The sequence below is a fragment of the Vigna umbellata genome, chromosome 2 (assembly GCF_029865625.1).
Source record: "Vigna umbellata cultivar VRB3 chromosome 2, Vumbellata_1.0, whole genome shotgun sequence".
NCBI classification, from domain to species: domain Eukaryota; kingdom Viridiplantae; phylum Streptophyta; class Magnoliopsida; order Fabales; family Fabaceae; genus Vigna; species Vigna umbellata.
In genome coordinates, this window is record NC_142166.1 from 35,538,644 (window position 1) to 35,610,732 (window position 72,089).

General features: G+C 35.8%; 3 protein-coding genes across 5 annotated transcripts; 2 read left to right on the forward strand and 1 right to left on the reverse strand.

Annotated features, from left to right (window-relative positions):
- Window positions 1–944: 944 nt before the first annotated feature.
- Window positions 945–8,598, forward strand: LOC124847845 (ankyrin repeat family protein). 3 transcript variants are annotated; one of them, XM_047325422.2, is made up of 5 exons: window positions 947–1,430; window positions 4,279–5,029; window positions 5,786–5,822; window positions 5,898–6,031; window positions 7,999–8,598. In XM_047325422.2, the coding sequence occupies exons 1-5, from the start codon at window positions 1,040–1,042 to the stop codon at window positions 8,375–8,377; spliced, it is 1,692 nt and encodes a 563-aa protein (XP_047181378.1). In that variant the 5' UTR covers window positions 947–1,039; the 3' UTR covers window positions 8,378–8,598. The 3 variants fall into 3 exon arrangements, with proteins under 3 accessions (XP_047181381.2, XP_047181378.1, XP_047181379.1); XM_047325423.2 differs by having other exon boundaries at window positions 1,167–1,430; window positions 4,296–5,029; XM_047325425.2 differs by lacking the exons at window positions 5,786–5,822; window positions 5,898–6,031; window positions 7,999–8,598 and adding an exon at window positions 2,745–2,822 and having other exon boundaries at window positions 945–1,436; window positions 4,312–5,033.
- Window positions 8,599–25,910: 17,312 nt separating this feature from the next.
- On the forward strand, window positions 25,911–27,007 carry LOC124847850 (large ribosomal subunit protein uL6-like). Its single transcript, XM_047325430.2, has 3 exons — window positions 25,911–26,362; window positions 26,478–26,600; window positions 26,692–27,007. The coding sequence occupies exons 1-3, from the start codon at window positions 25,991–25,993 to the stop codon at window positions 26,776–26,778; spliced, it is 582 nt and encodes a 193-aa protein (XP_047181386.1). The 5' UTR covers window positions 25,911–25,990; the 3' UTR covers window positions 26,779–27,007.
- A 1,646-nt stretch (window positions 27,008–28,653) lies between these two features.
- Window positions 28,654–32,933, reverse strand: LOC124847849 (uncharacterized). Its single transcript, XM_047325429.2, has 9 exons — window positions 32,646–32,933; window positions 32,307–32,553; window positions 31,801–31,950; window positions 31,240–31,297; window positions 31,060–31,152; window positions 30,779–30,877; window positions 30,013–30,104; window positions 29,081–29,140; window positions 28,654–28,993 (listed from the first exon to the last, which is right to left on the reverse strand). Exons 1-9 carry the CDS (start codon window positions 32,789–32,791, stop codon window positions 28,835–28,837), a joined length of 1,104 nt encoding a protein of 367 aa, XP_047181385.1. The 5' UTR covers window positions 32,792–32,933; the 3' UTR covers window positions 28,654–28,834.
- Between the last annotated feature and the right edge of the window lie 39,156 nt (window positions 32,934–72,089).

Here is a 72,089-nt window from a genome sequence, read left to right on the forward strand (position 1 = left end):
TGACCGCTTATAAACCAAGAAACCATTGGTCAACTTTAACCATCAAAAGTGAAATTAGTAAATATCAATTGAATGTTGTTTTACAATTTAAACATTTTACTGACTTTCTTTGCATAGAAGTCTTTGCTTTCCAAATGTTGATGCAGATGCATTTGGTGTGAAATCTAGTTTGCATATTTACTTTTATATATTCCAAGGTATTATTATTAAACATATTTTAAAACCATAATTAGTATAAAATACAAGAACCACAAAGTAATAAATTTACTTATCAAAACTCATAGTATAGGATATTAAGGCATTTTGAGATATACAACAATAAAATCATTTATCAAGAGTTTGCATAAAGCCTTAATAAATTAAAAAATCATAATATTAAACTGTTTGTAATTCATTTATATATATATATATATATATATATATATATATATATATATATATATATATATATATATATATATATATATATATATATATATATTCTTTGTTTATTTTCCTTGTATCTTCAAATTTATAGTTTTTAAAATATTCAATATCTACATAATATTTGAACATATTTAAATCTTCTCTTAAATTAATGTTTATATACTTTTTTTTATATCAAATCTAATAACATTATTTTATTAAACATATCATATATTATTAAAAACGAAATCTATTCAATATTCTTAAATTATGAAAAACCAATAATAAAAAATACTTAACTCATAATAATATTGTTTTGAAAATATGCATTATTATTTAAATTATAAACTATTAATCGTCAAATATTATCTTACACTTTACTATTTATAAATCTGTATAAAATAATAGTTTTGACCTTTATTAATTTCTTTTAAATAAAAATAATAAAAGTATAAAAGAAAAAAAAGGTAAAAGAAAAAAAAGGAGAAGCACATGTGTGATTAGTTGAGAGTATAATTTACTAAAAATTAAAAAAAAAACCTTTATTTTTTTTCTCTGGTTTCGGTGGAACTCGAGCGAAAGCAGAGTCAAAGCAGCATCCATCGAACAGTTGAGTTGAGTCACAAAAAATACGATGACATTGGTTGACGAGGTGGAGGTGGAAGTGGATGTGGAGGTGGAGGCGTCGGTGCCAGTAAAGAAGGTGCCGTACGGTGACATATTCGAGGCGTCCCGCGCTGGCGACGTGGAGCGGCTCCGGTACCTGCTGGAGACAGGCGTGAACGTCAACGCGCGGGACCAGTGGGACTCGGTGGCCCTCTACTACGCCTGCTTGGTCGGCCACCTCGACGCTGCTCGAATGCTCCTCGAAAACGGCGCCATCTGCTCCGAACACACCTTTGATGGCGACCGCTGCCACTATGCCGCCCTCAATCTCAAGGTCCGGAAACTCCTTAAGGCATTTGAGGCGCGGCCACCGCCCTTGGAACCCTTACAGGCTGCTTTGCGTGACACCTTCCTCGCTTGTATGCTACTCTACTATCCAATTTCATTTCACACTTGTATAGACTCTAGGTTTAGGGTGTAAACTACTAATTTTTTCCACCCTTCCGCATAATTCAGCCTGCATAGCAGTGAAGCATTTTTCAAGTGAAAATTTAATTACTGGGTTCAAGTACCTGTAATGCATGCAATATTCACATAACTATAGATCAAGAAGTTTGCAAGAATTTGGAATGCGCTGTATTGATTAATTTTTGTTGTACAATGATAGTGATACACTCAGATAGAGAGGTTTTGACGCAGCGTAGGATTTATTTATTTATTTGTTGGTTTGTGCACACTCAAGGAAGACGTGTAAAACATGTAATTATAACATAATGTAATATCCTACCTAAATACAAAATCATATTGAAAATGCAAACCAGTATGCTAGCATCTAGGTTGACATATATAGGCAAAATATCCACAACCAAAGGGAAATTTCACCTACCACCAGCCCCAAGCTGACATTTTCAGACCAGAAAAACTAGAGTTTAATTACAGTTAAACCTAAACAGCATCAAATCATTAAAACAGGGGCACAGTTACATGGACATAATGTAGAAACATCAAACACTGAATAGAAAACAAGCCAGTTATCACTCACCAAGATTGTGGGAGAGAAGAGTTCAGCCATAACTGAGATCAGCCAGTTAAACCCAGACAACCCAGCAACAACAAATGCAGGTTGCACTAGGGTTTGAGGTGAGAGTGAAGTTCAATGGGAAATTCAATCACGTAGGGAAAGAGATCAAATGGGATATCCTGGCTTCAGCTACACTTTGTCTTGTGTTTTCTTTCTCAGAAAAGTGAGTTGCTCCACCACTTAAATGTTATCTAGATTGGTCACAAAATTTGGCATATTTTACTGGTTACACAAACTCCCCGAACAAACCTTCCATTAACTCTCCAAATTGATTTCGTGTTTAGCTTTGAAGTATATGTGATCCATTGAAGAAGTTTTTGTTGAAAATTAGTGATGGAACAAGTCAAGGAGGATAATACCGCTCTAGTTTCATGATGAGGAGAAAGAAACTGAGAAGGAATATAATGAATTTTGTGTGTTGTGTACACACATGAATATTCTTATTGATAATAAAGAAAAGATACAATAATAAGGAACAATCAATATCTAATAATGTGAAATATTTGGTAAGATATGCACTTATCAAATCATATCTCTATCAATGTAATCTAATCATATCTCATGACAATTTTGATCTCAGGTTCTTAACAGTCAGATTTGTGGGATACAAAATTTTCTATGAGAGGAGTCCTCCACTTCGAATGGGAATATGATAACAAAATTGTAATGCTAAGTAGAAAAGAAACAATGCGTGATATAACCTGTATTAGTGAATTTACTTCATTAAATTTTACTTAGCTCCTGTTCTGAATTCTTGAATTTGTTATTTTACACACTATTTATGTTGAACTGCCTGAATTGTGTGGTTTAATCAATGACATTGGATTAACTTTCATACTAATTTTAGAAAGTGTGGTTCTAGACCTAATTCAACCTCATGATACTGGCTTGCAAGGTGAAGTTCACCTACTTATATGCTACAATTTAACTATATCTCTAACCAATGTGGGATCTCCAACGGTCTCACCAAGAATTAAAAATCTCGAGCATTGTTCGAGAGCCAGTGGTGGATAGGTTCTACTAAAGGGGGATCAATAAATGAGAATATGTACAGGAAATTAGTCATGAGCCAACTATACAAAAGAACATGACACCACTCTCAACCCAAAATCTTAAGACAACATGTCTTTGGGTCCTTGTATTTATATATTGCCTATCTCTTCTACATTGTAAGCTGTCCCTTGGTGGAAGCTGTGAGTACTTTTAGTGTGAATTACCCATGTTGTCTGAACTAGACGTACTTGTCAGTCATTAGGTTGAATTTGATTTTAATACACATGAATATTCTTATTTATAGTGAAGAAGAGATACAATAATAAGGAAAAAAATCAGTATCTACTGATGGAAAATATTTTGTAAGATATTTTTGTATGAAATCATATTATATCACCCTATTTAATGTTGGTAAATCATATATTTAACATAATCAACTGGTATATTTACATTGGTTTCTAGATATAATTAACTTATCAAATACATGGAAGGATAAAAATGATTCTTGAATTGGTAAAATACCTATCATATGATTGATAGAGCGTGTTTTGGAGAAATAATTGCTTTTAAAAAGTAGGTTCACTGTTTGCTAGGCATGCTAGAGGTAGACTTTGAATAATACAGATTTAGAACTGAACTGCTAAAACTCTTAATTGACTTGTAAAGAAGTTGTGTTAGGAAACATCCCCCTATAACTCAGGTTTACTTTCATAAGAAAGCCTTGAAAATAAGAATAAGTTAATTATCCTTGTATTTATTGTTACCTAGAAAAGTAGGAATAAGTAAGTTATCCTTTTTATTTTTGTTTATTTAGAAAACAGGAATAAGTTAGTTATCTTTCTACAGTCGTCTATCTATATCTATATCCTTAGGAAAAGAGAGGAAGGGAGCCACTGTATATAGGAGGTCGGCAGAACTGAGAGAGGAAATTGGGCATTCTAGTTTGCCTGCATAATCAGGAAGGTGAATCCCTTGTTTACAAGGGAACTCAATTGGAAGTTCTTTCTCTTTTACTTCTCATCCATTTATTTCATAGTAAATAAAGGTTTCCTATTCTTACCAAGCATTTATTGATAGGCCTTGGATCTCTATCATGATGTCATTGGTTGTAGCAATTGTTTTATTTTTTTTCCCAAAAAAATAATGATGTCTGCATACATAGGCTGGGACTCAATATTATCATGATTGAATAGGTGTTTCATCCACTCAGGGGTCCATTTGCTGCCACTTCCCTCCAGATGTAGTATTTATTGTACAAGGAAAACGTATTCAAACTCACAGAGTCATATTAAGTGCAAGATCACCATTTTTCAAGAAAAAGTTTACTACTGATTGGAAGGATCGCAATGAAGTTAGATTCTCAAAGGAAAAATTGTCATATCCTGCACTTTATAGCCTTGTACACTTCTTTTATTCAGACAGATTAGAGATTGCCATTGATGATATGGAGGATCTTGTGAGAATCTGCAAAGTATGCAGATGTGAATCACTGCATAAAGTTATTGAGAAAGAACTAATTCATCAAAAATATGCAGACTATAAATCGTTGGGAAATGTAGATAATTCTCAGAAACGGTATATTTTACAAGGTCTATCCCTTCCTGAAGAAGACAGGCTTCCTGCTGCCTTGCATCGAATCCTTCTGACTGCCCTTTCAAATTCAACCCATGAAAGTGGTCAAGAAGATAAATTGGTTTCTATGATGGATGCCATGCAGATGGCCAAATCTGTGGATGATCTTGCTGATGTTTGTGTAAAAGTTGATAGAAATATTTTCCGCTGTCATCAAGTTATTCTAGCATCCAGGTCAGAATACTTCAGAGCAAGATTATCACATATGAAGAACTTCAATGAGGGGAAACATGACTTATCTGTTGACACTCTTCCTTGTGTAGAAGAACATGACTTAAGCAAGGAAGCCTTTGAGAAAATGATTGAATATATGTAAGTTTCTTCCCTCGATATAAAATGTGGAAATTGAAAATTGAAAATATTTGAGGGATTTCATGTGGCACTATTGCCATGGTAAGCTGAGGATATTCTATAGAGTCTGGTTTGTCTGATTTATATGTGACTTAAATGCTTTACAATGAGGATATTGCATACTTATGTCTAGAGATTCACCTTTTTTAATATATATATATATATATATATATATATATGTATATATATATATATGTGTGTGTGTGTGTGTGTGTGTGTGTGTGTGTGTGTAGTTGGGTTGCAACTTGAGTTCGATAAGATAACATTGTTAAAGTTAATCACCATATCTGAAATATTTACATCTTATTGAGCTTAGAAAGGAGGTTATTTATAAATTGCTTTTAGTTTGACTACTAGGTAATGTGAGACTTTTGGCATGCCAAAACAAATTGAAAGTAGGAATTATTACTAGATAGACAAACAAAATCAATTGTTGTATTCATACTGGATGTTTCTTAAGTAGTGTTCTGGTTGAGTCCAATTAGTTTGAGATTGATTAATAAAACCTGTTTATATTGCTTTAGTTTTATGAAGATTGCTTTTGGTGCTAGGTCATTTATGTATTGTATTGTTTTATGCTTTTGTTGCCTTTTTTAGTGTCTGGAGTGCGTTTACCTTGATGAAGTTTCTTTAATAATGTAGTTTGTATTATATATAACATCAATTTTCCGTTCAAAAAGATATTTTCATGGATTGAATTGTCCCTTGTTGGACCAGGTACACTGATCGTTTGCAGGACATAAATCCAGATCAGGTTTGTATACACCCATATAACTTATGTGATAGTGGTTTGTCCCTCTGTCATCTAATATTAATATGTTTTGAACAGGCTGAAGAAATGTTTGATGTTGCTTCTAGATATTTATTGTTTCCTCTCAAGCGTGCAGTCGCTGATGTCTTGTTGCCACACTTGGAAATGGTTTCACTTGATGAACATTGCCATTGGTTAATACTAGCAGACATGTATTTGCTTTTCTGCCAATCTCCCTCCATTTTATATTAATGCATACCAATATAATTATTTCATTGATATTTGCATGAAAGGACGGATGGGATCTACGAAACATGAACTCCAACATAGACATAAACACTCTTGCGCAATTAATATATAAAATGTGAGGCACTATTACACCGTGCACAATCACCTAACTGAAATGAAATGTGTAACAATGAAATATTTAAACTGATAATCAATATTTGTATATTCATGTATATCTATCTTTTTCTTATAATATTGAGCCTCAGTAAAGAATATTAGTAGACATTACAATGAAACAACATACTACATTACAAAAATTACAAAAATAAGAGGATAAATGGTGTATTTACCTTCTCAAACTTACTTTCTAAGTCTTTTCTATGATAACTACAGAAGAGGGGTTGCTTTTTTTTATATTTTAACCTGAATTTTGTAGAAGATTGAAATAAATATATTTTCAATAACATTAGTGTGTGCACCAGTGAGGACTATATCTTCCTTTGTTTAGCCCTGTAAAAAGAGTCTAACCAAGAAAGATATTGGAGGAAATATAAAATTTAGAGAGACCTTATGGTAAATAATATCTGTTTAGCCTCTTAGAGTAAATGTTAGGAGGACAATACTTACCCTGTGTGCGCTCAAGGTCTTTGATGATATTAGTCATTGGTTTCGGCAATAAGTAATATATACCAATAACATGGTTAAAACAAATTGTTTCATGTGATCCATGTAGCTGACATCACTGTGGCTTGCGGGATAAGGCATCTTTTGTTGTCCATTCCTATGGATTGAACTATGTAGAGGTGTTGACTGAAGTATTCAAGCTGAAAAGATAATCTTTTTATTGGACACTTAATGAGAAGTGTTTAACACTAGTCACTGACAGGTGTTGGTGTTGAAAATGTGTTCTGCATTGTGACACTTCAAATAGGAGAAACTTTTGTGCTTCATGGGAAGAAATTCTTCGTTGACTCTTATGTTTTTGTTACATTTTGATGATTAAGGAGAAAATATAGTTGATAAGCTACAATAAGATATTGTAATTAATTACAAGTGTGTTGTTATAAGCTGTTAGAAGATTTTAGAGATCTTTTTGTAATCTTTACTTTAGGGTTAGCATTCTTTATATATAGAGAGGCTGATTTACTGTTTAAGATTCAATTCAATAAAAATATTTTCTCATTGACTTTAATCTTTTTCAAGTTATTTATAGGATTGTTTCAATACTTTTCAAATCTCATGCTGTACTACTTGCCTTAAAGTTTATTTTAGACTCTACTTCTGTTTGTTTGTACAGCTTATTAAGATAAGTTCTACTTGACTAAAATCCTTTATTTTTCCGATGAAAATAGGTTTGCAAAAACATCACTATGTTGATTACTATCCTAATTTGGTTGACATCCTAATTAACATCAACTGTTTGTAGAATACCTGAAAATATATTTAGAAGTAAGAAAACAGTACAGGGGGGCTGGTAGGTAATTGAAAATGCAGACTCTAGAATTCCCTTTATTTAAGCTATTTATCCAAATAGGTTATTCAACTTTGTAGGTTAGGTAATTTAGAATGTAGATGTCAGATATCACTTTGCATCACGAGGAGGATGAAATTTGAAAGGGAGAACCAAAAGTGAATCAATTAAAGATCGTTATCTTTTGGAAATTATTACTGCACAAAATTTGGGAACAAATATGAGAATGGAAAGACATTTATTTTGTTTAATCTTGTCTATCATCCCTGCACTAATTGGATTTAAGATTGGTGTAACGAAAAATTATATTTTTGTTAAATGATTGCCTGGTCCTAACTGCGAAGTGTCACAAGTCCTGCTATTGTGAATTACCTATGTTCCGTATTTTCCCACTGGATAAGTTATCTTTGTTCTCATTATTCTATGCTATATGGTGAATATGTAGTTAGTTGTGTCCATTGAATATTTGTTCTTGTCCAGGTATGGTGTTTTCAAGATTCGGGAGTATTGTCTTGACACCATTGCTTGCAATTTTGAAACTTTTGCTGATAGTAAAGAGTTCCGGGCAATGTTGCTGACTTTGCCTCCACCATCTGGAGACTCGTCCCTTCGTACCACTGTCCCTAGTATTCCTGGATCTTCTCTTAATACTGATCAAGGAAATCTTCTTGATGATTTACGTGAGAAATGGCTTGCAATTGAAGCGGCTGAGCTTGACAAGAGAGATGAGAGTGCTTTGCAATTTGACAAGCGACTAGAGATGCTTATGCTTGTTGCAGAGCAAGAACAATCATCAGATAATGCTGATTCCGATTACACTAGTGCATTTCTTCCCAATCACTACCCTGATTTAAAGTGAAAAAGAACCCGGATTTTCTGAGCACTTCTTTTTCCTACAAAATTAAAATAAAATGATAGATATTATTGCAAGTCATCATGGTGCTATTCCGTAGAAGCTAGATATTAAGGTCACTGTATTTAAGTTGAATTTTTTGTAACTTCAGTTGCTCGGACATTCCTTAATTTTTAAATTTCCTTGTATGTTTAGTAGAAAAAAAATGAATATATTGATTTTATCTACCTGGCTCATATAATTATATTTTTAGCAGATTCAAAAAAGCTCAATAAACTAAAGATCTGAATGAGATTCATATGATGTATTAATCACCTTAAAATAATAACATTCCAAGAAATATATATTTTACCTGATGGTGCAAGACAAATGTAGTAAGGTTAGCTTGTTAGAATTGTAAGGTCGAAGCATTGGCTAATAAGAGCACCCAAAAGTTCTGAGAAAAGCATAGGCAGGGAATTTGTTAAACAGCAACTCATGGAAACCTATTTTGTAGGACATGAGTAGGAAGCAAGTTTATTATGTAGACAATAGCGTGAAAGCTTCTCCTCAGTATTTCATAGGTAAAGATGAAATAGCAATAAAAGATAAGCTAACGTTAATAATGTGTTTGTGTTTGCATTCGCTAGAACCATTTTGCCCATGATATGGATAAGTTAAACAATGGAAGATCCCATATTCTCATAAAACAAAAGAAAAACACAAGAATTCCTTTGCATTATTGGTTTCTATGCATTTAAGTTTACATTTGATTGTTTTTCAGAGAAAATTTTGAACATCTTAAACACAAATATAGCTTGAGATTTGTGAGTTAATAAATAAATCTAAGTATGACGGGTGTAAGCATCAAGAAAAGATATATAATACCAAGAAGCACTAACAGAAGATTATCAATTAAAACTAATTGCAAAGGAGCAGCGTAAACAGTAGACGATTTAGTAAACCGAAACTGATGAGATTTGGCTAAAATAAGATTCACAAAAGAGATTTTTGTTTTACAAAATATATTGCAAGATGTTAATAGTAGAAGATGCATGACCAAGTCTTTTATGTCAAAGATTAAATTGAGTATTCGGTGAAGCACATTCAACGGTATGAGCAACGTGTGAAGATGTATTAGTGAGTGAAGGAAAAACATCTAGTCCATCCTTAAGAATTCCTTGCAGAATTATCATGTTGGTGGCCTTAGTTTTCACATAACATTTGTCAGCATGAAATTCAAAATAAACATTATTATCTTTTTTGCAAATTTTGAAACACTGAACAAAATTTTCATAATGACAGGGACATGAAGCAGATTATGAAGAAAGATTTGTGAGTGTATGTGTGAGGAATAGCGATTTTTGTAGAACCAACGTGAGAGATGTTCACACCAGAGTCATGTGATGTGTGGCACCGTTCTCAGGATACCAAAGAGGATCGCTCATACCTATACCAGCAGCCTAAAGTACTATGCCCTTGTTACACCTTCTTGAGTTTCAAAGGTTATTATTGGATCTGAACTTAGCATTGTGATTATTGTTTGTAGATGATCGAAATTGATTTCTTGAAAAAGTATGAGTAGTAGATGAAAGATTCGTCTAAGCAATTTGTTGATCAAGACCACGATGTCTTTCAAAACATTCTTCTGACCCTAGAGAATATTGGAATCCAAGTGTGAGTATAAATCCCACATTGGATAAAAATGAGAAAGTAGAACACTATATAAAAATGAAAGACCCATTAATTCATTATCTTAAGGTTTTTGCTAGAGAGTGGTGTCAAACCCTTGTATGGTTGGACCCATATCTCATTGGTATTGTGTCTCTCGATGAACATTCTCCTCAATAGACTCAACAGTGGTATCAGAGCCAATGATTTGTCATGGGGAAAGTGAGAAACAATGCCTATTAGAATCGAAATTTACTAGGATGGATTTAGTGACAAAAAGTATAAGTGCTTTTTTATAGATTTTAATTCAAATGTTATTGGATCATTTATCTCTTTCCCAAAGTAAGTGTGAGATAACATTTATTGTTACCTCCATATATTTTCCTTAGAGACTACTACTTTTTTAAATATCCATTTTGTCATTTGTGATTTATACATCTTGACATCTTTGTGAATATTATGATATTCGTATTCTTGTTTTTCTTTTATCGACATTTTGTGAATTGTTCAATTCAAAAATTACAATAAGGAATGTATACGGTATGAATTGTAAACTTGTGTGTGTGTAGTGCCCGGTGAAGCTCTCGGAAGAGTGGTGGGAGTAACACTGGTACTTGCCTGGTGAAACTCTCTTGAATAGAGTGGTGGGGGTATATACTTGTCCAGTGAAGCCCAAGAGGATGGTGGAAAGCATATACTTGCCCGGGGAAGCTCTAAGAGAGTGGTGGGAAGTGGTGTACTTGCCGGTGAAGCCTTCCAAAGGGTGGTGGGAAGTGTGATTGTGTAACCCGGTGGTGAAGTGTACCGGCCTGGTGAAACTCTTTAATAGAGTGATGGGAGGCGACACTCGACCTTATGTTGTATGTGAGTAACCCGGTGGTGAATCAATATATAGTAATGGTTTCAAACTTGTTAATGATTTGATGATTTATGACGTATTGAGATGTATGTAGATTTATGATTATATGTATTATTCGGAGATATTATTCTGAGTTGATGTTTAAAACTTGTGTATGTTTATATGACTCGTTTCTGTTAGCTCACCCTTGCATGTTGTGGTTATGGTTGTGGTTTCCACCTATGATGATCGTACTTGTACGAGAGTAGATGTTGTTACAGATGTAGCTGAAGAGGAGTTTAGCAGCGAGATATATGGGAGAACTAAGTGATTTTTATTTTAGGGCTAATAGTTTTGTAACAAGATTCCATGAACGTTTTATAGTTGCATTTGATTTATGAAGTTTTTCTTGAACTCAGTTATAATAAATAGAGTTTTATTTAATTTGTATTTCGCAATGGTATTAGAGTTAAAGTTTAAAAAGTTTTTGTAAACCCGTGACATCCAAAAATTTTGGGTGTTACAAATATTATGATATTTGTATTCTTGTTTTTCTTTTATCGACATATTGTGAATTGTTCAATTCAGAAATTACAATAAGGAATGTATAAGGTATGAATTGTAAACTTGTGTGTGTGTTTTATTAGAAGAAAAGATTGGCTAGCCATACACAACAATTACAAAGTTTAGCTTCAACCACGATTACACCCTAAATTCATGAGTTGTTAGTTGACTTAGACTCCAAACGTTTAATCCCTGATAAATAACAAATTAATAAATTTATTTGACATACTAAAACATAATAATAACTTCATAAAACAAAATATCTTTTTAAAGTAACCTACCTTCCATCCCTTAAACTATATGATATGACATCTAGTTTATATTTAAAGCTTTAATTATGTCTAACATATATCTAAGCCTTAAAAATTGATCTAGCTTGAGGGACTTGGTCATAATGTCTGCAACTTGAACCTCTGACTTGTAATAACTCGATTTGACAACTCCATCCTCCATCGAGCTTCTTAAAAAAGGAAACCTTATTTCAATGTGTTTTCTTTTTCCATGAAAAATGGGATTCTTGGATAATTGTATGACTAAGCTGTTGTCACACAAAATTAGCGTGCTCTTTTTCTTCTTAAGCTCAAGCTTTTCCAATACTCTTTTAATCCACACACATTGACAAGCACAAAACGCGGCTATTATATACTCAGTCTCGATTGTAGATAATGTAACTATGTGTGGTTTCTTTGAGGAGCATAAAACTAATCCAAAACTAAGAAGAAACACATATCCAAAAGTATTTCTACGATCATCGAAGTCTCTAGCAAAGTTGTTGTCATAATAAGCTACAACATCAATTCTTCCCCTTTTCTTGTAGGAGATGCCCAGTTCGATAGTACCTTTTAAGTATCTTAATATGCATTTTGTTGCCAGCAAATGAGACTCAGAAGGACAAGACATGAATCTTCTAATTAAACTTACTGCATACATAATATCTAGACAGGTCGTGGTCAAGTACATAAGACTCTCAACAAGTTCTTTGAGCACGATTGAATAATTATGGCTCCTACATCATTCTTTGATAGTTTTGTACCTGAGACAATAAGACTTATTATTGCATTACTATTCTTCATTCTAAACCTTGTTAAAATCTCACGAGTAAATTTTCTTTGACAAATGAAAATACCTTCTAAATTATGAACAACTTCTATTCAAAGCAAATACTTCATTCTTCCTAAATAGTTTATGACCAATTCTAACATCATTAACTCTCCTTCCTTTGATTTTGTGAAGAGAGTATGTTCACAGATGCACCTTTCAAAGCCATTACGAGAAAGTAGTTTTCTATCATGTTATAACATGCTTTTGAAGTCTGTTTAAGGCTATATAATGCCTTTTTTAATTTGTAAACTTTGTTTTCTTCTCCTTTCTTCATAAAACTAGTTGTCTGTTGTACATAAATATCTTATTTAAGTTCACCATGAACGAAGACACTCTTCACATCTAACTAAAAACCTTCCTAACTATAATGGGTTGTCATAACAAGTATAATGCGAACGGTATCAAGTTTGGAAATAGGGGCAAACACCTATTTTACCACTCCATATTCTTGAACATATTCTTTCACCACTAATCTTGCTTTAAATTTGTCTACTTTGTCATTTTCTTTGAACTTTGTCTTGAAAACCCACTTAATTCTAATGGACTTCACTCCACTAGGTGCATAAACCAATTCCCAAGTTTTATTTTTTTTTGTATTGACTCCTTGACTCCTGAAATACATAGGAAAACACTAGAAAGGGGGTGAATAGTGTTTTCTGAAACTTTTCGCAAAGGGTGTCTGATGAGTTTTCAAAGGATTACTAATTAAAGATATTCTTCAGATGATGTAATAGAAAACTTAATAAAAGCTTTTAAGGAATGAAACAATAAAGCACAATTTTTATATTAGTTTACTCAACCTAGGTTACGTCCAACTCTCCTTTACGAACTCTTAAGGGATTTCATTAATCTTATCAAAGATTACAAGGAGTTTCACCCACTCCTAGTTGTCAACACCCAATTTCCTTAATGTAAGACACATCACTAGAAAATATTTTTGAAATATTAGTTTGATATAGTAATAATTTGAATCAATATTATGCCAATAATTATAAGCAGTAATTAAAATAGTATATTAATATAATTTGATGTGTCAGTTGCTTTTAAAGAGGAAAATATGATTTTAAAAATGGACAAATTTTCTGACAATAATTATAATCAATGTCTTGAATATTATTTGATTTCTTTTCCTTGGAACCAAGACATTTTCTTTCCCTATTTTGTTTGTTGTCAATTAATTCACAATTAAGGGCAAGATTACCATAATATTATAATGTGTGTATATAAATACGCACACTGTCATGGAAAAGGGGGACAAAAAAAGGAGAGATACTCTGGAATAATAGAGAGAGAAAGAGTGAGATAGTGTACAGAGGAAAGGAAGTTCTCACACTAGAGGGACTCTGCCCACAAAAACTACCAAGGAAGAACTAGGGGAGTACTTAAAGCCAAACAGGCATGTCGCCTCTACACCATTCTTCTTCTCTTTTTATTGTACTCTGAAGGTTTTTTTTAAAAGATTTTATTTTTTTACTACACACCAATAATGTTTTTCATAAAAAAAAATATCTTTTCGCGTTTATTTTGGTATTGGTTATATCTTCCGCATCACATGATATTTATTTTTAAAATTTTACCTAAAAATAAAAAATAAATAAACAATTTCAAAAAAAATAAAAAATATTTCTTATCATGTATTTTCCTATAAAAAAATATTAAATCATAAAATAAAGGGTATCGGTACGCGTCGGCTTATGGCCGGTCTCTTTCCCTTTCTTTTTTTCTCCCACTAGTTTTATTAAATAGAAGAATACAAAAATCTTTAAAAAAAAAGACAATGTCAATTGTCGGGTTCACTTTTCAAAAACCTAAATAATCCATAATAATTTTCAAACAAAATCACAAACCTTTTTGTAGATAAAGAACTACGTGTTCCCTCATTGTCCATCATAAATGGATATATGTAGGAGCAAGGTCAATCTTTGTCGGGTTCATAAAACAAAAAATATTTTTTGTTTCTTAATGGTTTCTTTATATTATTATTTTTTTTAGGGAAAATTAAATATTTTGAAAAACCACGTCAACTTTATACATTTAATTAAAGGTACTGCTTTTGGGCAGGCGTAGTAGGGTGCTAACACCTTCCTTACGCGTAACTGATTCCCGAACCTAAAATCTAGTTTTCGTAGACCATGTCTTATTTTATGGTTTTCCATAGTTTTTCCATAATAAATTATGGTGACGACTCCCAAAATCCTTTTCTCAAACCCGTTTGTTTTTCGGCTAGCCGTCCCGTCGCGATCCTGGTTGCGACACTAGTTACAAGTATTATTACCACTTCTGGTTTCCTAGTCAATCCTGACTAGTCCGAGTATTATAAATTACTCTTGGTTCCCCTAATCAATCATGATTATTCTGATTATTATAAACCATTCTTGATTCCCTTAGTTAATCATGATTAGTTCGAGTTTACCCACCCATGGTTCACCTAGTCAACACGACTAGTCCGAGTATTCTTACACCACTCTTGATTTTCTTAGTCAATCATTACTAGTTCGAGTATTATAAATCACCCCTAGTTTCTCTAGTCAATATTGACTAGTCCGAGTTTACTCAATCTTGGTTGTTGAGTATCATGACCACTCCTAGTACCCAAGTATTTTCAACCACTCTTAATTCCCTAATCTAACTTGACTAGTACACAAATAATATTAGTGTTTTAATACAATCATACCTGGTGATTGATTACAAATATAAAATGAATAAACTCTCACGGAGAGGATTACAAAGATACAAGGGTTAAATATGTTTTTAGTCCCTAAACTATTGGCCGTTTCTGGTTTTCGTCCCTCTTCCAAAGTAAGGTACAATTTGGTCCTCATTCTTTAGAAAAACGTTCGTTTTAGTCCTCAAAATTTTGTTTTTAGTCCTCGTTTTAGTCCTCAAAACGTTCGTTTTTTCGACTAAAACGAACGTTTTTTAAAGATTGAGGACTAAATTGTACCTTACTTTGGAAGAGGGACGAAAACCAGAAACGGTCAATAGTTTAGGGACTAAAAACATATTTAACCCAAGATACAAATCAATCTATGAACTCATGAGGTTTCTTCTCTTTAGGTTGAAGAGCATTAGACGATATGAGCTCAGACGCTGTAGAGCATAGATAGCATGTTAGGAGTTTTATATCATTTAGCACATGTTTGAGCTAGTGTGTTGCTTAATGGAATGACTTTTATTTATCCTGACACACTATGTTCTATATACTTTTCAATAACGTCTAGAGTCAATTTTTAGTCATTATCCATGATTTACTTTGTCAAACGCTTGGTGATGCAAGTAGCTTGAATATAACTATATAAGTATTTAGCATATACATTTCTATATTGCATCATAAGTTATTTATTTGGTCTGAATTACTCTAATATTAATTATGTATATTATGTCCAAACAGTATTTCGTTGAGTTTTGTTTGATAAACTTCAAAACATGGGTTCCTAGACATTGACTTTTTCTTGACAATTGCATTTCTCCATTTCTTACTTCTAGCAGCTTCTTCAAATGACAGTGGATCAGTTGTCGTCATCATAACATTTAAAGCATCTTCATCAGACAAGTTATTTCCACTTCCATAATCAAGCATCTAGTTAGGTTCTCATTTATTTCTCCTAACCCCCTTCAACTTGATTGTCATTTACATGTGGTTCATCAGTACTTGCATAAACTCTATTGGAATCACCAGGATGTTCAACAACCTTCATGCTTTCATCAACATCATTAATTTTTGCTTCCTATTATTCACATTCAGTTTCAGCCTTTGCATCCTTTTGCCAATCTAAAGTATATTGTGTTGTATACTCTTTATTTTTCTCCCAACTTCAACTCTTTTGTTCTTCAAATATTACATCTGTATTGATTATGATTTTTTTGTACATTGGATCAAACAAGCGATAGGATTTTGATTCATCGTTTACTCCCAACAAGACACACTTTTTGCTTTTGTTGTATAATATGATTCTCTGTTAATCTGATATGTAAACATGTGTTATGCATCCAAAGACTAAAAATATTCAACTGAGTTTGACTCCACTCCTTGCCTCTTAAGGATTTTTTTCTAGCACCGCTATAGTAGGACACCTTTGAAGGACATGCACACACCATCTGGTAGCCTCTTCCTAAAATATATTCAGAAGTTGTTTCTTAATCAATATGGATCACACCATATTTCTTATTGTTCTATTTTTCCTTTCAGCCACTCCATTTTTACTAAGCAGTGTAAGTTACTGTCAATTGCCATTTTATGCCATGAATCATGTAGAATCCTCTAAATTCATTATAGGTGAATTCACCACCTCTATCTATCCTTAAGAAAGTGATGTGTACTTCAATTTCTTTTTCAACACAAACTTGGAGATTTTAAAACATAAAGAATGCTTATGAACTTTCATGTAAGAGATAAATCCAAGTCTTATGAGAGAAATCATCAATAAAGGTTAATATGTACCTATTGTTACTGATTGGAATGGGTTTGATAGGTACATATACATATATATGCATGCTCAACTTGAATATTTTTTTTAAGCGTGCACCTACTTTTCTTTGGAATAGAGTCTCATGTAGCATTCCCTCTAAGCAGTGTATACATAGTTCCTTTGGAGTCGATATAGAGGGTAACACATTTACCATCTTTTTGGAGGGGAACATCTTCAGGCCAGTATAATTGAAATGGCTAAACCGATGATGCTAAAGGTTGATTATACCTGAAGACACACAAAATTTCTAGGCACCATAGCGGCAATTACTAAAAACATCCTATTGCTAGTGATCTTGATTTCCATAATCTGATAATGACTTTACACTTCCCACTCTAAATCAAAATGGTTAGTCTTTTTTTTTTTCTTGAAGTTGTCCTAAGCTTAACAGATTGTTCTTAAGATCAGGAACATAGTAGACATTTCTTAACTCCATTAACATGGAGTCAAACATTCCCTTTCTCCATTACAGCCATTATGGTATTATTACCAAGCTTTACAGTGTGTCTAAAGCTTTCATCTATCTCAGAAAACTTCTCTTTATTTCCACTCATGATTACTACATCCAGAGTCACGAAACCATTTTTCTTTCATGCCTTGTTTTAGATCAACATAAGCCATTAGTAGAATCTCATCTTCCACTTCTTTTTCACCTTCACTCTGTACTCCATCATAGTTGGCCTTCTTTTTCCAAATGGGACATTCATATGGAAAATGTCCATCTTGTGACATTTAAATCATTCAATTTCTGATTTGTTGAAGAATTGTCTGCCTCTTCCTCTCCCTAGACTGCCTCTGCTAAAAGTTCTTCCACATCCTCTTCTTGTCCCTCCTTTATCTTCATTGGTAACTTGTAACACATTATCTTCTTCTTCTTGACCGTTCATTCGTTGCGCATGAACAAGAAGACTACTTTGTAACTCATCAATCATCATAATCTTTAAATTGTTGGACTCCTCAATTGAGCACACTACATAATAAATCTAGAGACACCTTAAGATTTTGCAGTAATAATGTTTTCATCTATATTCTCAATACACACCTTCATACTTTATCAATCTTGAGAGTGAACAAAATAAGAGTTGACAATCTCTCCTTTCTTCATCTGTAGAATTTCAAATTCTCCGTGTAATGCTTGTAGTTGTGCTCTTCTAACCCTTATAGAACCTTCGAATTTTTGTTTCATTGAATCCCAAATATCTTTAAAGGTCTTGTAATTTTAGATAGTATTCAAACTCTCACACACTCAAGGAAAAACTAGATCAAGTCCCTTAATAAGAGACTTGATATTAATTGTTGAACTAAAAAAAATACAATAAGATTTACGATAAACTTATGTATTATCTTTTATTAGAAGAAAAGATTGATTTTTAAAGCATACACAAGTTATAGAGTTGAAATTCACCCACGATTACATGTTAAATTCATGGGTGGTTAGTTGACTTAAATTTCAAACAGATAATCCTAATAAATAGCAAATTAACAAATTTATTTTGCAAACTAAAACAGAATAATATCTAAATAAAGGATGATGTAGACGGTGATACGAGTAATCATAACATATTTTAAACACTTGAAAAAAAAAAGAATTAAATACTAGGATGACGAGGGTGATCACACAAGTACTCACATATTTAAAGCATATATTAATTATTTAGAAAAACATACCTTAAAATGTAGAAAACCCTGTTTCATTTTTGTCATTTTGTAATTTTATCATTTTTATTTTATAAAAAAAGGATGAGTGTATGAGATAATGAAGGCACCAAAATAGGTAGAAATCTAAAACCATGATGTCAGTCAGGCCAAATGAATACAACTTTTTTTAAAAAGGAAGGAACAATAAGGGTCATCGGCCTCGTTGAGCTCACATATGCCTCGTTGAGCTTCATTGAGCTCACCTCAACCTCCCTAAGCTTCATTGAGTTCACCTCGGCCTCCCCGAGCTTTGCCAAGTTCAACTCTACCTTGCTGAGCTCATTTCGGCCTTATCGAGTTTCAGCCTTGCTGAGCTCGTCTTTTCCATTGTGGTTTGGTGTCGATTGTTACGAAAATTTTTAGATAGCCAAATGGCCGTGGAAAATGAAGGTGATAATGAAGTTTGTGATGTGTGAGCATCACAACGGCAAAAAGCTCATCAACACTATTTTGAGCTCTTACAAGCTCTGTGACATGCCACTTCGATATGTCATAACATCCTAAAAGGAAAGAAAAATGTTTCTTTGACAACCCAGAGTTGCCAACCTTTTGACAACGACACGTGGTCTTTTTTTATTGGTTGGTTTGTAATATTTTATTAAGAAGGTGCATTTTGTCGTGGAGGGTATTTTTGGAAAGGAATTTGAGATTCTCTTCTTCATTTCGCGGTTTCATTTGATACTTCTTAACCATTTTCATTTATGTCTTCTTCAATTCTCTCCATCTTTCCTTTCTGTGAAGTATTGCTTTCATTCTCACAGGTCTTCTTGTCCATCGAAAGAAATTTTTCCTTTCTGTGTTCCTGTTTTCGGGTTGGCGGCATTTTCCTCTTCTTCGTCTCTCTCCACCATTTTCACTTTGTCTGGAGCATTGCTTTCACTCTCGCGGGTCTTCCTCTCCATTGAAAGAAATTTTTCGCTCTAGTTGGAACTCGTACATGTTTTTTGTATACAAAAGATTATGATTATAAATGTCGGGTAATATGTACTGATAATATATTATACAAACAAAATTTCAATTTTGATCTAGTACCATATGGTTTCTACTAGTGTTGTTTGACCATATATATTGAAACCTTTATTTGTGTTATGGGTGCTTGGTACAAAAATTGATTTTGTAAGCGACCTTGATACGCCTCAGTGTTGGTGCCTAAAAAAAAGATCATTCATTCAAGATATATGAAAAAATTACGTAAAATGTCTTTGGCTACCAGTGTGCCCACAACTGACTCCTACAACACAGGTTGTTGTACAAAACCAGAATTTTATTCGTGTAATCGTTTACAGGGTCCTTGTAATCGATTATAATGGCCAAAATGGCCTACACTTGATTACCAAGGCATAACTTGGGCAAAAATGGTCATAGACTTCACCTACCTTGGTTCAAAAACCTTTGCTGACTATTTTAATCATAACTTTTCCCACAGACCTCCAAATGATGTGATTATTTTTTTATTAGAAAATAAACTCAAAAATCTTTCCAATGATTACTAATTTATAATTTTTGGACATCTGATTAGGTACAGTTAATTCCTTAAAGTTAACGTTTTATATATTCCTACCACCTTTGACCTTTGCTGGTTGTTTTGCTTTACTTTCTCCACCGAACTCCAAATGAGTTGATTCCTTTTTTATTAGAAAATAGACTCAAAAAGATTTCCAATGACTACTAATTTGTAATTTTCCCATCTAAAATAAGAAACATGAAACAATAACTTGAAAGTAAACTCATTTAGGAAGCTTAGAAAAACGTTGTTTTTGGAAAATAATTGCATCTAGTACAGTGGTCTAAAAGTTATGGGTTGGTAGTCATTTGAAAGATCTTTGAGTCTAGATTCCAACAAAACAAGAATCAACTTATTTGGAGTTCGGTGGAGAAAGTTAAGAGCAAAACAACAAGCAAAGGTTATAGTTAGCACGAATTTATAAAGCGGTAACTTTAAGGAATAAACTGTACCTACTCAGATGTCCAAAATTTAAAAATTAGTAATCATTGGAAATATTTTTGAGTCTAGTTTCTAATAAAACAAGAATCGCATCATTTGGAGGTCGGTAGAAAAAGTTATCATTAAAATAGATAACAAAGGTCAAAGTTGACAGCATGTTATCTTACAGCTGGCTCCTGCAGCACAAGTTTTTGTACAAAACCAGATTTTTTTCGTGTAATCGTTTACAGGGTCTTTGTAATCGATTACAATGGCCAAAATGGCCTACACTTGTTTCAAGACTTACTTGACTTAGCTAACATGATCATCACACCAACATTGGTTCTTTCCTCCACCATGGGTTGCCCAAACCTCATTTTTCAGGCTCTAGTCACACTTAAACACTAAAAAGTGTTAGCAAAAATCAAAGATGAAGTTTTGATGATGAACAGATTTGCACAAGTCAAGATCCACAAAGACAAATTGAAGATCTTTGTATTTTATAAAGCTTTTATAATAATCAAAGTTGATGTAATAGTGCTCAAATATGTATTAGGGTTGATTCTTGTAATTTATATTTGATTTATTTAGTTAATCGATTATTCTTGAGAATAATCAATTAACACTAGCCGTTGGGGGTTTCATATTTGAAAAACTAGCCGTTGGGGGTTTCAGATTTGAAAAACTAGCCGTTGGGGGTTTCAGATTTGAAAAACTAGCCGTTGTACTCATTATTAATCGATTAATATTTATGTTAATCGATTAAATGCGTTAGATGGCCCGTTTTCGAAGAATGGAAGGGTATTAGGCTGAGTCTATAAAATGGCTCACTCTTTATCTAAAAAATAACTCTTCCCTTGTGCTCTAGTACTCATAAATCATTGAGACTTGTGTGCTCTTATTCGGCTTGTGAAACTCTTGTCTGTGGAGCTGGTGAAGTGCTACTACGGTGACAAAGGAAATAGCCGGTTCATCCTTGGTGTGTCTAAGGAGGTGTTCGGAAGAGAATCATCCTTCGTGAAGTATTCGGAGGAGGTGTTCATCCTTTGTGAAGACTCAAAGGAGGTGTAGGTTCATCTCTTGTGGTATCAAGAGAGGTGGTTTCTAAACTTTTACAAATTGTGTTTCTTTGTGATTGTAATTTGTAATTGTTTTGTGTTAGTGAAAAAGGTTTATCTTGTTTGAGATAAGCGACTGGACGTAGGATTGGTAAGATCCGAACCAGGATAAAATCATCTGTGCAAATTTCTCTCAACCTTACTCTCTTTATTTGTCTTTATTATTTGCTTGGTAAGTTTAATTGAGTAGAAATTAAAAGGCACACGTTCGTATTAAAAACCCTCTTGGTTTGTTATTCCACGCTAACAATTCCGCTGCAGCGATTCTAACAAAAAGAAGTCTCATCCATTCAAGAAATATGAGAAAATTACGTAAAATGTCTTTAGCTACTTATATGCCCACAGCTGACTCCTACAACATAGGTTTTGTACAAAACCAGATTTTTTGTCGTGTAATCGTTTACAGTGTCCTTGTAATCGATTATAAGAGACTATATGATAACATACAAAACTCAAATGCAATAAAAATTGGTCATATCATTATTGATGGATGGTACTCAATCACATTGGCCACTTTGTTTATTCACATTCCAAACAACAACACATTTGACAATGACAATAACGAAGAGAATAAAACTTCAATTAACATTAACAATAATAAAGGGAAGTAAAGATGCATCTTTTATAACATTCAAAATATTGGGTACAATACACTTATTTGTTCATCTATGTACAATGTTGTATTCCTTTCTATAACCAATGAATACACAAATCACACATTTTTCGCCCTATTTCTAGTATACGAAGTTCTAAGTGCTTTGCTCTTGTAACGATTTCTTGATCATACTCTCAAAAACCTCTGTATAGGGGGTTCGTTGGTGTAAATGCCTCTCGGGCTAACAAAGGCAGTGTTTGTGTTGGATTGTTCAAAAGGTGTACTGTATCCACCATCATCTTTATTCCTTTGTTTATTTTTCTCTTCAGCCAACTCTACCTCCAAAGCAACCACCTTTGTTTCTAGTTCTTCAATTAGAGCTTCTTGTTCCTCTATAGCACGCATAAACCTTTCTCTACGATTTCCTTTTTCTGTGCTTTTAGGTCTTGCTTGGTCCTCCTTCTTATGCTCTCCAACAGGACAAATCCCAAAAACGAAAACAACAAAACTTTAAACACAATAGGAAACACCCAAATCCAAAACGAAAACGCAATCAACAAAATGGATAAACCCATTTACCTTACTCGAAGGATCATTGTCACCGAACATTGCCATTGCGCACAATAAGAAATATGACAATGGACAAAATGGAGGACCAAAATGAGGAGACAGGACTTTGGGTTCATCCCACACAAATGACGAGCTTCACCAAAGGTTGGAGCTTTGGGTTCGTCCACGCGAACGAGGAGTTTCACCAAAGGTTGGATAGAGGACCACAATGGAGGAAGCACAAAAATCAGGAGAGAGAACAAAAAATGAGAAATATGAGAGAATGGACAGAGATCAAGTATAGGGAGGGGTAATTTTGGAATGAAAAACGTCTTACCCCTATGACCTTTTCCACGTCACACTTTTAAATTTTTATTTTATTTCAAACGGACGAATCAACCGCTGACACGTGACGTTGTCAAAATGTTGTTAAAAGATAGTTGTCAAAATATTGGGATCCAAAAGGAAAATGATGAAGATGACTTCTGAAAAATGATTGCCACTATTTTTGGTGCTTTGTGTGCATGTGTTGGCTTGGTCTCAAGAGGTGTAGCTTGGGAAGTTGAAGGGCTTAACGAATATGTGGTGTTGAAGCCAAATGGAGATGGTTTGAAATGTATGTTTAATGGATAGAGGTGTTGGCTTGCTGAATATATGGTGAGAAAGAAGATGTAAACCGTAAAGATAATGGATAAGAGGAAGGTCGTTAATGGTGAATGAAGAGTATGGATGATGAATATGAGGTGAAGGTGATGCTTCAGTACGGATGAAGCATCAGTGAGAAGGCAAACATAAATGATATTTGCGAAAGACAAAGGTGGTAGTGGAGCTGGCTATGGCCGTGTGAGAGTGTTGGTAGAGCTAGAGTGTTAATTGAATGCATGATGGAAGATTATGGTGATGAGGGTAAGTTGAGTGAATGTTGGGAGAGGAAAACATACATAAAATGGAAACTCGATTGGATTGATGTTGAAGGTTTGGATGAAGAATAATGGAGAAAAGAGTGGGTTCAAGGAGGCCATAACGCTTAATCTCACGTGTTCGTCATGGTTATATAAGTGGAACCAAACATAAGCAGATAACCGTATCAATCAAATGTAGTCAAAAATCAATTGTATTTATGCAAGGAATAAAGCTCAGGATTTCTCCTTATTTTCTTTGTATTGAATTTTGTTGTATTATCTTGTATTGGTTATTGTTCTGTGTGTGGGTTGATGTATGATTTAACTCCCTGATGAATGGATGGGTTCCTATTGTGACTAGAGAGAAAAAAAGTAATCTTTTTGAAATTTGAATCCGTTACCCTCTGATGATGTGGGCAAATGATGCAAAAACAAATGACGAGTTTCTACCATTCATTCGTAGAAGAATGAGGAAGAAAAGGTAGGTGATTGGCTACATGGAGTGAGTGGTGAGTGTCATTGATCACTTGCTTTTATGCCTTGGGTGAACAAAGTTGGTGGAAAACGAAGAGATAAGACGACACGTGTCACTACACGAGTGGAAAAACCTTTAAGTCAATTAGTAGTAAGGTATTGGACATGTATTGAACTTAGTCCAAAAGTGAGAAAACTAAAGAAAGAAGGTTTCAAAATGGTTAAAAAAGGGGATGCAAACAGTAAAATATATATACTTATTATTTGTACAGAGTTGGACAAAATAGAAAATCCTAGTCTCATTTTTTTTCATTCTTTTTCTATTTTGTCCTTCTTTTTTGTTTCTTTTAAAAGAGATTTTTTAAGTTTTTCATCAAAATTCTTTTTAATTGACTTAATTAAAATTTAAAAAAAGAAGAAAAATTGCTTAGACATATATTTTTCAGACATTTATTTTTTGAAATTGGGTGTTCACCGTTAGTTTTTTTTTTCTTTTATTTTTGGCTTTTTTTTTAAACTTTTCTTTTTTTAATATTTTTTTCTTAAATTTCCTTTTCTCTTAATTTTTTATTTGTTATTCTTCCAACTCATTTTTTTATTTTTTTTTTTAGCTCCTGTATTTTCTTTTTTTCTCTGAGTTTTCTTTTATACCAGTATCTATTTTTCCTTTTTTTTTCATCTCTATCTTAACACAATTATAACATTTTTTTTCAATACTTATTAAACATTCTTTTGCTATCTCTATGTGTTTAATATTATTTTTTATATCTTTCTTTCTTTTAAAATCTTCCCCATGTGCCAAAATAATCAACTGATTATTTATATGTATCAGGTTCAATAGTAGTTTGAATACATATACTTTTCATAAATTTATTTGTTTTCTAATAAAAACTAAAATCAAATTATCATAACTGGAAATTTTGATGCATAAATAGAAAAAGAATCTTAAATAATTTTCAGATGATTTAGATATTTAATTTATTTATTTACATAATTATATAAATTGATATTTTAATTTTTGTTTAATATTTTTATAATAATATATGATGAAGTATATAAACACTTTACATTCTTGTATATAAACCAATTAAATTAATTCATGTTATATTATAATAAATATATTAAATAAGTTAGATGAGAAAAATATGTTTAAATGAGTGAACTAACTTAACACACATTAATTTATTATAGATCAAACCAAATTATAAAATTTTCAAATGAATTGAATTAATTTATTTTTAACTCTATAAGAAGCTATATGTATGAGTCAATGCTCTCAATTTGGCCTTCTTAATTTTATGTTATTGTATTATTCTAATACATTTATGAAATTTTATTTCTTTTCACATTCTCATATCAAATACACATTTTTATTATAAAATAATTAAATTAAATTACTTAATTTAAAAAATCAATATTTAAACTGGCGAAGTTCATCGTCTTGAGACTCTTGGACATTTGGCAGTTTTTCATGATGGTATTTTTGACAAAGGAGTATTTGTGGAAAAAACAAATTATTAGAATGAATATTCATAAAACGCGTAGTTGCAAATATTAACTCCGGAAAAGAGATTAATAATATGGGTTGTTGTATTTTGGGCCTGGCCCAGTTACCGTTTTTTGTGAGATGTTATAAGATCAAAATAACGAATGAGGGAGTGAAGAAATAACTAGGGTTTTGCGTCAGTGTTTCTGCAGTGAGGGGAGGCTAAACAACAGAGGCGTGAAGCGGCAACAATGAAGACGATTCTCTCATCGGAAACGATGAATATTCCCGATGGCGTGAGCATCAAGGTTCACGCCAAGGTGATCGAGGTTGAAGGCCCTCGTGGAAAATTAGTGCGAGACTTCAAGCATCTCAACCTTGATTTTCAGCTCATCACCGACGAGAACGGCAAGAAGAAGCTCAAGATCGACGCCTGGTTTGGATCTCGGAAAACCTCCGCCGCCATTCGCACCGCCCTCAGCCACGTCGACAATCTCATCACCGGCGTCACCAAGGGCTACCGCTACAAGATGAGGTTCGTGTACGCTCACTTCCCCATCAACGCCAGCATTGGCAACGACAACAAGTCCATTGAAATCCGAAATTTCCTCGGCGAGAAGAAGGTGCACAAATACTCTTCCTGTATATTTTTAATTAATTAATTTTCTTTTTTATTTGATATTAAGAAAAATGTGAGATTAGGTTTAGTGATTTATTTAGTTACTTGTGCGTGATTAGGTGAGAAAAGTTGACATGCTCGAGGGTGTGTCCGTTGTTCGGTCTGAAAAGGTTAAGGATGAGTTGGTTTTGGATGGAAACGACATCGAACTTGTCTCCCGGTCTTGTGCTCTGATTAACCAGGTATTTTCTTTCTCTGAACATGCCCTACTCAAACCCTTCTCTATTTTGCTTTTGTTTAGGCTTCAATCATTTTTCTGTTATTTTGCTGCAGAAATGTCATGTTAAGAACAAGGATATTCGGAAGTTCCTTGATGGCATCTACGTAAGCGAGAAGGGAACCATAATAGTAGACGAGTAGACCATGAGATCAGACATGCTGCTATTTAGTTTGGAAATCTTTTCTGTTATCTTTCTTGAGTTTGGATTTTACAAATTTTGTGTTGTTAAAATATCTTATTAGAAACTTATCCTATGGAATTTGCCTCAATTTACTTCTCAGTCTATATAGATTTTGCTTTTGTTAATGTGTATTGCGATGAATGCTTATTTAAGCAGTTAATGCATTGAATTCACTATTCTGCTGTTAAGTGTAGTTAGTATGCTATCACGATTAAATATTCAGGTGTTGTGTTGTGCGACATGATAAACTGAATCTTTCACTTTTTTTTATTTCACTACTAGATGATGTGTTCAAGAAATTCCCACTATATTTTACACCAGGCTGCCTTGAACTAGTGGTTGCCCTGATATTTTGCTCTCACTCTTACCAATAATCTATATACCATTTTGTCCCTGATATCTAAAACTTGCATGAATGTGTTTGAGTAGATTCATTTATTAGAAGCAGGGAAAGTCCTGATGAAAAACACGTTTTGCTTACTGTAGACTCAAATTGCTAGAGGTTGGAATAGTTTTGAATTAAAATGAAGATAATCAAGTAATACTTATTTGCTGTTTATTGTTTCTATTAACAACAATATTAACGCGAGTTAACCGTGTAGTTTTTATAAAATAATTAAAAGTTTAATACCTCTTTTGGTCCTTTGAAAGGAGTTAATGTACAACTACGATTTTTAAAAAGTTCGATGTGATCTCAACTTGTGAAAAACATGTACAATTAAATCATTTTTTTTTATGTGACAGTAGTGAATAAATTAGAGATTAGGATTTGGATTGCAGAGAAATTACGATTTGGACGATCTCTATCTAAACACCACAATCACATAGCACTTCATTTTTTTCCATGTTATGCCCATATGATGCCTTGGTTGTGTTTGAACAAATGCAGTATGTGGGTTTTGTTGAAATGGAGGCGTGGATACATGGGGCTGTAAAAAGGGGTTGGGAATTGGATGTCATACTGGGAAAGACTTTGGCTTCAACAACACCCTGATTTGAAGTTTCCAATTCGTTCTGCAGATTTCAGCTTCAACAACTCCCTTATTTCAAGACACTTCCTTCACAATGATAAATCTCAAATCGTAATTTCTCTGCAACCCAAACTCTAACCTCTGATTTATTCACCACTGCCACGTTATCTGTAATAATATAGTCACGTATTAACCTCACACCGCTATAGCCACGTATTAACCTCACACCGCTATAGCCACGTATTAATCTCACACCGTCACGTATTAACCTTCTCTAGACACGTTGCAATCTTCAATACACCCTGTTAGCTGGCCCGTTAAAAAATGAACGCCGTTACCAAAAAGAATTTAATTGCACACTTTTTTCATAAGTTGGGACCACATTGAAAACGTAAGACGCAATTGAACATTTGCCTTCTTTCGACGGATCAAAAGAGATATTAAACCATAATTAAAAGAACAAAGTAGAACTGTTACAACATCGATAACCATTCATAAGCATTAGAAGTACTGTAAGAACTAAAGTGATATTTTTAGAAATTAAAAGCTTATTTATATTTAGAAGTCTAGGGTTCGGATATAATAAGATTGTCAATTTTAGAAATAAGCTACAAAGACACCTATAATATATTGATTCGTAATTAAATAATCCTATATCATTCAAAGTTTTTAATAAGCCTAAAATATAATGTCTAAAACGTTATTCTTGCCTAAAACTATTCTTGCTTGAAATATAATGTCTAAATCGTTATTCTTGGCTAAAATGTAATGTCTAAAACGTTATTTTGTCTAAAATGTAATGTATTGTGGTCAACGATTTGGACAATGGACATTATGCAAGCAGGTAAAGGAAGCCAGACATGTGAGACGATAAAATATCTTTTTTTTTTTTTCTTTTTCATTATTTTGTCAAGAAAGAAACACAAAAGTGAATTAAAGAAAATTCACTCAATCTCTTCTGCTTTTTCTCTCCAAAGTCCGAATTCAATTTACTGTAACATCCATACGGAATTCTTGAAAATGATAACTTTCACAAATCAAAAACTATTCCTTTTTCGGTGAGCTCTTGTCTTTAATCTTCACCGAGGGATCATTTACTTCTAATTTTCCTGATATTGGAAGCAGACTTTTATATATAGTAAGTGCTTGGGCCATCATGTTAGCAGGATTGGATGCAGAGCTAGGAAGCAACATTGTTGTGCCCTGAAAAAGTAAAGATGAAATGAAAAACAATTTTCGAACTAACAAATTATGTAATGCAAGAAATAATCAGTTTATGGGTTATATTACCTCCTTGGCTATGTTACTGAAAGCTTGAATATATTGCTCTGCAATCCTTAAACTTGCTGCCTGCAAAATCAGATGACAGTAATATTCCCTTCCTGGTCAGTCCATGGGACCAAGGCTCAAACAGATGTACCAATTAAGAGGCAATTTTATCTCCACATTCAATGATCAACCAAGAAAGATGTACGGTCTAATGTCAAATGCTATAAAAAAATCAATCACAACTTGTATTGAAAACTGACTAGGAAAGAAAAATCAATAATCTGCTTTAGCAACAAAACAAGTCTCCCAGTTACCCCGTTACTGACATATTATAGGGCTGGAATGTCAATCCAAAAATAAAAGAATATCAAGCAGAGTTACCGATAGGAAATTACAAAAGCAAAGAAATTTATATGTGCAACATATAACAAGAAATATTTTTTAAACTAATTGTTAGAATATTTATCCTATTTATCATGATTATATTATATGTTTAGGGTTATCCTATCTATCATGATTATATTGTGTCTAGGATTATCCTATATCATGATTATATTGTGTCTAGGATTATCCTATTTATCATGATTATATTGTGTCTAGGTTACCCTATTGTGTCTAGGATTATCTTATTTATCATGATTATATTGTGTCTAGGTTACCCTATCTATCATGATTATATTGTGTCTAGGATTATCCTATTTATCATGATTATATTGTGTCTAGGTTACCCTATTTATCATGATTATATTGTGTCTAGGTTACCTATCATGATTATATTATGTCTAAGGTTATCCTAATTATCATATACTCTTGTATCAATTTATTTTTATAAATAAAAGATTACGAGAGGATCAATTAAGCCCTCTTATTTTACAGTTTAATTCTCAAGTCTAATCAATATAAAATGCTACTACTGGCCGTGATATACAAAATATGAACATGAAGGTCCTCACCTCAGGTCCTCCATTTTCTTTTAGAGCAGTTGAGACACGAGCTAATCCCTCCGCAGTTGCTTTTGCTTTAGATAGGATAGCTTCAGCCTCACCTGAAGAAGAAGAATGCTAATCATTAGGTTTTGAAGATATCAAATCAAAAGATCATGAGCACAATTAAACAATAATTTAAAAAATTAAATAAATTGTAATTTTATTTTAAATTTACATAATATTAAATTTATGGGATGAATGTTTGTTAGGCATCTTATAGACAAAAGTGTGTGTTTGTAATTTTAGTTTTCTGTTATGTGTTGTGTTTGTAATTTTAGTTTTCTGTTATGTGTTTTGAGCTTAAGACTTTTTGTTAGAGTTTCTAGATTTTCTTAAACTTATGTATCTATATATAAAGGTACCAAAAAAAAATATCAAAGATTTACTTGACTTATCAATCTATTAGAATGTGACATCCTCATCTTATGCAATCATACTCTTTCCTTAATAGGATTGTATCATTAATCATGACATGTTGTTAAATAAAACACACATCAAATATTCATTAGACTATCATTCAAACTGCAATTCATTATCATCTAGAAAGTGCATAAGATCATTCCTCTCAACAAGAGAATGCACATAAGGAAATGACCTTAATATAAAGGCCAGTTTGAAATAATATGAAGGGATATCTTATCACATCATGTTCACTAGACATTAAAGCTTATCTTTAAGATTACTATTGAAACATAAATGGAAGTTGGAACTAAGTTATCAAGATATAAATAACCTTGAGCTCTGTTAACTTGATCCATCCTTGCAGCTTCTGATGCTAAGATCACTGAACTCTTCTTTCCATCAGCAATGTTTATGTGAGCCTGTCTTTCTCCTGTTTAATAACTATAGGATATCAATACCAGTAAAACTTAGAGACTACAGGTAGTTGTTGGCTCAGGAACATGATCCCCTTTCAGTTGAATGATATGGATACTAAAGTTAATTTCATGATGAAAAATAATGCAAAAAAGTATAAACTGAGCATTCGAAGGTTTGGAATATCAAATTGATTACCTTCAGACTCAAGAATTTGAGCTCTCTTTTTTCTTTCTGCTTCTGCTTGCATCTCCATAGCTGCTCTCACTCCACGTGGAGGAGAGATATCCCCTACAGAAGGAAAATCGCAAAAAGAATTACAAAGAAACCATCAAGTAAAAAACATAGTAAAATTATTTATGCACTGCCAAAACTTACTTATTTCATATCGAAGGCACTCCAGACCCCAACTTTTTGCAGCCACATTAATGGCCTCCTGCAATAATTGTCACACAATTAATCACTATATGGTCAACACAAGACTAACTCTGTCAGTACAATTTTTAGGGTACGTCAGAAAGAAAACACAGGACTAACTCTTATGGAAGGGCTATGCATAGCTGTTAGATCATGTTTATTATATCTTCCTGTCATTGTTCAGTCCTAATTCCTTGGCACCAAGCTAGCTTAGAAATCATGCTTATTATGCCAACCTTTCTAAATAAGTCTAATATATAAACCAGTAACCAATTGTAAAAAATGAATCCCATGTTAATTTAAGGTACACGATCATCCTTTCCACAATTTGCGCAGCTCGATCTAAAGAGACAAGTCTTTACTTTTCACAACTATTTTCTCTTCTGCTTTATAGAAGGCTTCACCAACAAGATTTTATGCTGTGACTTCAATTTAAAGTATCTAAAATGCTTCCTCATGTAAGTAAAGGGGATAAATGACCAGCACATACAACAAATTCAAAGAACTTATAACTATACTCACCACAATCTTTTCATTGAGTGTGTCTCTTTCTTCAAAGGTCTTGTCAAGAGTAATCTTACCAAGCTCACTACGCATTGTCGTTTGTGCCAGCTGAATGACAGCATAAATGGGATTCTCCACTCCATAAGACGCGAGCTTAGGATCCACAATCTGCACTCCCAAAAAAAAAACCCTAATAAACAAATAAATAAAAATATGATCTGGTCTGGACAAACTTCTCAAAGAAGAAAATAGAAAGGTCAAAATGAACCAAACACTCCCCATAAGTTCAAATTAGCTTATACATAAACTAAAAATCAGCTATTGTAGAAGCTAAACGAAATCATTTCTATAAATCAACTTATACACAAATTTATTTTAACCTATATGAGAATTTCAATTTACTTTACCTGCTTAACTTTTATCCCAGAATGGCTCATTGAGATATTTAACAAAAAAAATGTTCAACGCCACTAACCACTCAAATACAATAACCGAATGCATAGACAAAAAGAAAAACCAGAAACCTTGACGTAAAGCACGCCATCGATGAGGATGGTGACATTGTCCTTGGTAATTGCACTCTGGTCAGGAATGTTAATAGCCTCCTCCTTGAGCGAATGCACATAAGCGATACGATCCACGAAAGGAATCAAAAAATGGATTCCAGAGGGAAGAGTCTTAACGTACTTCCCGAATCGCTCAATCACAAACGCCTTCTTCTCCGGCACAATCCGAATCCCCCAATTCACAGGCGGAATAATATCATAGGTCCTACTCAACAAAACCTCAACATTAAAAATGAAATAAATAAATAAATAAATAATAATTGTTCGACAGCGAAACCTAGCAGCAAGGAAACCAACCTGGAACTAGGATCGCGACCAGTGCGGAGGTATCGAACGGAGGAAAAACGAGGGGGAATCGAAGGAGTGCGGCTAGTTGAAGCCAGCGATTGGCTCAAACAACGCACTGCGTTTCTCGCGGAGTTAGTTTTCCAAATGGTCGCCATTTTCGTACTCCGGAGTTCAGTTCTTTTGAGCCTCAATTTTCTTCCTCTTGTTAATTCCTTCTCTTTGCTTGTAATAAAACCCTAGTAAAACCTCTTCTTTCTATTTTTTAGTGCGGTCAGATCTCACACATTAATTTCGCGATGAACAGGTAATTCTTTTTTGGATCCGATATATTGACAATTCTTCTTTTATCAATTTTTTTACAACGTGTCCTCGTAAGATTGGTTCGTTTGAAAAAAAAATTTAATGTAAAAATGTGACTTGGAAAGGGAGTTAGGGTTCACAAGTTGTTTTCAAAATTAACTTAGGTCTTCATCATCTCTCTTCTCTTGTTTCCCATTTTATCTTCTTTTTTCATTTTTGTCTTCTCTCCAAGCTTTATTCAACCTCTTCAATTTTGTAGGACGGACCAAAAGCTCCTGTTTACGACATTGTGTGTAATGACATCCTCAGATGACATTGGTGGTTTGAGCAAGGTAAATGAGTTTTTTTTTCATTTTCTTAAATGTGTTATGGGTTTGGCTTTAGGTTGGGTTTGCGGTTTTGGTTATGTTTTATTTGATTGGGGTTTTATTTCTTGGTTTTGGGGTTTTGCTTAATTGTGTTTTTATTGCTTTGGAGGCGGAGTTGGCTAAAGAGAAGAATAAACATAAGAATAAAGATGATGATGAACACAGTCGACTCATCAAGAATCTCACATACACTCCCTTTGTAAGCTCAGGAGACATTTACACCAACCAACCAACCAACCCACTATAGAGAGGTTTGTGAAGGTCGAATCACGAAAGCGATACAAGAGTAGAGCCCTTAGGACTCCATACACTGGCAACCGTATTTAGTTATTATAGAAAGTAACAAATCATTGTACATAGATGAACAAAATAATGTATGGTAACATTTTTTTTAAGGTTAAAGAAGATGGATGTTGATTTGCATTCATTATTGTGAATGTTATTTGAAGTGTTATTCCTTTTCCTATTGGCATTGTCAAGTGAGTTGTTTTTTGGAACTTTACAAACAAAGTGTCCAATGTGATTGAGTATCATCCATTAATAATGAGAAATTTACAAAATTTTATTGGATTTCAAGCATTTGTAGGGTATTTTGTCCCTTGTAATAGATTACAAGAACCCTTTAAACGATTACACGAAAACAAATATGGTTTTGTACAAAAACTTGTGTTGTATGAGCCAGCTCTGGGCACATAAGTAGCCAAAGACATTTTACCTAATTTTTTCATATTTCTTGAATGGATGAGACTTCTTTTCAATATTTAAGTGTGAGTAGAGCCGGCAAGATGAGGTTTGGGCAACCCATGGTGGATGAAAGACCCAATGTTGGTGTGATGCTCATGTTAGCTAAGTCTTGAACCCAACTGTGAGAACCTCCAAATGATGTGATTCTTTTTTATTAGAAAATAGACTCAAAACTCTTTCCAATAACTACTGTGATTTTTGGACATCTGAGTAGGTGCAATTAATTCCTCAAAGTTTACTTGGTATATATTCTTGTCACCTCTTTGCTCGTAACTTTCTTCACCGAACTCCAAATGAGTTAATTTTTGTTTTATTAGAAACTAGACTCAAAGACCTTTCAAATTTTTCCTTGGTAATCAAGTGTATGCTTTTTTGGCCATTGTAATCAATTACAAGGACCCTATAAATGATTACACGAAAAAATCTAGTTTTATACAAAAACTTGTGTTGCAGGAGACAGTTGTGGGCACATAAGTAGCCAAAGACATTTTACGTAATTTTTTCATATTTCTTAATGGATGAGACTTCTTTTCAGTGTTTAAGTGTGAGTAGAACCTGCAAAATGAGGTTTGGGCAACCCATGGTGGATGAAAGACCCAATGTTGGTGTGATGATCATGTTAGCTAAGTCTTGAACCTAGCTGTGAGAACGTCATTTCCCAAAGACAATTTGAGTGAGATAACTTTGACCTTTGATGACTATTTTAATCATAACTTTTTCCACAGACCTCCAAATGATGTGATTCTTTTTTATTAGAAAATAGACACAAAACTCTTTCCAATGACTACTAATTTGTGATTTTTGGACATGTGAGTAGGTGCAGTTAATTCCTTAAAGTTAACGTTTTATACATTCCTGCCACCTCTAACCTTTGTTGGTTGTTTTGCCACCACTAAACTACAAATGAGTTTATTCTTGTTTTGTTGGAAACTAGACTCAAAGACCTTTCAAATTATGCCTTAGTAATCAAGTGTAGACCTTTTTGGCCATTGTAATCAATTACAAGGACACCGTAAACGATTACACTAAAACATAGGTTTGGGCAACCCACGGTGGAGGAAAGACCCAATGATGGTGTGATGATCATGTTAGCTACCCGTGAGAATGTCACTCTCCAAAGGCAAACTTGTACTACAGGAGCTAACTGTGGTAACTTGACTCACCATAGTCAATGTTTTTAATTTTTTAACATTTATGCAATTGTTGAGACTTGTTTTTAGGGTTTAAGTGTGAGTAGAGGCTTGAAAGTCATGTTTGGGCAGTCCATGATGGAGGAAAGAAGCAATGTTTGTGAGATGACCAACTTAGGTGAAGTCCTAAAACTTGTGCAGGCCAAAAACACATTGGCAATCGATTACAACTACCTCATAAATGATTACGCGAATAAAAATTGGGTTTTATACAGAAAGTTGTACTGCAAGAGCCAGCCGGGGTAACTTGATTAATCATGGCCAATATTTTTAATTTTTTGACATTTATCCAATGGTTAACACATATTTTTAGTGTTTAATAAGTAGAGGCTGTGAAGTCATGTTTGGGCAGTCCATGATAGAGGAAAGAAACAATGTTGGTGTACGTAACTTAGTCATCAAAACACAATCATCCACTTAACCCAATCTCATCCACTAAAAAAGTAACGTTGTGCTAACTTAGTCATCAAAACGTACCCAATGTAAATGAAATCACATTGGATATTAATTAATCATGAAAGCTAACATTATATTGCAATAAGAATTTATACATAAATATCATTGTTTCTTAAAAAGACAAAAATCCATCTTTGTCTACATACAAAGAAAAACTCTACAAATGAAACCAATCCTATAACCATCCAAATTCCTGTAGTGCTTCCATTCTTCTAATGTTGTCGTTGTTGAGGAACCAGTCGCATACATATTTCTTTACTAGGTCAATGTCAAAAGCCACAACCTTCGAAACCTTTACTTGGTCATGAAGTGCGAGAAAGACAATGTGGGAAGACGAAAAGCCCCAACCTTCGAAAAACCCCAACCTTCGAAAAGCCTCAACCTTACAAAAGGTTCAATCTTCGACGAACAACAATAGTGGATACCAAAGAGATGAACAAGAAAAGCGAAGACGAGAAAGAAACATAAAAAAGAATTCAAAGAAAAACGTCAATGCAAGAGTTCAAGGAAAACAACGAAAAACAATTGGGTTTTTTCTTTCTGCCTTCCCCTTCCAAAAATACCCGAACTTTACATTCCCCAACCCTAAAATTCAAATTGAAAAACACCAATAGTGTAATGTGAAAAAGTTGACAAAATAAGGTTGTGAAACAAACCTTTTCCTTCTTCTTTTCCACTTCATACCCTATTTTTCTGCTTTGATTCATTATTTTTACATTTTTTATTTTATGATCTCAGTTTATTTTTATCAAATTTTCTTTTTTTATGCTTCATTTAACCATTATTTTGTATATTATTTTTTTCTTTTTAAATTGTAATTATTATTGTCCAATACTTTTGACAGTCCCACAGTATCCTTGTTTTTATTAGGATTAAAATCTACTTTTGAAATTGGTTCTCCTCTTTCTTGCTTTATTTTTTATTTTTAAAATATTTAGTTAAATATTTTTTTTTTCATTTTATTGAATAGTTCAGAAATGTGTGCAATATTTCCTGAATATTATATTTGTAAAATATAGTTACACATAAACTTAATAAAACATAATTATGCATCTATGCCGGAAAAACCGACCAGAAGTATTGGACAAGTGAATTCTAACCTGATTTTTTCTTTAATAAAATAGAAAATAAAAGTTAATTTTAATATAAATAATAAATTGAATAATTTAATGTAAATTAATATTAAATAGTATTGTATATTATATTCTAAACTGTTATTACTAATTGATACACACATTTAATAAGACAGAAAAATAAAATAAATTATAACTAATAAAATTAAGATACTAATATTCAGGAAATTAAGTTTTAACTAAGAAATTTTATTAACTTATGTGTAACCTAGGACATGATATACGGACAAAATATTCATCATTTTTAATTTAACTTTAACAATATTTTGAAAATAAACTAATTGGATTTGTTATTATTTCAATTAGTAAATTTTATATTCTATTGAAATAATCTAATAATAGTTAAAATTATGAAATTGATAATAGATATTAATAAAGTGTTGAAATAATATAGTAACAAGATTATTTTGGGTCATATGTATTCGAAACCATACCTAGTGAACTTTTTTTCTTAGAAAACAAGTTTTGGAAAAAAGGTTTGAAAAGTTCATATTCTTTTTAAAAAAATTACATTACATTATAAATATTCATGATTAAATATTTTAAATGTAATATATTAACTATATTTAGAATCAAATAATAGTAACTACTTTGGGTGATAAATATTTATATTTGGTGATAAACATTTATCTTAATAATTAAGACTTTCAATTATTTAAAATGAATATTTAAAGTATAAAATTCTTACAAATTTTAAGTATTAGTTTTAATTTAAAAAATATTTAATAAAACATGAAAAATACTATTACAGGATAAAAAATAAATAATAGAGTAGAGAAATTTTATTTTAAATGATAAAAATATCTTTTAACAATAAATTTATAATTACAAAAATATTCTCACGTAAAATCTTTTGATAATATAACAACAACAAACTATTCTTGATTTACCATTCAGATGACATAAATATTTAATTATATATACTATCATAGCATGAACACATTCTAACACATAAGAAGATCCAATATATTTTGGAAATAAAAAAGGATGGAGAAGATTAGGTGGGAGATTTAATTAGAGTTCGGGTGACTAGTATGAGAAAGCCACAAATATTTTGTAATTGATATAGGATGACCATTAGATGGAGGAGCTCGCCAATATTGCAAAAAGAGTTTATAATATTATCATATTTAAATAGTAAATTTTGATGTTAAAAATATGCAATGAGATTCTTGTAAATATTTTGTCTAAATTGACTTTGACTCTACTCATATTAGAAGTCAATTACATCAATCCTAAAATCTAACATATAATAAATAACGTTGGACTTAGAGTAGTCTAACGTCATTTATGTCTGCTGATGTCAAATTTTCTTTTAAAATTTTAGAAATCACATCAGCATTCTCATCTTTCTCTTTTATGTTTACACAAAACATCACACTAAAGTACAACGATAGCGCTAAACTTGTAAGAGCAAGTTCTTCAACTCATTTCACTTCATCTTGCCATTGTGACACTTGTTTGAGCTTAAACTTTCATTCTCCTTAATTACATTTCTCATTAAGGTTGGTGTTTTCATTCACTAACCATTATGTGTTCTAAAACTTGATTTTTTATGTTTTTAGTTTAACATTGAGTTTTTTAAACTTCAAATTGTCATAACTTTTTGTATGGACCTCAAATGGAAACGCTCCAAAATTGAAAGTTATTGGAAATAGGGTGATGAACACACACTGGCCATCATTTAAGGTATTTTTCTTTGGAATTTTTAAAAATCCATAATTTAAGGCATGTTTTTTATTTTATTAGAATTTTTCACCATTTTTCTCAAATTTTTATTAGCTTGTCTTACCTAAAAATATCTTGTCTCAGGTTAAAACTCCACAACTCAATAAATTGAGTTTGTCCCAACTAAAGACCTATTGCAAAATATTCAAAATAAGATAAAAATTCAGTATATGATATATTAGGCTTAGAGGACCACTTCTCTCAAGTGTCTATACTAAGATTAATGACTAAAATACTATTAAACTAAGAGATGAAGATTTTATATAATATATATAAACTTAGACTATTTTGAAATTTGATATGTTAAAAATGCTCTTTAGCTCATCAATTTCAACTCGAGGTGCAATTAGATTTTAGAATGAATGAGAAATGAGAAAGAAATTAAGTGAGAAATAAAGAAATAGAGTAGTTGTGAGACTATGAAAGAACATGACAAGAACAAGGTAAAATGCTTATTACTATACTTTTTTTATACGTTACAAAATTATTTAAAAATAATTTTATGTTCTTTAACTTTTCTTTTTAAAATCTACACAATGAACAATTTAAATCAACATATAGTGATAAATACTTAAGATGTTAGTTATAACGTGTTCATATTACCAAATTCCATGAGTCAATAACATTTGCGAATATGATTTTATGCCGGTGCCTCATCACATAATATCCACATTAAAAGTTTCTCGGTTGAAGCGAGCACTACAAGATAAATCCGTAGAATATCATAAACTTTATGTACTTCAATAGTATGAAAGAATAACTACTTATAATTGGCATAATAAACTAAAACTTCTTTCTAGTGTTGATATGTGTTCCCTACAATTGTGAATAAGCCTTAATCACTCTGTAAAAGTTAAATGTACATCGAAATTTGGGCCTAGTATGGAACTTAGTAAAATTAAATTATGTGTACACAAAAAATAAATTATTAAAAATTTATGATATTAGTGTACTTTTAATTGCCAAAGTGTCAGATTTCTTGTGTAATGAACATAAAAGAACCAGAAGAGATTGTTAAGGAAGAATTATTAGTAATTATAGTGACCCCTATAGATTCAAACAATATTAGTGTCAAATAAGTTTTACATAAATATAATTTAATTTATAAAATATATATTTATTGTTGCAAATAAGTTGCTAAGTAGACTTGTTGTTTTCCCTTTTTTTTTCAATGGTCTCTAATAAGTACTTTTCACCTTTATTCCCGACCCCTTGAATGTTTGTCAACAAATCCATATATACGATCATTCTTCCTCTCAATACATATATTATGTAAATACCTTAAACATTAAAAATGAATAATGTTAGAATAACATTGTTGAATATATTTAAACTTGATAAAAGTAAAAATTTACTTACAACAACCAAAGTTGTAATACTGATATACATAATATGTCGGTGCTAGAGAGAACTTCAAAAACATCCTTCTAACATATGAAAAAAGGGAGGTAGGATGTCTTGTTTGTGACTTCAAGAGGCTTTTCTAACACTATAGGTGTTAAGGAGATCTTGACTATTAATCACCAAGTTGGTCTAGTTTTGTCTATTGTGGAGGTTGTGACAACGCTTCATTCACGTCTTCCTCCTTTTGTGCTCCAACTTGGTATGCATATCTAAAAACTTAAATAAGATTAGTATACACTGATAAAAAAAAAAGAAAGTTCATAATTAAAACAACTAAGGACAATTACCTCCTTTACAATTGCTTTTGCTAATTTCATATGCCAAAGGATTAAATTTCTAAGGGTCTATCTCACTGTCTCAACCTTTTGAGTGGGCATGAAACTCGAGAGTAGCATCTCGAACGTCTACAACCACCACCCTCACCATATCAATTGTAATGGTTTCATGGTTGATGAACAAATTTTCAATCCCCGAAAATAGAGTCAAAAACTTGTAACCCTCGACAAGTGTAACCGAATCGTATCAAGTAATAAAACATGGTAAGCCCAAGTATCGTTCTCCCAAAGGACTCACGGCCTAAACAACTAAGTGATTTATTGATGAATTAAGACTTATGAACAAATTGTTGTAAGTTTCAAATGCAAAAGACTAAAAAGTAAATATGTATGCATGTGATGATCAATGGCAAGAAGAAACAAAATAAGAAGAAACAAAATACGTGAATTGAAATATATGGATGAATATGTTGTTGGAGTTTATCAATTTCATCCTATCCACTCTCTTGTATTGAGGAATTCATCATTCTTTTCATTAATGTTAATGCCACTTTCTAAATTACTTTAAACCCGATGTCTCGGCGAAGAAAGTCTAATCATAATCACTAATTTACAATGTCTTGTCTCCCTAGCAATTAATCATGCATTATAGTGAACAGAAGCTTAAAGGCAACCAACTATCATACTCCTATATCTAGGTTGGTAATATACTAATGGGAGAGATTCCCCAAATCTAGATTTTCCCGTATGTGTCCATATTGACAAAACCAATAATCATGACATCGAATGAGTTAAACAATGCATGCTTTGAGCAAAGAGGAAAAACCCTAACTATTAATGAAAGAAAGCATGTATCATAAAAATGATCTTGAAGAACAAATTCCATACAAGAGAGTTTCTAAGGATTTACATTGATTCCCCAACAACAAAATAAGTTTAGTTCACCATATTCATGGTTAAACTAGATGAAATACAATGGAAAAGTGAAAGATAGAACCCTAGAAAGTTGAGAAAGGAGCCTTAGCATCCAAAATCCTCCTCCAAGGGGTGAAAGAGTGCGTTTTTGCTTCGTTCCAGCCAAAGATACAAACCCTAGAACGTCCTAAAGCTTATATACTATTCTAAAAAATACAAAAAAGTAGGCCCAAGCCCAGAAAAGTGTCGCACAATGGTAAATACCGCTCAACGGTAGTAGCGCGTGTCAATTCTTCCCCTCAGCATTAGTTTTTCCCTTAGCGGTGCCAATGGGTACTGAAAAGTGCCGCTCAGCGGTAATTGGCGTTGAGCAGTACTTGCTGATTCTCTTCTTTTGCACTTTTTGTGTCCTTTTCTGATTCCATCTCTATCCCTTTTCAGATTCCATCTCTATCCCTTTTCACTTCTTTCATCAATTTCATCTAAAAACCTGCAAAAACAAGGAAATCAAACATAAAACCTGTCAAACTCTGTTATTTCCAATAATTCAACAAAATCATGAGTTCAAGTTAATTTCTAAGTCATAAAGGTTGTAATTGAAGTCAATTTTAAGTATAAAAATAATAGTTTTTCAACTGTTATCAATGGTGTATGGCCGACCTCGATATATACAGTTTACCTAAGATAACCAAATAATATGTTTAAAATAGATCAAAGAATATACTTCAACACATAAGTATATGTCAAACAATATATTTAGACAAATTACCTAAAGCCACCAAGCACTAGAGGGCATGATCATTGAACATCTCGTAGTTTGCATCAATAGTGGGAGAAGCCTCTTAGGGTAAATTCCTTCACTTTATCTTAAGGCATGAGATGTTTCTCTCTTCTCAAACTTTTCTCGAACGAAGTTTGATGACCATCACATGTAATCTTTCTTTCATTTGATACAAATGCATGTTAATTAACTACTTTATGTATGAATTTCGTTTGTTTTGATCGATTAATTTCGTGCTCTTGTCCTTCATAGGCGCATTCTACTTTCTCTCTCACTGGTGAGGACACTTTGTTCCAAAGAACCCACATTTTTAAGGTTAGTTTTCGTTTTCGTTTTGAAAAATTTATTTTTGAACTTGTTTGTTGTTTTTTTTGTTGAACTTGTTTGTTGTTGTTGTTGTTTGGTTAAACTTGTTTGTTGTTGTTTTTGTTTGGTTAAACTTGTTTGTTGTTGTTTTTGTTTGATTGAACTTGTTTGATGTTGGTTATTGTTGTTTGTTGTTGATACTACACTACACATTCATAGTTCTTGCTTTGTAAAATACCAAAAACTGAAATTTGTTGTTTTTCTGTTTTTCCTAAGAGAGAGTTTCACTAATACATTGCATATTTAATCAATTTAATCAAGTGATGATTATTTGAGGAGAAAGTATTTCTAACATAACATAACTACTGTTTATACCTAGTTTTTAAGGATAATTTATGCACATTGTGTTGTATGTAGATACATTGGCTAACAAGATGAATTCATTCATAAATGAAATATACAATTCTTTTAATTGTTGTAACTAGGGCTTTAAGTCTTTGGTAAGACAACTTGGGTTTCAAAATTTTAGGTTCAATGTGAAATTAGTTTTCAATTTGAAGTTTAGCCACGTTTAAAACACTTCTTTCATAAATAATGTTAACGCACAAATAAAATCCAAGTATTTTATGGTGAGCTTAGCATGTGTTGCCAAGACCCTTGTTGGATTCTAGCACATAATTTTGCACATTAGTACTTGTTGACATAGGAGAATCTACATGTTTAAAATTATTCTATTGTTTCAATTTGTATATGAGGAAATGATGAATGAGGAAAAGAGCTTCTAATTTGTCAAGATGTGATAAAGGTACCAAATGAGCCCTATTGAGACAAAGAATGATGTACATTCATCTCCTATGTCTTCTGTTGTCATTTTAGTTGTGGATCAACAAGAATGCCATTCTCGTAAATTACAGGTTATAGATGTGTAAGTTGATAGTCAAGCTGACTGGCAATAAAGGTAAGAGATAAGCAACTTAACCCTACATTACTATTTATATCACAACATTTTATCATTGTCAACACCCAATTTCGTCCGGATTGACTAAATAATAGGTCTCTTTCCATTTTTGATTGTTTTATTTTATTTTCCGCATTTTCATTTTATTTTATGCTATTATTTTTAATTTCATTTTACTATTTTGTATTTGATTTAATCTTTTTTTTTAAAAAAAGAAAAAAAGGGGGAAAAGCAAAAAAAAAGAAGAAGGAAAAAAAAAGGTTTGAAACGTAACTAAAAAAAAAGAAAAGAAAAAGGCATTTTTGTCTTTTAGTAAAAATGATGAAAAAGGGAAAAGAAGGAGGTTTCTAACTGGGGGACAACGCGTGTGTATGAGGGTGAGAGACAAAACGGTTTTCTGTAGAGTGTGCGGGGCTTGACAGGGACAATTTGGATTGTACAGGGCTGGTACATTCAATTTGGGAGATACGGAGTTGCACAAAAAGCATAGAGAGAACAGAGAGGAGAGGAACATTCTAGTTTTGGAGAGAAAAGCAAAAAGGGTTTTGACACAGCTCTGGGCCTTCCTCTGGGGATCCATTGCTGAGGAGTTCTTCATCATTTTTACACTTGCAAAGAGAGACAGAAATCAGCCACTCAAAGGAGAAGAGTACTCATTGGAAGCACGATATTGACCGTAGCAAGCGGATCTTCGAGAGGTAAGTAATACCTTACACTCCACGTTCTACTAAGTTGGTTACTTGCCCATGAACATATCTCTGTTACGATTGTTGTTAAATTTGTATATGAATGTTGTTGAATACTCTGGATATTTGTGTACATCCATTACGTTACCGAACATCATCGTCACCCTTCCCACACCCACTCCTATCCACTTCTCTGGTCCTGTTTCTCTCCTCCAAGCGAGTCCTTCTGTCTATCTTCAATCACCAACATGGAAGTTGAATCACTAAACTGGACGCCCACGGCCAACACCTATCATCCTCATCCCTTCCCTCTTCGTTTTCGCCTCCAACACTTGATCTCAAGCACACTGACACAGGTCCTTTTTGCTCGCCACCCCATCTTCATCCTTACCTCCCAACCAACATCCATCTCGTCTTCCCCACAGGATACCACCTCCAGCATCATCATCTTCACCCGTAACCATCTTCAACACGGCCACCATTCATCATCAACCCCAACAAACATAACCCGTGTCACTCCCCCTCACCTGTAATCAACCCAAACGCAAACGGAAAATAGATAAAGGAGAATAGGAGAGCCCAGCGGTGGCTGCCTCCAGGGCTGACGGCGCCGCGGTTGGAAACGGATCCGGTGGCTCTTGGGTTTGTCGCCGACGCCAAGATCGAAAGAGGTGGTGGCATGGTGGTCGGGTCGCGGTGGTGAGCCTGTGGAGAGAGTAAGAGACCTTGGGTCTCTGGAGAGTGTGTGAGCTGAGGGAGTGAGCTTACGGGAGAGTGTGGGATCTGAGTGGGTGAGGAATGGAAGGGGAATGCTGAACCCCTAGGGGATTCTAGGTCAGAAAAGCCACCTCGGGCCAGTGCTGGGCCGAGCCCAGAAATAAACGCACGACCGGGGAACCTTAGGTCTTTTTCGAGCGCTCGTCATCCAGCCTCCCTTCCCAACGAGCGCTCGACATCCAAACATCTTTCCCAACGACCGTTCGTCCACTTCTTGGACGGACCGGTTGGTTACTATCTTCCCAAAACGAACGCTCATCATTTAGCCTCTTTCCCCAATGTCCGTTCGTCATCTCTCCAACGAACGCTTGTCATTCAGCCTGTTTTCCCAACGAACGCTTGTCATTCAGCCTGTTTTCCCAACGAGCGCAAGTCATCCAGCCTCCCTTCCAACGAGCGCAAGTCATCCAGCCATCTTTCCCAACGACCGTTCGCCCACTTCTTGGACGCACCGGTTGGTTACTATCTTCCCAACGAGCGCACGTCATCCAGCCTCCCTTCCCAACGAGCGCTCGTCATCCAGCCTCCCTTCCCAACGAGCGCTCGACATCCAGCCATCTTTCCCAACGACCGTTCGTCCACTTCTTGGACGGACCGGTTGGTTACTATCTTCCTAAAACGAACACTCGTCATTCAGCCTCTTTCCCCAACGTCCGTTCGTCATCTCCCCAACGAACGCTCGTCATCCAGCCTCCCTTCCCAACGAGCGCTCGTCATCCAGCCATCTTTCCCAACGACCGTTCGTCCACTTCTTGGACGAACCGTTTGGTTACTATCTTCCCAAAACGAACGCTCGTCATTCAGCCTCTTTCCCTAACGGCCGTTCGTCATCTCCCCAACGAACGCTCGTCATTCACCCCGCTTTCCCAGCGTCCGTTCGTCATCTCCCCAAAGAACGCTCGTCATTCAGCATCCTTTCCCAACGTCTGTTCGGCCACTTCTTGGACGGATCGCTTGGTTACCATCTCCCCAACGAGCGCTCGTTATTCTGAATCCTTTACCAACGTCCGTTCGGCCACCTCCACGGACGGCACGGTAGCCTGCGACGGACCGTTCGGCACTCCCTTGGGGCCCCCCATTATTTGCTTTATTTACTTATTTGTTTTTTATTTTATTTCATTTATTTTGTTTATCTTATTTCATTTGTTTTTTTATTTTGTTTCATTTTTTTATTTAGTTATTTTTATTTTTATTTTTATTTTTATTTTGTATTTATTTTATTTTATTTTATTTTTTTATTTTTTATTTTTATTGTCTTATTTTATTTTATCTATTTATTCTAGATATCTACTTATCCTAAAATATATATTTATAGCTTAAATAAAAGAATTTACAAAAATACGTTTTAAAGGTTAAGCACACGTGTGACCGCTCGCGTCGTACTTGTGCTAACAACCTTTTCTTCTTTTTCTAAAATAAAATTACAAAAAATTTCGTTTTAAAGGTTAAGCACACGTGTGACCGCTCGCGTCGTCCTTGTGCTAACAACCTTTTCTTCCCTTTTTAAAATAAAATTTCAAAAAAAATACGTTTTAAAGGTTAAGAACACGTGTGACCGCTCGCGTCGTCCTTCTGTAAAAACCTTTTCTTCTTTTTCTAAAATAAAATTACAAAAAAATATGTTTTAAAGGTTAAGCACACATGTGACCGCTCGCGTCGTCCTTGTGCTAACAACCTTTTCTTCCCTTTTAAAATAAAATTACAAAAAATACATTTTGAGGGTTAAGCACACGTGTGATCGCTCGCGTCGTCCTTGTGCTAAAAACCTTTTCTTCTTTCTTAAATAAATTTACAAAAATATGTTTTAAAGGTCGAACACTCGTGAGATCATCCGCATCATCCTAGTGTTCGATACCTTTTCTCTCCTATTTACATAAATTTAAATAATGGTATGAGTGCTCGTGTGACCGTCCGTGTCGACCTAGTGTTCATTACCTTCTTTTCTCGAAAATATTAAAAAGCATAAAATCTTCAAGAAGTTAAAAACATCTGCTTTTTTTCAAGCAACGAACAATCAACCTTTCCGCCAGAACTACGTAATCCTTGATTCTCCATCAAAAGTAGAGATACCTAGGAGCAAGGTTAGCCCTTGTCAGGTTCACTTCCCTAAAAATCCAAATTATTCATAATCATTTCCAAACAAATTCTCCCAAACAATTTTCTCAAGTAATTCTCCAAACAAATATTCTCAAACAGATTTTCAAAAAGAACTACGTAACCCTGATTTCTCATTCTGAATGAGAATACGTTGGAGCAAGGTTTATCCTTGTCGGGCCCAAAAAACCAAAAAATATATTTTGCTTCTTTAGAGTTTTATTTTAGGGGATAGTTAAACATTTTGAAAACCACATCATATTCGTGCATTTAGTTAAAGGTACTGCCTTAGGGTAGGCGTTGTAGGGTGCTAACACCTTTCCTACACGTAACCGACTCCCGAACCTAGGATCTGGTTTTTCCTAGACCATGCCTTATCATTTTATGGTTTTTCCGTAGTTTTCCATAATAAACTATGGTGTCGACTCCAAATCTCTTTTCAAAACCCGTTTTCTTTTTGGATTGTCGTCCCGTCGCGATTCCGGTTGTGACAGATGGCGACTCCACTGGGGACTTTTAGAGAGTCAAGCCATTTAATTAGATACATGATTCTGGTGTGGTTTTTCTTTATGTTTTCCTTCCCATTTTCTTTATCTATGTTTGATATTTTGAATAATTGCATAAGTTGCTTGGATTGTTCTATATTGAAACCTAGGGTAGAAAACATGTTTATATCTGCCTGGGAAATTTTCTGGTTGTTTTGCAGGTGAGTGTTTGGGTTTGCATTGCATTCTCCCTTCACACACACGTTATTTATATCATGAGTGGGACCCTATGCCCGGGTCTGAGTGAAACTTAGAAATAGAGGGGTTGTGTAGCGGTGCCACTTGGGCCATACTTCCTGTTTGGCTATCGTGAGAACCCCAACTAGAGTTTGTTTTCTTCATTTGTGTCTTCACACCTAGTTGATTACTCGACTGTTGTGGAGATGCTATGAAGGGGGCCATAGCTCTAGTGACCATCGATCTTTAGGTTCAGGGTACCATCTTTGTGAGATTGCATATACTTGACCTTGAACTCCAAAGCGTTGAACCTCTATTAGGGCACAAAGGGAGAAATGTATATACCTGTAACTCTCAGACTTTTTGTTCTTTTTCAAAATAATGACTTTGCATTCTCATACCATACATGCATCTTTTTGTTCGTCATATTGTTTTACTTCACTATATTTTCATGCATCATGTTCATTCATCATTTGGTAACATGCTGGTTTTAGGGGAAATCACAGGTATTCACTTGATCTCGTACAAGATGGAAGTTGATGCAAGATCTGGTGCTACACAACAGACCGACTCTGCCGTGTTAAGAAAGAAATCTCGCCTGAGGACTCACAGTGGAACTCGAGCTCAGGAGTGATGTATAAATGAGATCATTGTATTTTGTGTCTTTAGGCAATGTATTGAACTGAATTTTCTTTAAATGAAAGATGCGGAATGTTCGTTTGGTACCGACATGTGTTAATTTCCATCAGTGATGTTATCGTGATCCTGTGATTTCCACCTATCATTAGCATGCATCATGTTTTTTCTTTAGCATATCTCATTCTCATCTAATTTAATTCGATTAAAATAATAAAGCAGTACAAGTGAGGGAAACAACGACCAATTTTCCACGACATCCCTACAGGACTCGAGCCAATTCAAGAGTCATGAACAACTGGGAGGAGTCGCATGAATCCATCAAAGTTGATGTTAGCCTATTGAAAGATCAGGTTGGCTAGATCTTGGCAGTCCTCGAATCCCTAAAGACTACTGGGGAGTCTTCATCTGCACGAGTTGAGGGGAATGCCCACTATTATCCCCCGATGTTCAACGCTGTAAGCCAATCGGTCCCTTTCCCGATGTATGGTTTACCTCCAGGTTACACTCCCCCCACAGGAGAGTACGCAAAACTAGAGCAGACTTCAGTCTCCCTTCCCCCGACGGCTAATGTAGTATTGATCGGCACTCAAGGACCTGTTTCAATGACGGCTCCCGTGGCGAATGTAGGGATGACTGGGGCAAACACAGTTGAAGGAACGCGAGTAACTGTAACGCCCCACATGGTTACCGGAGAGGGCTCTTCAGCCAAAGTCATACCACACACCGTGTTGCAGAGGGTAGTTAGTAGCGTCGATGGGGCCAAGAGTAGGCTGGAGATTCTGGAGGAGAGATTGAGGGTCATTGAAGGGGTTGAAAGCTATGGGTTTGGAGATGTTGCAAGGTTGAGTTTGGTTCCTGGCGTGATGATACCACACAAATTCAAAGCGTCGGAGTTTGAGAAGTACAAAGGTAATACCTGCCTGAAAAGCCATCTGACCATGTACTAAAGAAAGATGGCTGCGTACGCCTACGATGCAAGCTACTCATCCATTTTTTCCAAGACAGTTTGGCTAGGGTAGCATTGAACTGGTACACCCACCTTGAGCCGTCTCGAATCCGTTGCTGGGCGGACCTAGCAGACGCCTTTGTAAAGCAGTATATATACAACACACACATCGCACCAGACCGGCTGCAGCTGTAAAATATGTCAAAGAGGGACAACAAAACTTTCAAGGAATATGCCCAACGGTGGAGAGAGTTAGCTGCACAAGTTGAGCCACCTTTGTATGACAGGGAGGTGGTGGCAATGTTTGTGAACACTCTCCAGCCGCCATTTTACGAGCACATGGTCGGGAATGTGTCTGCCAATTTCGCTGATATCATTATAATAGGCGAAAGGATAGAAATTGGGGTTAAGAATGGAAAAATTGCATACGGCCCACCCGCACTTGCAAATTACCAAAAAACCATTTTCAGTTCAAGAAAGAAGAAGGAGGGGGATGTGCATGCGGCATCGACAATGCCTGTGTGGAGAGGTCAGGCTCCCACTCACAGCTTCCGACCATACCTGGGTCAACCCCCTTATGCAGCTAACGCGGCGTCTGCTCATCAAGCCAGGCCTCAACAACAACAAGGGTATTATCAACCGCCGTTGCCCCTAGCTGATACTTGGAGGGCTGGGGCAATTGCGGGTCCAAATCAGAATGCGGGCCAAAACACTTATCAAAGAAGGAACCAGTTTGTTAATTTCACTCCTATCCCTACAACTTACACAGAATTGTTACCCCATCTCATCAAAAGGGGTCTGGTTGCTATCTGTCTGATGAAGCCTATGCAACCGCCGTACCCTAGGGGTTATGACGCAGAGGCCAAATGTAGTTATCACGGGGGGGGGGGGGGGGCGTTGGTCACTCAACTGAGAGGTGTCTGGCTTTTAAACACAAAGTACAGGCTCTAATCGACTCTGGGTGGTTAAAGTTTCAAGAAGATAAACCCAACATTGAGACTAACCCGCTTTCTGGGCATGGGAGTGCCTCGGCGAATGCCATCGAGGATGAAAAACATGAGTTGATAAGGGACATGGGTGAAATCTGAAGTTCCAGAAAATTTATCTTCAAGGCACTGATAAAGGTGGGCCTTTTAAAAGGTGATTATGACGAGGATGTAACGTGTGCGCTTCATCCGGATGATGGGCACTCTATTGAGGAATGTGTTGAATTTGAAGATATTCTGCAAGACTTGCTGGATAGAAGTTTGATGCAAGTATGCTACAAGGATAAGGAGGGGGAAGTGTTCACACAAATTGGCGGGGAATTCGACGTAACTCTGCCTGAGCCGTTGGTGATCCATTTCACTAGAACCACCCCTGCGCCAGAGGCTGAAGAAAAGCCGTTTGTCGTCATTCGGGCGCCGTCTCCTTTTCCTTACAAAACGAGAAGGCTGATGGAAGAAAGGAGAGAGCGCGGTCTGGCTCGTGTAGAAAGGCGTGAACCCAGGGTGGAAAGGATTCGTATTCGTGACATCAAGGAGAGCTTTCGTAGTGCTGGATGGATCAACGCGGGCTATATAGAAGCCGTGGAGGATGAAGATAGCTTTGAATGCTCAAGTTTCGTGCGGGCCGGCTCCCCAGATGCACCACTCAACATTTGGAACTCTGAGTTTACCCGTGATGCTTAATTTGAATAAAATGTAATAGTTTTACTTAATCCGATAGCTTCACCCGGGGCTTTAGGATTCATGACTTACGGGTTGACATTTAGTTCTTGTGCTCAGCGTGATAATCGAATCGTGTTTGTTTTTTATCATCATTTCATATTCGTCATCTTTTTTCCTTTTTTATTTATTCTTTTTTCATAAATTTAAATAATGCAGATGTGACAATGAAAGTTTTGTAAATAATAATGTCGATATTCCTAATTTTGAGCACCCTATCGATAATACTGAAGATGATTATGAAGATAATCCGGAACCCTCTCCAAAGCTCTTGAGATTAGTGGAACAAGAGTCTAAAGAGATAAAACTCCATCTGGAAGGTGTTGATGTACTCAACTTGGGAGAGGAAGAAGAGATAAAGGAAGTAAAAATCGGTACTGGCATGAAAAAGGAAGTGAGGGAAGGGTTGCAAGCCCAATTGAAGGAGTTTAAGGATGTGTTTGCTTAGTCTTACAATGACTGTTACCAATAAGGAGTATCGGTAAAACCTGAAGATGTGTTTTGATGATGCTGCAACTTATAGATTTTGGATGTAGTAGGAAAATATTTAAAAAAGCAACTTGTAGATTTTGAATGTAGTAGGAAAATGTTAAACATTGTAATTTTTACTAGTATAATCGATTATGGTTAAGCAATAATCGATTATCACAAGTCATACTTGAATAATCGATTATCACTTCATATAATCGATTATCACATTTTTGAAAACCTGTAACGGACTTGAATAATCGATTATCACTTACAATAATCGATTATTCATGGCAGTTGAGAGCTGACCTTTGGCACTCAGTGTACTTGGCTATATAATTTGATTTGGAGAAATCAGAAGGAAACGTTTTTTGAACTGAGAAAGCTTAGAACACTATGTGTCAGAGGAACGTTCTTAGAGAGCTTTTTGTTCATTGTTCCCTTGCTTGGTCTTTTGAAAGGAGAGGCTCGCGTATCGTGTGTGTCGATAGTCGGAGCAGACTCTCTTCAAGTTAGCAAGGTGCTCTGCCTGGTCTTGTGAAAGGAGAAGCTTGTGAATCGTTGGTCGATTGCTGGAGCAGTTCTCTTCAAGTTGGTAGAGTGGTTCTTTTCATTTTATTCCTGTTCATTATCTTGTAATCTGTTAAACCATTTTTAGTGAAAAAGGTTAATCACTATTTATAGTGATTAACGACTGGACGTAGAATCTTTTGATTCGAACCAGGATAAAAATTCTGTGTTGATCTTCTTATTCCCTACACTCATATTATTTTACGTATAACAACTGTTTGATTATTTTTCTGAAAGAAAATTATTTTTACTAAAAGGACAAAATTAATTTTAATTGTGATCGAATACGCTTCCCGCTCTCTGAGTTTTAATTCCGCTGTGCTATACTCTTCGAAAAATACCCCCTCCGATACCATCAATTGGTATCAGAGCTTGCTTTGATAGTTTTTCAAAAAAAAATATTTGCGAAAATGGCCGATCACAATCAAAACCATGTATATGCTGAGGGTGCTTCCATTAACAGACCTCCATTGTTTACTGGTGATAACTATGCTTTCTGGAAAGTGAGAATGGAGATTTTTATGGGGTCTGTTGATAGAGGTATCTGGGAAGCTGTACAAAATGGTCCTTATATTCCTATGAATACTGTTGATGGTGTAGAGACTGAAAAACCTTATTTTAATTGGACTGCTGAAGAAAATAGACGAGCTCAGTTTGATATTAAAGCTCGCAATATAATTTCATCTGCTGTTGTACTTGATGAATTTTATAGAATTTCAGTGTGTAAGACAGCACAGGAAATGTGGGAAGTCCTCAGAGTCACTCATGAAGGAACAGAGGACGTGAAGCGCGCTAGGAAGAACACTCTGATGATGAAGAAAACATGAGCTTGATGATAAAAAAATTTGCAAAGTTCATGAAAGCAAAGGGAAAGGACAAGTTTCACAAAGATAGGAAAGAAAGTCCAGAATCTCCATCAAACGTAAAGTGCTTCGGTTGTGGAGAAAAAGAGGGCACGTAAAATCTGAGTGTCCAAAAAGCAAGAAAAGTGAAGACAAGAAGGAAAGAAAATTTCAAAGGAAAAAGAAAGCATACATAGCTTGGGAAGACAATGCATCTAGCTCAACAAGCTCAAGTGATTCAGATGAAGAAGCCAATATTTGTCTAATGGCTGACTCAGAAGATACTGGAAGCCAAGTAAGTGATTCCAGCTTTGAATCTAGTGAATTAGACATGCAAAAGGCCTTCTGTGACTTGTTGATTGAATCTGAAAAACTTGATGCTGCACATAAAAAACTTAAGAAAGAGCACAATGAATTAAAATTGAATTATGAAAAGTTGCTTGATGATGAAGTTGTCTTAAGAAATAAAGTTAGTTCTTTAGAAACAAAATTATCTGATACAAATGCTACTGTTGAACCTGTTGAATGCTTGTCTTGTAAGAATCATATGTTTGATATTGATATACTTGAAAACTTACTTGCAAAGGAAACCAAGAATAATTCACATGCTAAGATAAACCTTAAGAAAAGCAATGTTGAAAATAGAAATATGCATCAAATAAATAAGTCCAAAGTAAGAAGAACTCGTAGAGTTTGGGTTGAAAAAGGGACTTTTATTAAAAACAAAGTAAGCAATGCTTGTTGTTTTTACTGTATGAAGCATGGACACACATCAAACAAATGCAACATTAAACATTTTGGTGTTCCAAATGGTAAATATGCATGGTTTAAAGTTGTAAAATGATTTATACTTGCATGAACTAACCTCAAGGACCCATAATTAGATTGGGGACCTAAAACTCTTGCTAATTTATTTTGTAGGAATCTACTAAGTCAAAGAAGTCATTGTGGTATCTTGACAGTGGATGTTCAAGACACATGACCGGTGACAAGAAAAGATTCATCTCTTTTGAGAAGAAAAAGCAAGGATTTGTGACTTATGGGGATAACAACAAAGGTAGAATCAAGGGTACCGGAGACATTGGAGGAGGAAATACATTAACTATAAGAGATGTGATATATGTTGAAGGCCTCAAGCATAAACTCTTAAGCATAAGTCAATTATGCGACAAAGGTCTCAAGGTAACTTTTGAAAGTGATAAATGCACTGTTTACTTTAAAGATTCTGATGATATTGCTTTGCAAGGTGTTAAGCATAACAATATTTATTTGATTGATATTGAAAGTGCATCTAATCATAGTATAACATGCTTAGTTGCTAAAGAAGAAAATCCTTGGCTATGGCATAAAAGAGCTGCACATATTCATATGCAACATTTAAATAAATTGATTTCAAAAGATCTTGTGATTGGTTTGCCTAAACTGAAATTTGAGAAAGACAAATTATGCACTGCATGTCAAAAAGGTAAACAAACCAAATCTTCATTTTCATCCAAAAGCATGATTTCAACATCAAAACCTTTAGAACTTTTGCATATGGACTTATTTGGTCCATCTAGAATTAAAAGTTTTGGTGGAAATTACTATGCTTTTGTAATTGTTGATGATTACACAAGATTCACTTGGACTTTCTTTTTAACTCTGAAAAGTGAAGCTTTCAAAGCATTTAAAATTTTTGCTAAACGTATTCAAAAAGAAAAAGATTTGAAAATCAAAACTTTGAGAAGTGATCATGGTGGAGAATTTGAAAATGAATCATTTGATAAATTTTGTGAAGAATATGGCATAGCACATAACTTTTCTGCACCTAGAACTCCCCAACAAAATGGTGTTGTTGAAAGGAAAAATAGATCATTAGAAGAATTAGCTAGAACCCTTATGAATGAATCTAATGTGCCAAAATATTTTTGGGCTGATGCAATTAGTACTGGTTGTTATGTGTTAAACAGGATGCTTATTAGGCCAATTCTGAAATTAACTCCATATGAACTATTGAATGGTAGAAAACCAAATGTATCTCACTTGAAAATATTTGGGTGCAAATGCTTTGTCTTGAATAATGGAAAAGATAATCTAGGCAAATTTGATGCAAAATCTGATGAAGCAATTTTCCTAGGATATTCTTTGACCAGTAAAGCATATAGAGTATTTAATAGAAGAACTTTGACAATTGAAGAATCAATGCATGTTGTCTTTGATGAGATTGTGGACCTTGAGGAAAACCCTCTTGAGTCAAACAAACCTATTGCAGGTGATGAGGATTATTTGAAGGAAGCTCTTGAAGAGATGTATCTAAATGTGAACTATCCTCCAGAACTTCAAGAAACACCTCAAGCTGTTGATTCTAAAAGCTATCAACAACCAAGAGGACTTTCCTTGGACAACATCATTGGAGACATTTCAAAAGGAGTAACTACTAGACATAATCTTAATAATTTTTGTCTAACTGTAGCTTTTGTGTCTCAGATAGAACCCAAGAATATAAAGGAAGCTCTTCAAGATGATAAGTGGTGCGTTGCTATGCAAGAAGAGCTAAACCAATTTGAAAGGAATGAAGTCTGGGAACTTATTCCAAAGCAAGATGATTATCAAGTCATAAGAACCAAATGGGTATTCAAGAACAAGCTTGACGAGGATGGAAACATCACAAAGAACAAAGCAAGGCTACTTGCAAAGGGCTACTGTCAAGAGGAAGGTATAGACTATGATGAAACATATGCACTAGTGGCCAGGTTAGAAGCAATTAGATTTTTGCTTGCATATGCATCTTTGATGAAATTTAAACTGTATCAAATGGATGTGAAAAGTGAATTTTTAAATGGTTTCATAAAAGAAGAGGTATATGTTAGTCAACCTCCTGGTTTTGAGGATTTCAAATTTCCTGATCATGTTTATAAGTTGAAAAAGGCCTTGTATGGTCTTAAACAGGCACCTAGGTCTTGGTATGAAAGACTTAGTACCTTCTTACTTGATAATAATTTTTCTAGAGGTAAGGTTGATTCAACCTTATTTATAAAGAAAGTAGGAAAATACATCTTGATTGTACAAGTTTATGTAGATGATATTATCTTTGGGTCAACTGATGACTCTTTATGTGAAGAATTTGCAAAAATAATGCAAGGTGAGTTTGAGATGTCTATGATGGGTGAGTTGAATTTCTTTTTAGGACTACAGATAAAACAGATGAATGGAGGTACTCTTATTTCCCAAACAAAATACTGTAGAGAAATTCTTAGGAAATTTGGTATGGATAGCTGCAAGGAAGCTAGTACACCCATGGGTACTTCATGTTATTTAGATAAGGATTAAATTGGAAAAGGAGTGAATGAAACCATGTTTAGAGGCATGATAGGATCCTTACTATACTTCACTGCTAGTAGAACAGATATTATGCAGAGTGTTTGTGTATATGCTAGATACCAAGCCAATCCTGAAGAATCTCATTTGACTGCAGTTAAGAGAATTCTAAAATATCTTAAGGGAACTACTTCATTTGGACTTTGGTATCCCTCTGATGCCTAACCTAGTTTAATAGGATACTCTGATGCAGATTATGGTGGCTGTAAAATTGATAGAAAAAGTACTAGTGGAACCTGTCATTTTTTGGGATGTTCTTTAGTGTCATGGCACTAAAAAAAAAAGCATGTGTAGCTTTGTCTACCACCTAAGCTGAATATATTGCAGCTAGAAACTGTTGTGCCCAAATTTTGTGGATGAAACAACAATTAGAAGACTTTGATATCTTCCTTGACAAAATTCCTCTAAAATGTGACAATACTAGTGCGATAAATTTGACCAAGAACCCCATCATGCATTCAAGAACTAAGCATATAGAAATTAGGCACCATTTCTTAAGAGATCATATTCAAAAGGGGAATTATCAAATTGAATATGTTGATTCTTTACATCAATTAGCTGATATCTTTACCAAGGCTCTACCTAAAGATAGATTTTTTAAGCTTAGAAGAGAGTTAGGAGTGTTAGACATATCTTAGAATCAAAATCTATGCAAATTTTTGCATTTTTCGTAAACTTAACGCTTCATAATCGATTATCACTAAGTTATAATCGATTATTCATGCATCAAATTCAATTCTGGAAAATCTTGAGCAGATAATCGATTATCATTATGCATAATCGATTATCATGCAATTCTGGGCAGTAATTATTGAACCGATAATCGATTATCACGAGCCATAATCGATTATCACGCTGACAGTTTCAAAAATAGAGCCGTTGGAGCATCCCATAACGGCTATAAACGACCATAAACGGCTAGTTTTTCCATTTTTCTTATAAATAGCCCCCCATGATCGATTATTAGACACTCCTTTGCAACCAAATACGGCTGAAATCAAATCTATAGCTCAAATCTTCTTCATTTCCCTTCACCTTCTTAAAATCTCATTTTCCCATTCTTCCTCCATGGTTGACTCAAGAAGGCACCGTCGCAGAACAGCTGGAGCCTCCTCTTCTTCTCAACCACGTCTTGCAAACATAGATGGATGGATTTCAGATCAAGGGAAACATGCAGACTTTGTTAATTCTTGGCAAGAAAGGAAGATTATGGCGGTAAAGTTTATTCGTCTTGACTTTTTCCGCTTCTATGGCTTTCAATTTCCAAACACTTTTGCTGAGCAGGGGTTAACGCATCTGTTAGAACAAAAAGGATGCATTTATCCTGATCTTATATGAGTCTTCTACTTCAACTTGTGCTATCGAGATGGGATAATATCTACTAAGGTCAAGGGAGTACGCATCATTTTAGATGATGATGTATGGACCAATGTTGCTCAACTTTCCATCTGGGATGATGCTGTCAAAGTCCATTTAGGACTTGAAGATTTCAACAGGATGATGACTTTTCAATCCTTCCCACGTCATCCTGAACGACAAACAAATAGAAGGCAATTACTGGTTGGAGGTTTTAAAGTTGAAGAAAGGATGATCCACTACTTGATTGTCTGGATTTTATGTCCTAGAGCAACCAACCATGCTCAATGCTCTAAGCAGGATTTACTTCTGTTGTATGGGATTCTAAATCACATACACATCGACTGGCCTGCTCTCATTGCTGACACAATGGTAAAAGCCAAGAAATCCCATTCATATCAACTTCCCTATGCTCTTCTTGTTTCTAGGATTTTAGAATTCAAAGGTGTACCTGTTGAAGGAGAACTCGTTCAAAATATTGAAGCTGTGGGATCAGAAATTGAAGATACTACCTTTCGTCAAATTAGATTCATTACTAGAGGCAGAGTCCTTATTCACAAAAATGATGACCATCCTGATGTAGATGAAGATGATGACATGGACACTCATATGGCTGACCCAGTAAGTGCTGCTGCTCCGTCTAATGCTGGACCATCCAACATACCCTCCTCTTCCTCAACTTCTATGGAAGAACATTTTGCAAGGTTATCTAAACAATGGGAGGATATGAGTCTTGCACAAAAGACTCACTTTGAGGAGATTTATGAGTGGCAGCGATCTGTTGATGAGTACATGGTTGATCAATTTCTTGATCTTGATGTTCGCCTATCTAACATCGAGGGTCATCTTAATATCCCACCTCCTGAACGTTCTCCTAGTCCTGAATTCTAGGTTTTAGGCCTCTAAGTTTGATTGTTATGTTATTTTCTTTATGGTATTTAGTTTCTTAATCTTTATCAATTTCATGTAATTCCTTTCTGTTCTTAATATAATGAGCTTTTATTTTTTGCATATATTCCATTTTTGAGGGGAGCTCATATTAAGGGGGAGGTTATTACATTATTCTTTTTGCTTATGATCAAAAAGGGGGAGAAGAAATATAAGGGGAGGATTTAAAAAAAAATAGTTTTTAATTGTACAGGTACTGCTAACTGTGGTTGTCAATTAGTTTATATATGTTGCAGGTAAACCTGAGTTGCTTTTAAAAAGAGAGTTTTTGATCATCATCAAAAAGGGGGAGATTGTTACCAATAAGGAGTATTGGTAAAACCTGAAGATGTCTTTTGATGATGCTGCAACTTATAAATTTTGGATGTGTCACAACCGGAATCGTGACGGGACGACGATCCAAAAAAATTACGGGTTTTGAAAAGAGATTTGGAGTCGCCACCATAGTTTATTATGGGAAACTACGGGAAAACCATAAAACGATAAAGCACAGTCCGCGAAAACCAGATTCTGGGTTCGGGAGTCGGTTACGCGTGGGGAAGGTGTTAGTACCCCACAACGCCTGCCCTAAGGCAGTACCTTTAACTAAATGCACGAATATGATGTGGTTTTCAAAATGTTTAACTATCCCCTAAAATAAAATTCCAAATAAACAAAACATACTTTTTTATTTTTTTGGGCCCGACAAGGATTGACCTTGCTCCTACGTATTCTCATTCAAAATGAGAAATCAGGGTTACGTAGTTCTTTTTGAAAATGTTTGAGAGATTTGTTTGAGAAATTGATTGAAAGATTTGTTTAAGAAAATGATAACGGATAAATTTGGATTTTTGGGAAAGTAAACCTGACAAGGGCTAGCCTTGCTCCTACGTATCTCCACTTTCGATGGAGAATCAAGGATCACGTAGTTCTGGATATGAGGATTGTTTGTTGTTTAAAATTGCTGATGTTTTTGGTTTTTTTGAAGATTTCATACTTTTTTTTTGTATTTTACTTAAGGAAAAGAAAAGGTTTTTAGCACAAGGACGATGCGCGCGATCACACATGTGCCTAAACCTTTAAAACATATTTTTGTAATTTTAATTAAGAAAGGGAAAAGGTTTTCAGCACAAGGACGATGCGTGCGATCACACATGTGCCAAAACCTTTAAAACATATTTTTTGTAATTTTAATTAAGAAAGGGAAAAGGTTTTTAGCACAAGGACGATGCGTGCGATCACACATGTGCCTAAACCTTTAAAACATATTTTCATAAATTCCTCTATTTAAATTGTAAATATTGCATTATTAAATATGTATTTTAGGGTAATTAAATATCTAGAATAAGTAGATAGAACAAAATAAAATAATAAATAAAAATAAACATAAAAATAAAAGAAATGAAATAAGATAGACAAAAATAAATGAAATAGAATAAAATAAAATAAGAAAAACAAACAAATAAAAATAACGAGCGTTGGGGGATCATAAACGGACGTTGACAATGAGGAGAAATAACGAGCATTCGTTGCGGGGATCAACGAACGTTCGTTGAAAATGAGGAGGAAGAACGTTCGTTGGCGAGTTGGCGACCGGACGCTGGGAAACGGGCTGAATGACGAGCGCTCGTTGGGGACGAGCGTTCGTTGGGGAATTGGCGAATGGACGCTGGGAAACGGGCTGTATGACGAGCGTTCGTTGGGGAATTGGCGAACGGACGCTGGGAAACGGGCTGAATGACGAACGCTCGTTGGGGACGAGCGTTCGTTGGGGAATTGGCGAACGGACGCTGGTAAACGGGCTGAATGACGAACGCTCGTTGTGGACGAGCGTTCGTTGGGGAGATGGTCACCCAAACGGTCCGTCCAAGAAGTGGCCGGACGGACGTTCGGAGAGGGGGTAGATGAGGAACGTTCGAAAAAAGGCCTAAAAACGTGCGTTTAGTCTGGGCTTGGCCCACCCGGGTGGTTTCTAACCTAGAATTCCCCTAGGGGTTCTCTCACTCTACACTCAATGCTGCCTCCCTCCATCGAGACCCAGGTCTCTTTCTCTCTGACCAGGGAAAGCTAGGGCTGGGAGGCACGCCCCCGCCACCTTCGAACCAAACCTGCCACCGCGACGAAGATGGGCACCGCGTTACTGCCCCCTCTGGACCAGCCACTACGTCACGTCGCGCCTCGATCCGGCCACCCAGGGAGGGGTTCCTCTCCGGCGTCTCTGCGCCGCGCCTGCCTAACTGGCCGCCGCTCACCACCGCGACCCAGTCACCACGCCACCGCCTCTCGTTCCAACCCTTCCTCTCTTTCCTCTTGTTGTTTTCTTGACTGTACAATGGGCTACGTGTGTGGATGTTGTTCGGTGGTGACGAAGGTGAAGGCTGATTCGGAGATGAAGATGATGAAGTGGGGAGCGGCGATGATTGCGTGAAGGAGGATGACGGGTTCACGGGGTGATGGGCAGACGTTGGAGGTATAGTGAATGGCGGAGTTGAAGATGATGAAGATGAATATGAAGATGGCGGAAGTTTGAAGTGGGAGCGTGAAGGTTGTGGGTTAGTTATTGGAAATGGATGAAGATGATGATGAGGTGTTGAAAATAAAGAAGGTAAGGGAATAAAATGATGGGTTGGCCGTGGGGTGTTGGTAGTAGTGTTAGAGATGATGATGCTGGAGGTGGTATAAGGATGAAGATGTTAGGTGCCCCCGTGGTATAAGGATGAAGATCATAAGTTGTTTGGCTGTGGGATAAGGTGTCCTTGATTGGAAATGAAGGGAAACTTGAAGGGTGAAAATTGGGAGTGGAAGAAAAAGGTGGCTGAAAGGGCGTTGGTTACTATAGTAGCCGGAGACGATGGTGAAGGTTCATATACAGGACCAATCTTAAACAGAGCAATATCAAGCGTAAAAAACGCAATAACAAGTATAAAAAGGCAATAGCAACCATAAAAGCTCTAGTGTTCATTCCATCATACATGACAATATGAACGAGTGAAGTAGTTGCTTACCTCTTGGAGCTCCTATGCTATTGCTTGGCGTCTCTAGTGGCTGCTGCAACTGCGAGTGAAGTTGGTGCTGGTAGTGAAGATCTCCAGGAAAATCTCCTTCTCCCTTGAGTGGCTGACTTCTCCCTTCTCTTTACTGTAAATAAAGTCTCTTGTTCTTCTTTGCAGGTGCCAATGGTGAAGGTCCCCCAGCAGCCCTCACCAATGATCGAAGATGATGGATGCCCCCCAAACAACCCCCGCTGTGTGTATATTTGCTCCTTGCTTTTTTGTCCCCAAAACTAGAATTCTCTTTTTCTCTACTCTCTCTGTGCTTTTGTGCAATTCTCTCTGCCCCCGAATCGTTCCGTACCCAGCCCGTATGCCCAAACCAAATTGTACCGAATCCGTACGATGCCCCAACGCTCTGCCACCACCTTGCTCTCTGCAGAAAATCGTTCTTTTCCCTTTTCTGCTCCCCACGTTCCAACCTCCACAGCCAACCTCTCTTTCTTTTTCAAATCTTTTTCTTATATTTTTCCTTTCTTTTTTTTTTAGCCGTATTAAACAAAATATTTAAAATAGGTAAAACTTAACACTAAAATGAAAATAGAATAAAAAATAAAAGCAATAACTAAATAGTAAAATTTTAAAATAAAAATAACGTAAGAAAAATGTATATACATATATATGGAGAAAAATAAGATAACATATAAAAATAGATAAAACAAAAATGATGATAATAATAAATAAAACAAAAAACAAATAATAATAGATAATAATAAAAAAACAAATAAACAAGTAACAATAAATAAATACAAGACAAAAACGAGAATAAAAATAAAGATACAAAGAAATAAATAATAAATTACAGTAAAAGCCAAAAACGATCCGGACGAAATTTGGTATTGACAGCTGCCCCTCTTTACTTAGATTTTACTAGATAATATGACAAAGTGATGTTTTCATATTATATTGTAAAAGATAAGTAAAGATAAAAAATACTAATTTCGTCCGGATTTCTAAGGAAGCAAAATGAAGTAAAATGAATACGAAACATAAGTTAAACAAATCGATGAAGAATGTGAAATTGCAACATAAACGACCATTGCCGAGCAGAGGGCCCAAAATCACAGAAAAACTAGAGGCGCCAGACAAGACTGGGCTTGAAACGCTGAACCAAAACCGTGCTTGAGCGGAACGAGGTGTACAAACCTCGTGGAGGGTGTACAAACCCTGAACGAATGATGTGAGGTGTACTAACCTCGTAGAGGGTGTACAAACCCTGTGGATGAATGATATGAGGTGTACTAACCTCGTGGAGGGTGTACAAACCCTATGGATGAATGATGTGAGGTGTACTAACCTCGTGGAGGGTGTACAAACCCTGTGGATGAATGATGTGAGGTGTACTAACCCTATGGATGAATGGTGTGAGGTGTACTAACCTCGTGGAGGGTGTACAAACCCTATGGATGAATGATGTGAGGTGTACTAACCTCGTGGAGGGTGTACAAACCCTGTGGATGAATAATGCGAGGTGTACTAACCTCGTGGAGGGTGTACAAACCCTATGGATGAATAATGCGAGGTGTACTAACCTCGTGGAGGGTGTATAAACCCTGTGGGTGAATGATGTGAGGTGTACTAACCTCGTGGAGGGTGTACAAACCCTGTGGATGAATGAAATGAGGATCAATAGGCTCGACAAGGGCCTTGAGGTGTGCTATCATAGAAGAAACTCTTGGATTCAGATCTTTTTTGAAGAAACATTGGTAAATACTGAGCAAAACATTAGAGAGATTTAGACATAAAGGTCTGCTAGCTTCATTTTCCCTTTACGGATTTTTGAATAGTTTTCTTTGCTTTCTATGAAATGATGTTATGTTATGATGGTGCATGAATGCATATGAGCCATTGGTTTCGTTCCCTTCTTTTGCTCTCGCTTTCTCTTTCTTACACCTTTTTTTTTTTTTTTTTTTTTTTGAAAATTCTATGCTTGGGAATTCGTTGTCAATGTTGACGTCAAACGCGATGTACGTTCGAAATGCATTCAATCAAAATAATGTCAAGAAGCAGTGGGTTCTTTGATGAAAGGATGACAACGTAACTAGGGGTTCAAATTCCCTCTAGCACTAGCTTGAACCTGAAAAGGTGCGGGAGATGAGTATGAAAGGTAGATGGTTGAATGATTACCTGTGGGTAACGTTAGCATTTGAATTTTTCTTACTTTGGGAGGTGTTGTTAGTATCTACACATGCATGGCCCGCAAGGGCTGCCCCAACTTTGTTGCGTATAGTAAACTTGATTGGGAGAGGCGGAAAGGTTCGGGTAGGAAGGATTGCCCCAATTTGGCGATTCTTGATTGACGGGGAGACTTCACATTTTTTGTCTTTTCTCTTTTTTTTTCGATGTTTTTATATTCTTTCCTTTTTTCTTTTCTTTTGAGTGATTGTGTCATTCACCACATCATTTCGTTTCAGGGTTAAATTCATGAGAAAGATTAGGACAAACAGTCTTTAGTCAGCGTGGACTTTTATTGGCTTGTACCGTGGCCAAAGGTCAAAGGGTTTTGAAAGAAATGGATAATGAAGGCTCGAATAAGTGTTTGGCGATTAAATTGTTTCAACAAGAATCATTTGCAAGGTATCGAGTTAACTATCCTTAAAGATTTGAAACTTCGGGCATCCTTTTATTTTCGTTGCTGTTTTTTCTTTCTTTTCTTCCCCTTTTGGGTCGCTTGCTTCGTTGTCTCTGTTGTGTACTTCTTTGAGACTTTATATATTTTTTTATTTCTTTTTCCTTCTTCTTTTTTTTTTCAGAAATCCCATCCTTGATTTCGGATGCCTTTGATGTACCCTTTAGGTTGACGTCGATGTGCTAATGATTCTTGTCGAGGGTGATGAAAACAATTATAATTTATGGCTCAAAAGGGGTGCAAATGGATAAGCTTCTTTTAACGTTTGGATGAAGAAAAAAAATGGCCACACGTCACTCTGAATCTTTGCCTACCTTACTTTCTCGCGACTTTAGCCCTGGAATAAAACTCGATAGTGGTTAACACATCGACTTCATTATTTTTTCTTTCTCTTCTTTCCTTTTTTTTTATTTTTTATCTCCCAATCAACAGATCGTTGGGGATGTGTACCATGATGAACACTGCCCCAGTATTGTATTCATGACAATCCTTTGTTTTAATGGGAAACGAAAAGGTTGAGGGTTCAAGTAGTATGAATGCAAATGCTCTAGCCGGAAAAGAACGATGGTTACCCCCGGAACCTTGCATCAGGAGAAGACCCAACTTCGGTATTTTCAAAATTTATTTTGCTTTTGCTTTTCGAAAACACTACGCCCTTGACAACCTCATTGACAACGAATTCAACATGTGTCTTTTCTTTTGCTTTCTTTTTTTATTATTTTTATTTTTATTTTTATTTTTTTATTTTTTTACGACACCCACCAGGACCGAGCTAAGCCGACTGATTACCCGTGATGCTTTTATTGACATTCGTTCAATTATTTTCGTTTTCATTCCTCTTTATTTACCTAAACAGCTCAGCGCGACATGCAATAATTTCAGAAAGTATGAACAAAAATTTAATATGCGGTATTTATTGAATGAAATAACACAGATTACAACAATTTAAAAGGCAATGTTAATATTTGCTAACGGCAACCCCTATCATGGAATCATCATACATAGAACTTTTTTACTGCATCAGAATTAACCGGTAACGGTAATTCCTCCCCATCCATCCTTGTGAGAATTAGTGCCCCACCAGAGAATGCTTTCTTCACCACAAACGACCCTTCATAGTTTGGGGTCTACTTGCCTCGATGATCTTTTTGGATGGGCAAAATCCTCTTCAACACCAGTTCGCCTTCATGAAACTCTCTTGGGTGCACCCTTTTGTCAAACGCCTTTTTCATTCTCCTTTGATATAGCTGTCCATGACACACTGCTGTTAACCTTTTCTCTTCGATAAGGTTGAGTTGGTCGAATCGGGTTTGAATCCACTCAGCTTCCTCTAACTTAGTTTCCATTAACACGCGTAAGGAGGGAATTTCGACCTCAAATGGAAGTACCGCTTCCATCCCATACACTAGCGAGAACGGCGTGGCCCCAGTTGATGTTCGTACTGATGTGCGGTATCCGTGCAGAGCGAAAGGAAGCATTTCGTGCCAATCCTTGTAGGTGACCACCATCTTCTGCACAATCTTCTTGATGTTCTTGTTAGCAGCCTCTACTGCCCCATTCATCTTTGGACGATAAGGAGAGGAATTATGGTGGTGAATTTTGAATTCCTCACATAACTCCGCCATCATCTGATTGTTCAGGTTGGTAGCGTTATCAGTGATGATCTTGTTAGGTAGCCCATACCTACAGATCAACTCCTTCCTTATGAATCTAACCACAACCTTTCTAGTCACGTTGGCATACGAAGCAGCCTCAACCCACTTGGTGAAATAGTCGATTGCGACTAGTATGAAGCGATGTTCATTTGACGCTTTTGGTTCTATAGCTCTGATGACATCTATTCCCCACATCGAAAATGGCCATGGTGCAGACAACACGTTCAGAGCAGTGGGTGGCACATTGATATTATCTGCATATATCTGACATTTCTCACACTTTCTCACGTGTATGCAACAATCGTTTTCCATTGTCAACCAGAAGTAACCAGCTCTTAAGATCTTCCTAGCCATCGAATGTCCATTCATGTGTGTACCAAATGTACCTTCGTGCACTTCTTTCAATATCAACTCGGCTTCCTTTGCATCCACACATCTGAGGAGAACCATGTCATGGTTTCTCTTGTATAAAACATCCCCACTTAAGATGAAACTGCCGGTCAACCTTCTTAGTGCTCTTTTATCGTTTTCAGACGCATCCTCAGGGTATTCTCGGGTTTTAAGATAACGCTTGATATCAAAGTATCAAGGTTTACCGTCTAACTCCTCCTCGATGAAGTGGCAATATACTGGCTCTGCATGGCTTTTCATCTTGATTCTTGGTAATTCTGCATCTTGATCAACCTCAAACATTGACGACAAGGTGGCCAGTGAGTCTGCTAATTGATTATCTTCTCGAGGTATATGGTTAAATGTGATGGAATCGAAATACTCCATTAATCCCCTGATGTAAGCTTGGTAGGGAATTAATTTTGTATCCCTAGTTTCCCATTCTCCTTTAAATTGATGGATGACCAAAGCTGAATCTCCATACACATCCAGAATTTTCGCCTTAGACTCAATTGCTGCTCGAATACCCATGGCACAGGCTTCATATTCAGCGATGTTATTTGTGCAGCTAAAACACAACCTTGCCGTCATTGGTATATACTGACGCTCTGGGGAGATAAGCACTGCCCCTATTCCATGTCCCATCACATTCGAGGCTCCGTCGAATAACACCGTCCATGCTTTTTCGTTTCGGTCTTCTTTGTTCTCTTCGAATAAAGCCATGATATCCTCATCGGGAAATTCAGGTTGCATTGGTTGATAATCACAAAGGGGTTGATGAGCCAGGTATTCTGCTAGTGCGCTACCCTTGACAGATTTTTTAGTGACATATACGATGTCGTACTCTGACAATAGCATCTGCCATCGAGCTATCCTTCCAGTAAGAGCAGGCTTTTCAAGAATATACTTGATAGGATCCATCTTGGATATCAACCATGTGGAATGACTCAACATGTATTGCCTTAAACGATGAGCGGCCCATGCCAATGCGCAGCAAGTCCGCTCTAACGATGAATATCGTTGTTCGCAGTCTGTGAACCTCTTGCTCAAGTAATATATAGCGTGCTCTCTTTTGCCATCCTCATCATGCTGACCCAATACACAACCCATTGACTTGTCCAATACAGTCAAATACAAAATGAGTGGCCTTCCTGGTTCTGGTGAACGTAATACAGGAGGGTCTTGTAAGTATTGTTTGACTCTCTCAAAAGCGGCCTGACAATCCTCATTCCACACCACAGCCTGATTCTTTCGTAACAACTTGAACAGTGGTTCACAAGTAGCAGTTAAGTGGGAGATGAATCTAGTAATGTAATTCAATCTTCCCAAAAACCCTCGAACTTCTTTTTCCGTTTTAGGCGCAGGCATTTCCATTATCGCTCGCACTTTGTCTGGATCCACCTCTATCCGCCTCTGGCTGACAATAAAGCCCAACAATTTCCCGGATTTCACTCCAAATGTACATTTGGCGGGATTCAGCCTAAGCTTATACTTCCTCAATCTCTCGAATAACTTTCTCAAGTTGAGGACGTGTTCTTCTTCTGATTCGGACTTCGCGATCATGTCGTCCACATAAACTTCAATCTCCTTGTGCATCATATCATGGAAAAGTGCCACCATCGCCCTTTGATATGTTGCCCCAGCATTCTTGAGTCCAAAAGACATCACTTTATAACAAAATGTGCCCCACAATGTAATAAAAGTCGTCTTTTCCATATCTTCTGGCGCCATCTTGATCTGGTTATACCCCGAAAAACCATCCATGAACGAAAACAGTGAATACTTGGCTGTATTATCAACTAGGGTGTCGATGTGTGGTAATGGGAAATTGTCCTTTGGGCTTGCGCGATTCAAATCTCGATAATCGACACACATCCGAACTTTACCATCCTTCTTAGGCACCGGTATAATGTTTGCTACCCACTCTGGGTATCTCGCCACAGCTAGAAACCCTGCATCGAATTGCTTCTGTACCTCCTCCTTGATCTTCAAGGACATTTCCGGTTTCATTCTTCTTAGCTTTTGCTTTACCGGTGGGCATTCCGGCTTGAGTGGGAGCTTGTGTTGTACAATATCTGTATCGAGGCCTGGCATGTCATTGTAAGACCAAGCAAACACATCCCTGAACTCCCTCAATAAGACACGCAATTTTTCTTTCACTTCTGCTTTCATGGCTGTACCGATCTTCACCTCCTTTACCTCGTCCCCCTTCCCTAAATTGAGTACTTCAACATCTTCCTGGTGAGGTTTCATCTCCTTACACTCTTGTTCCACTAGTCTTAACAGTTCAGGAGGGGGTTCCGAGTCATCATCACAATCATCTTCCGTATTATTGACAAGGCGCCCAAAAACAGGAATATCAACATAATTACTTTCAAAACATTCATTGTCATATCTGCATTATTTGAGTTTATGAAAAGGAAATAAATAAACGGAAAAACGACGAGGAATGCAAAATGATGATAAAACACAAACAAACACACTTTGATTATCGCGCTGAGCATAACAAACTAAAAGCGTCAACCCGTAAGTCATGAATCCTAAAGCCCCGGGTAAAGCTATAGGATTAATTAAAGTTATTACATCTTATTCAAATTAAGCATCACGGGCAAATCCAGCATCTTCCAGTTGCCGAGTCGTGCATCCGGGGAGCAGGCCCACACGAAACTGGAGCCTTCCGACCCATCTTCATCTCCCACAGCTGCTATGTGGCCAGCGTTAACCCAACCAGCGCTGCGAAAGCTCTCCTTGAGGTCACAGATACGAATTCTTCCCACTTTGGGCTCCCATCTTTCCATCCGAGCCAGACTGCGCTCTCTCCTTTCTTCTATCAGCCTTCTCCTATCCTCCTTGGTGGGCTTGTATCCCAGGCCATACCTATTCTTGTTCTCGACGACCTCCAGAGGGAATGCTCGCCCCTGTCCATACCTACCCAAACCTTTCCCATGCATATAACCTTCTTTTAACATGACTTTGGCCATCATGATAGAAGCACGCAACAGATGCGGGTTGACCGCGAATGGCTCCACATAGGCGTTTCCCACGATCTCCAGAGATTGGAAAGTTGCCTCGAGAGCTTCCTCGGCTACTTCAATATAACGGGAGGATGATGGTTCGCTCACCAGGAAATCCTCCTCTCCTTCCACTATCACCAGCTTGTCTCCCATAACATACTTCAACTTTTGGTGTAGTGTAGAAGGCACAACCCCTGCAAAATGGATCCAAGGGCGACCCAACAGACAACTATAGGCCGGGAGGATGTCCATGACTTGGAATGTCACTTGAAAGACACACAGACCGACTTGGACTGGTAGTTCTACCTCTCCCATCACTTCCCTCTTACTACCATCGAAGGCTCTCACAATCATAGAACTTGGCTTCATATGCGTTCCGTCACTGGGTAGCTTCTCCAAGGTTGCTTTTGGCATGACGTTCAGGGAGGATCCATTATCCACTAAGACGCGTGCTATCACGTGATCCAGGCATTTCACAGAGACATGAAGGGCTTTGTTATGACCTCTCCCCTCAACAGGTATCTCTTCATCAGTGAAGGTGAGGTAATTATTAGCAACGATGTTGCCAACAATGCCCTCGAACTTGTTCAGAGAAATACCTTGTTCCACATGAGCCTCACTGAGTATCTTCATCAACAACTTTCGGTGGGAGGCAGAGTGCATGAGTAATTCTAGCAAGGAGATCCGGGCAGGCATGCGGTTCAACTGTTCCACCACTTTGTACTCACTCTGTTGTATGAACTTTAGGAATTCACCAACTTCTTCTTCAGATATTTCCCTCTTCTCCTCTTTGTCGGGGGTCTCCTCGGCCTCCACGTTCTTCCCCCTCAAGAACTCCTTTGCTTTTGCAGCCATTGTTGCTTCCCTATCATTGGTTCTTTCTCTCGCCAATTCTGGTGGTGTAAAGATTCGACCACTTCTGGTCATTCCACCAATGCCTGATATGTTTTCCACAGTCGAATTTGCATATTCTCCCTCATCTAATGCAGTTGCCCCATATCTCCATGGGACGACTTTCTCGTTCTTATAAGGGAAAGGAGTTGGCACTCGGATGACAACAGACGGATTTCCTTCAGTTACCAGTGCAGGGGTGGTCCTAGTAAAATGGATCACCAAAGGTTCGGGTAAAGTCACATCAAATTCTCCACCAGTTTGTGCAAATACTTCTTCCTCTCTGACCTTGCGGCATACTTGCATCAGATTTCTATCAAGTAAGTCTTGTAGAAAAATCTCGAATTCCATACATTCCTCAATAGAGTGCCCGACCTCCGGATGGAGTGCGCACGCTATACCCAAATCATAATCGCCCTTCACTAGGCCCTTCTTCAACAAAGCTTCAAAGATAAACCTCCTAGAACTTCGGATTTCGCCCACATCTCTTATCAGATCATGGTTTCCAACCTCGACGACGTTCGTCGAGGAACTTCCGTGCCCGGACAACGGATTAGTATCGACGCTGGGCTGGTCCTCTTGAAACTTTAACCAACCCGAATCTATCAGAGCCTGAACTTTGTACTTGAGATCCATACATCCTTCGGTCGAGTGGCCAACGCCTCCTGCATGATAACTACACCTGGCATTTGCGTCATAACCCCTAGGGTACGGCGGCTGTACAGGCTTCATCGGGCAAATGGCGACCAGACCCTTTTTGACTAGGTTAGGTAACAATTCAGTGTAGGTCATAGGGATTGGGGTGAACCTAACAAATTGATTTCCCCTTGGGTTGTTGTTGTGACCCACATTCAGATCTGAGCAGGATTTACTTCTGTTGTATGGGATTCTAAATCACATACACATCGACTGGCCTGCTCTCATTGTTGACACAATGGTAAAAGCCAAGAAATCCCATTCATATCAACTTCCCTATGCTCTTCTTGTTTCTAGGATTTTAGAATTCAAAGGTGTACCTGTTGAAGGAGAACTCGTTCAAAATATTGAAGCTGTGGGATCAGAAATTGAAGATACTACCTTTCGTCAAATGAGATTCATTACTAGAGGCAGAGTCCTTATTCACAAAAATGATGACCATCCTGATGTAGATGAAGATGATGACATGGACACTCATATGGCTGACCCAGTAAGTGCTGCTGCTCCGTCTGATGCTGGACCATCCAACATACCCTCCTCTTCCTCAACTTCTATGGAAGAACATTTTGCAAGGTTATCTAAACAATGGGAGGATATGAGTCTTGCACAAAAGACTCACTTTGAGGAGATTTATGAGTGGCAGCGATCTGTTGATGAGTACATGGTTGATCAATTTCTTGATCTTGATGTTCGCCTATCTAACATCGAGGGTCATCTTAATATCCCACCTCCTGAACGTTCTCCTAGTCCTGAATTCTAGGTTTTAGGCCTCTAAGTTTGATTGTTATGTTATTTTCTTTATGGTATTTAGTTTCTTAATCTTTATCAATTTCATGTAATTCCTTTCTGTTCTTAATATAATGAGCTTTTATTTTTTGCATATATTCCATTTTTGAGGGGGAGCTCATATTAAGGGGGAGGTTATTACATTATTCTTTTTGCTTATGATCAAAAAGGGGGAGAAGAAATATAAGGGGAGGATTTCAAAAAAAAAATAGTTTTTAATTGTACAGGTACTGCTAACTGTGGTTGTCAATTAGTTTATATATGTTGCAGGTAAACCTGAGTTGCTTTTAAAAAGAGAGTTTTTGATCATCATCAAAAAGGGGGAGATTGTTACCAATAAGGAGTATTGGTAAAACCTGAAGATGTGTTTTGATGATGCTGCAACTTATAGATTTTGGATGTGTCGCAACCGGAATCGTGACGGGACGACGATCCAAAAAAATTACGGGTTTTGAAAAGAGATTTGGAGTCGCCACCATAGTTTATTATGGGAAACTACGGGAAAACCATAAAACGATAAAGCACAGTCCGCGAAAACCAGATTCTGGGTTCGGGAGTCGGTTACGCGTGGGGAAGGTGTTAGTACCCCACAACGCCTGCCCTAAGGCAGTACCTTTAACTAAATGCACGAATATGATGTGGTTTTCAAAATGTTTAACTATCCCCTAAAATAAAATTCCAAATAAACAAAACA

Bases quoted from the DNA above. Each gene is read 5' to 3' on its own strand.
- LOC124847849 (XM_047325429.2), bottom strand. From the start codon at position 32,791: ATGGCGACCATTTGGAAAACTAACTCCGCGAGAAACGCAGTGCGTTGT. The intron at 31,153-31,239 runs GTAAGTTTTGGC...TTCCTTCTGTAG, and splicing joins GTGCCTTCGATATGAAATAA to GGGATATCTCTCCTCCACGT. The intron at 29,141-30,012 runs GTGAGGACCTTC...CTGATTTTGCAG, and splicing joins AAGAAAATGGAGGACCTGAG to GCAGCAAGTTTAAGGATTGC.
- LOC124847850 (XM_047325430.2), top strand. From the start codon at position 25,991: ATGAAGACGATTCTCTCATCGGAAACGATGAATATTCCCGATGGCGTG. The intron at 26,363-26,477 runs GTGCACAAATAC...GTGCGTGATTAG, and splicing joins ATTTCCTCGGCGAGAAGAAG to GTGAGAAAAGTTGACATGCT. The intron at 26,601-26,691 runs GTATTTTCTTTC...ATTTTGCTGCAG, and splicing joins CTTGTGCTCTGATTAACCAG to AAATGTCATGTTAAGAACAA.
- LOC124847845 (XM_047325422.2), top strand. From the start codon at position 1,040: ATGACATTGGTTGACGAGGTGGAGGTGGAAGTGGATGTGGAGGTGGAG. The intron at 5,030-5,785 runs GTAAGTTTCTTC...TTGTTGGACCAG, and splicing joins GAGAAAATGATTGAATATAT to GTACACTGATCGTTTGCAGG. The intron at 6,032-7,998 runs GTATTTGCTTTT...GTTCTTGTCCAG, and splicing joins TGGTTAATACTAGCAGACAT to GTATGGTGTTTTCAAGATTC.